The following is a 72,089-nucleotide window of genomic DNA, read 5'->3' on the forward strand; positions in this document are numbered from 1 at the left end:
ACGCACGTCGCCCCGGAGCTTCGCACGGCGGAGTACGTCTTCGTCCGCCACGATGCCCATCGGACACCACTGCGGCCCCCGTACGACGGGCCTTTCCGCGTGCTGGAGACCGGGGCGAAGCACTTCACCCTGGACATCGGCGGTACTCCTGACCGCGTTTCGGTAGACCGCCTCAAGCCGGCCCACCTCGATGTGGACCATCCACCGCCAGTGGCCCGACCCCCACGTCGGGGCCGCCCTCCTGCGGGCGGACCCCCGGCACCGCCCAGCCCCGCCGCCACGCCGCCCCCCGGTCCTGCACCCATCCCAGGAGCAGCCAGGGGCATCCCACCTGGCATCCCTGCACCCCGGACGCCGCCGATCGCCAGGGGGCGCTTCGGCCGGGTCATTCGTCTGCCCCGCAAACTGGCCCTCCAGGTGCGCGGGAATTCTGGGGGGGCGCGTGTGGCGGACACAAAAGCCCACTGGCGTGGTGACATCATTCCACGCACCAAGTGGGCGGTGGCCACGTCCGAGGGGTAGGCGTGGCCTCATGAGAGACACCGGGCGCCCAGCCCGGAGTGTTACAGTGTAGTCTTGAATAAAGGCGTTTATATGTTACCGCTTGTCCGCTTCCTCCTTGCTCACAAGCAGCGCGCGTAACGCCGCGCTTTAGTGCGATCTTTAACCTTTACCAAAAATGGGAATATTTACAGGGGATTATTTATAAGGGAACATTCACCAAAATTTACAAAGTGAAGGTTCTAAAAACCGTAACAATACTTTAAGACCAACCTCGGTGCGCATGGGCCTGGTTATCTTCAACGAAAATCATCACCAAACACCAGAACCAATGAGATTCGAGCATTTGAAAAAATATTTCAAAAACCAAATCACTCAATGGAGGCCGCCATCTTCCGGATGCGGAGGTATGCATAAAAAAATTGTGAAAAACTTCAATAGGAGTTTGTTTCACCCGTCTTTGTTTGATTCACAATCTAATGCACCTCTAATTTGTAATTAAAATACTTTAAGACCAACCTCGTTATCTTCAACGAAAATCGTCACCAAACACCGGAACCAATGAGATTCGAGCATTTGAAAAAATATTTCAAAAAAGCTTATTACGCATTTCGGAGGGTGAAAACAGCGTCAAATATTCTAAAATTGACGAAGAATTATTTTTTTAGAAATCTCGCGGCCGTAGGGCATAGTTTTTCACGGCCGGAAATATCCGAAGTTGAGGCGGAATTCACCGAATTAATCAAGAAGTAAATTTTTTCAATTTTAATCTCATCCAGAATGCAAATGGTGTCATTTTAGGTCTGAATTTGCGAAATTTTGTTAGCTGACCAATCAGCGATCAGCTTAGGTCAGCCAATCAGCACCATCGGCACTGTTTGATTAACGACAGTCACACATTGCCATTGAAACGGCACTATCGTCTGATCTGTCGGCACTGATCTTACTGCAAGCTAACTTCTTCTGGTGGAGGAAGCCGCAGTGCCTGGAGAGAACCAGTCCTGACAGCGACTGAAGTTAGAAGACTACACACATACTGTGAAAACGTATGTTAAGCCCAGTTAAAATTTCTTAAAATAGGCCCTAAGCTAGCACATCGTATAGTTACTTCCTTAAGCTTCTTGTGACATTTATTGTATGCAGGTATTGGGGAGGACTGTCTGCTTTTCTCTTTTACCAAGTCTTACCAGGTATGGTACCTACTACACATACCTACTACCAACTACCTAACCTACTGATGCCATAGTGATGGGTAAAATAGTGGCAAGAGGCTTTGGCTTTGCCGGCTCATTGTGGCTTTGCAGTCGGGTACTAGTAATAGGAATTATCGACGGGTGGGCGGGACTATGACTGCCAATCAGCCCGGTGTGGCCGGGGCCGCGAGACACATTTCCCTCAGTGTCTAGTGTGTTGTATTATGCGTGATAATGACATCAAATAATATAGGCAGAAATATCATGCCTTGGGAAATCCCGTGTTTTTCAGTGTTATATTCATGAAAATAAAATAATAGCGAGGTACCAGTGCTCCACACGAACCCTCCCTCTCCTGTCAAGGTGTCATGGTAAAATCGAACCACGTGACCAAGAACCTTCTCGAGTCAGGGTTTCTCGGCAGTAGATTCGTTACGTCAGTGCAATACGTCGGCATCTGGCATCGTGAATAACAACCTGAACTTAATAAACAGCCTGAAGAGATTTTATAAAGATCCGAGTTTCGCTGTGTCTTTGCCATCTGGCGACTGGGGTTGGGGATTTGGGAGAGGAAGGTGGAAGCGGGGAGGCACAACATTTATGTTTTGCCATCGGGTGCCAGACATCCTCACTGCCTCAGTCCGCCACTGGTGAGCACGTCCATAAGGTTTATACGACATCATTTGTAAATCAGCACAACATCCATATACGAGTATATTTCGGTTCATGAAAAAGCAAAGAAACAAGTTATAAAAACATTTTTACAATGTAAAAGGATGGAGAGATTCTACTCCAAAACGTATGTAAACAAGGTAAGGATGATCATAGGAAATGATATCATCCATATAAACCATCCCTACATCTTTCTTTGAATAATAAAAAGATACTGTGTGTCCATATATGTATGTGTCTGTGTGTGTATGTGTGTGTGTGTGTGTGTGTGTATGTATGTATGTGTGTGTGTATGTATGTGTGTATATATTGTTACAGACGCGGTTTTAGATGTTATATTGACCGAGCGGTGGTGTATTACCGCGTCCGAACAGTTACTCCCCGATTAGAACCTGATCCCGCCCGATTCCACTCGAACATTGGCCGAATCGCGCTACGCTAAATCAATGAAGGAAAGGACACAACGGCTGGGATAAATGCGACACAAGGGGTACAGTTCTCAAGACCTCCGGAGGAGGATATAATTGGTGATGCAGAAAAGGGGTAGATTACAAGGTAAGAGGTAAAGCACAGAAAAGATGGGCACTTAGACACAGTCTTATCTATCCCCGACAGACCACAGACAAACGGGACAAGACTGACTTACACGGGGATTGATGGCAGGGAAGGACAGGCAGTCGATAGCACAAGGTGCACCTTGGCTCAGGGGCAGAATCAAACGCGGTCCGGTCCAGAGATGCGGGGAGGTATTGGGAGGTCCTAAACTTTCTAACGGTGCCATACAATCACATTCTGGTGCAACGAAGAGTCAGAATTAATGGAAACGAGTCCTTAACTGACATAGACTAAGAATAACTAGCAAGATGTCCTATAGTTGTCTACGTGAGATGCGGTGGACCTGGATGCGACATTTAATGGGGGAAATAGGGGAAGGTCGGGTCTACAGAGTGTTGTTTACAGAAAATGGGACTAGGGAATGGGGGATTGGGGATAGTTGGGAAGTATTGGGGAAATAGGGGAATATTTACAAGCGGATATGGATGGAGGCCAATCTCATATCCGCAACATTGCACCCTTCTCTACCTCGGGGCGTCCCGACCCGATAAATTTTTACTTACTTTAGTGTGGCACTCAGATGTAGTTCCCTCTACTATTAACTCAACCCTGAGTGCGACAGTTTTACAGATGTTCACAAATGAGTAAATATGTCCCCCTGCGACGTTGCACCCTTCTCCTCACAGAACCACACCCACAGGATAACCGAATCGCGGAAAGAATCCTCAAACTAAACATACAGCCGGTAGGGAGCATCATTTATACAAGACTACACTGATATTTACACTACGATCCAGGACCTGTTCTTTGAGGAACACATGCAGATGTTATGCATAGAGAGAGAGCACGCATGCCAGCATCGATACACCAACCCACGAGTGCCCTGTGGCCCTACGGCCTTTAATAATGTGCAGAGCACCCCATCCAAGCACCAAAAGCACCACCGCATACATACAGTCAGCACCATCCGGTGCACCAATAAAGTGTTCATAGTCACCGGTGGTGTCGCAGCCGGCCGATGTTCTGCCGCTGGTCTTGCCTTGGAGCCCACTTGGCCTTCTTGCTTCTTTAAAAATAAAGAAAGGCGCCAACCGCGTCCATTTCTGAATTGTGGCCGTCAGGGGGCCAACTATAAGTGGTTCACCTGTATGGCATAGGCGCCACGTTGACCCATAGGTCCATCAACGGGTGGTGCTTGCCCGCAAAAGAACTGCGGTCCATGGTGGGCGGCCACAAAAATTGCGGTCCATATGGTGTATCGATCCAGGCAGCAAGCAGCGAAAGTACAGGCCCACAACTGCGGAGCCAGCACCTCGCTCTCCTCTCTCTCTGCCCCAAAGCCAGATCCTCGGAGGTGGGAGACAAAAGAAGACAATTGAGTAAGGTGGTAAGGGCGCAAAGTGCACGCAATACAAGGTAATGCACACTGGGGGCACATGGGAACCAGGTGAGACAGGTACGTTCCTACCGTACGCCCCCACCCCCCCCACCAGGTAACCTACATTGCCCCTCCCTTACCCCTTACTATATCCACAAAACACAACACTACCCATAAACATCTACTTTACAAATCAACAAACGTCCCTACTGTCTTCCCCGTTCCTCCCATAAACCAAATTCGTCTTCTCTCCCTCCTAACCAATCAAATTTGCCATTTCCAACTCCCATCAAAATTTGCCATCTCCAATTCATCATCAGTCCCTCCTAAGGAGGGAGAGATGGAATCACCCCAATGTCTCAACCACGTCGTGATGCGTCTCACAAATCCACACAGCAATTCTCATTTCCTGCAACTCAAAACAAGGAAACACAGGTGTGGAGTCATCATCATCACAGGTAAGTGGCTGCGTATGGTGCGACAGGTTCATCAATCCTAACTATTTCCTAAATGACTAACAACTTTACATTACCCGGGGTCTTTCCCTGCCAATCCATTGGCCAACTTACACTATGGGTTCTAAAAACCAATTCCCATTGCCCAAACTGTGGTGCTTCTCAATTTGGGGTCTCACTCCCCCGATTCATCTCCCGGTGCCCTCGCACAATTTCTGGGCTGCGACGTGTAGCTCTCCCAGCAGGTCTACCCACCTGCACACCTCCACCACTGTAGTTGCCACCCGAGCTTACCTGCTCCTCACCCTAACCTAACTAACTGGGGAAGGCCCTCTCGCACTCTCACCCCCTCAGTGCCCTCTCTGGCACGGGCTGCCCGATCCACACCCGGGATCCTCAGGCACCCACTGACACTAACGGCTCCCAGAGCCCACCTGCGGCCTCACCTGGCCGACATCCTCACAGTGGTGGAGTGCCCAAACCAACTACACACACTAACAGGCTACACGCCCAGCCATTTCCACAACACTAATGCACCCATCCACAATAACATTCTGCAACCGCACCACAAATGCCAATATCCAACCACAGTTTACCTATACCCTCGACCTAACACTTACACTACCCGCCACGGGTACTCGTGAAAGGGGTCCACTCTTCCCCCATCCACACCTTCGCACCATGCACACCACTCCGTACCACTTACTCCAACTCTCTCCACACCACTCATTCCAATACTCCATGTATTCCACACACCTGTGCTTGCACACCTGTGCTCTCACACCTGGTACCACCTGCACCCTTCTCTCCCCAAACGCATTCGCGCTGACCCACAACACTCACTACTCATACACTGCTCCACACACCTGTCCAGTTCTCACACAGCATCATCTCATCTAACTACTCCCCTCTGAAACTTGCGCTTCCCAGTCGTCCCTTTAAACTATTGCGCTCCCTCGTCATTATCATCCATACTAATCTACCTGCGTCCCCACTACAGGTATCAGTCACTAACTAAACCTTAACGTTACCTAATGCCATCTTCGCTAGATCCCTACACACGATATATCCTAACCCACCCGGGCTAGTTTTCACTGCCATACTCCCCATAAGCTATAGCACATTTGCCCCCCGTTTGTGAGGGATGACAGAGTTGCCATCCCACCACATCGGGCATCTCCCACTACCAATTTTGCACATCAAATTTCAACAAATCAAAAATTTGCCAATCACTACCCATCATCCGCCAATCATTACTGCCAATCCTTTGCCAATCATCAAATTTTGTTTTTCTAATTTCGGGGCCAAAACACTATCCTCGTCATTACAGTCTACTTACTAATGCCTCTCGGTGCGCCAATTCCTGTCCAAAGCCCGGCTTCGTACAGCCAAGCCATGAATGCGGGTTGTTTGGTGCCAGCGGCTGGATACGTCCCGCATTCGGTGCAGGGAAGGAGGTTTACCCGGGCCAAGGTCCCACGCACCATCTCGGCACGGAGCCATCCCATGGCCCGATCTCGACCTGCGGGAATGCCTCAACAAAAGGTGGTCGCCATGACGACCCTTCCTATCGGGCTGCCCGCTCCGCCTAGTGGAGCCCGGACGCGGCCGTTCCAAGCGAGGCACAGCATGGATCGCATACGGCGGTTCTTTCGAAACCGCCGTGGTTCGGATCCCCGCTGGTCCTCGCGGCACGCGAAGCTGCCCGACGCGCACCGAGGGCCCGATTCGGCTATGAGTCGTTCTAACCTCTAACCCGGTTACCGTCGATGCTTCACCTGCATGCTTACATGCATACGCTACCCCTTTCTTGCCCATACATCCAGCTGTTCCCATGCTCCTCGTCGTACCTTCTCTAACACACCCAGGTACACTCATTCCACTCACAGCCTTGGTCACACACCTGACCACCGAACACCTTGGCACACATTCGTCGCTCGCACACCTCACCAACACACCTCTTCGCGCCCCTTCCTCGGTCACCTCCTCTGTGACAATCACAGGTGTGCCCTCACTCGCACACCCAACCACATGCCTCACTACCAATTCCAGCGTGCATTCCCACACACGCTCTACCATTCCAGGTGTGCTTCCTTTCTCACCTGTCACAACCAACTCACGCTCCGTGTCACTCTTACTACTCTCACCTCCACTCTTGACAGCGCACTCACCCTTACTCTCGACAGCGCACTCTTTCCTCATGCACCCGTCCGTTACACACCTTTCTCGCGCACATTCTCCCGTTACACCCTCTGTAACACTCACCACAGGCGTGCATTCTCCCTTTACACCCTCCGTAACACTCCTCACTACGCGCTTCCATGTGCTCCCTCGCACACGCGCTACGACCGACTCACTCTCGACAGCACCCTCACTCCTTGGCACGCACTTTTTCCTCACACACCCCAGAGTCGGACTTTCTCGCACACCTCCTTTTTCGCACACCAGACCTGTCGCACACTTCACCAACGGCCTCTCACGAACACCCGGGTCCATCTCGACCCCCAAGCTTCTTAAATCACCTGGCGCATCATACGCACGACCATATTGGTCACCACTTACACCGGGTCCTCTTCCTCTTCGCTTCTCCTCCATCACCTGCGAATCCCTCATCCGGTTAATGAGCACATCATCACGATCCGAACACAGACTTTGGACCAATTATTTTACTTCCTCTTTTATCTCTTTCTTATCCCCTCTCCGTCGCTTCTTAATTTCGCTCACCCCTTCTTCCACTTCTTCTAATTTCTGCTTCACCTCTTTTATTTCCCGGTACGTCTCCTCAAGTTCGTCCTCTAAGGCCACCTTGACCGTTTCTATGTGCGTCCTCACCTGCCGGTCCTTCGTCTCCATTACCTCTGTCACCTCGTCCAACCTCGTTGTCAGTCCCTCACGTACCATCTGACATTCCCTCTTCGTCGCTATCAAGTCGTCTTTTAGTTCTTTCTGTGTCGCTTTTAACCCTCCTAGTACCGCAGTGTTCCTTTTTACCTGCTCCACTAACTCAGTCTGTCCCACCGTCAGCTGTTCCACCTCCTGCGTCAGGTCCTCTATGCCCCCTTGTAACTTTACAGTCCCCTTTCTCACCTCCTTCTCCATGCGCTCCTTACAGTGCCTCACCTCCTCGCGCACTCCTCCGACCTCCTCACTCACACCTCTTCTGATCTCCTCTCCCATCACTTGCATCTCCTGCCCAGATGCCACCCTCATCTGCTCCATTTCCTCCCTGTGAGCATCCAATTTAGTTTCTACCCCCATTCTGACCCCCTCTATCTGCTGCCCCATTTGTTTAACTTCCCTTTCCGCTTGGTCCCTCATGTCCCTCAATTTGCCTTCCATACTGTTTTCTAACCCCTCTAACCCCTTTTGCATCCCTTCCATTTGATTCTCTTGAGCGGCCATTCTGTTTTCTACCCCCATTAACCCCTCCTGTATTTCCCCTAATCTATTGTCTAATCCCTCTATTCTACTCCCTAACCCTCCGATCTGGGCCCACATCCTTTGTTCTAACCCCTCACCGGTACCCCTCGCTTCGTCCCTCATTACCCCCATTTGGCCCTCCAATCGCTCACCCTGAGCATCCATCCGGTTCCCCATTACCCCCATTTGGCCCTCCAATCGCTCACCCAATCGCTCACTATCAGCCCTCATTTGCTCACTATTAGCCCTCATATCGTCCTTCTGCAGGTTGAGGGACGCCTGCATTTGCGCCATAAATTGCTCCATGAGGGCCTGCATTTGGGCCATCCCTCCCACTTGTGCAGCGGGTGCGGCCGCCGCAGCCATGTGCGAGGCGCCATTTTGCGAACCTGCCGCCCTCACTGCTTCGCTCTCCTCTTGTCCCTCAATTTGGTCCTGGATCGACCCTGCCTCACTCTCCTCTACCGGAACCCAGCCGTCTTGATCCGCCATAGCGCGACTTTCAAAATTCGGGTTTTTATTTTTGTAAAACAAAATCAAATTTCGCCGTTAATAATTTCGAGCGCGTGAAGCGCGCTTCGGGTCCAATCCCACTTCCCGACACCAATTGTTACAGACGCGGTTTTAGATGTTATATTGACCGAGCGGTGGTGTATTACCGCGTCCGAACAGTTACTCCCCGATTAGAACCCGATCCCGCCGATTCCACTCGAACGTTGGCCGAATCGCGCTACGCTAAATCAATGAAGGAAAGGACACAACGGCTGGGATAAATGCAACGACACAAGGGGTACAGTTCTCAAGACCTCCGGAGGAGGATATAATTGGTGATGCAGAAAAGGGGTAGATTACAAGGTAAGAGGTAAAGCACAGAAAAGATGGGCACTTAGACACAGTCTTATCTATCCCCGACAGACCACAGACAAACGGGACAAGACTGACTTACACGGGGATTGATGGCAGGGAAGGACAGGCAGTCGATAGCACAAGGTGCACCTTGGCTCAGGGGCAGAATCAAACGCGGTCCGGTCCAGAGATGCGGGGAGGTATTGGGAGGTCCTAAACTTTCTAACGGTGCCATACAATCACATTCTGGTGCAACGAAGAGTCAGAATTAATGGAAACGAGTCCTTAACTGACCTAGACTAAGAATAACTAGCAAGATGTCCTATAGTTGTCTACGTGAGATGCGGTGGACCTGGATGCGACATTTAATGGGGGAAATAGGGGAAGGTCGGGTCTACAGAGTGTTGTTTACAGAAAATGGGACTAGGGAATGGGGGATTGGGGATAGTTGGGAAGTATTGGGGAAATAGGGGAATATTTACAAGCGGATATGGATGGATTTTTATTCCGCTTGGTATTTTTATTCCGCTTGGCCAATCTCATATCCGCAACAATATGTATGTATGTGTGTGTGTGTGTCTGTGTGTCTGTATGTGTGTCTGTATGTGTGTGTGTGTGTGTGTGTGTGTGTGTGTGTGTGTGTGTGTGTGTGTGTGTGTGTGTGTGTATGTATGTATGTATGTATGTATGTATGTATGTATGTATGTATGTATGTATGTATGTATGTGTGTGTGTGTGTGTGTGTGTGTGTGTGTGTGTGTGTGTGTGTGTGTGTGTGTGTGTGTGTGTGTGTGTGTGTGTGTTCGATGCAAGTTTTTCTTTTCAAGAGACAACCATTATTCAAAGAAAGATGTCGGGATGGTTTCACCTGATCATTTCTTGTGATCACTACCTTGTTTACATACTTCATGGAGTAACATCCCTACATCCCTTTACATCAAAAAATGTTGTTATTGCTTGTTTTCTATATTATAATAGGCGTAGGTGATTCTGTCTGTCTGTTGGACGTCTGTCCGGGGGTGTGGCTTACTCGGTTTGCAGAGTAGCTCCACCCACTCCTCCTTCTCGAATAGCTTTGAGGCCTGTTTAGTTAGGCCCGTGCTGTCTTTCTCTCTCACACAGGTTTATTTCAATTCTAATTCGATATATCATTTCATTTTTCGCAGTCGCTAACATAGTTTTAGACTCGGTTGAAAAAAAACGGGAAGAAAATCCGATGAAAGTTTCCGTTTATAGAACGAAATGAAATCTCAACCGCCTGTAACTTCAAAGCCTTCTTGAGTCTCTCGCACGCCTTTATGTCCAATCTAAATCACCATCTGATTTCATTTTTATTGATGGTTTTAGACTCGGTGTCAGCAACCGGGAAAATGCAGAGATATATATTTTAAAAATACACCATATCACCGCCCAACCGCCAACAAGTATCATACACCGCCCAACATGACACAGACGGCAACATGTCGACATTATCGCTTTTTCTTTAAACCGAGTGAACCGAGCCGAACCGAATAAACCGAGTGAATTCACCGAGCGAATTTCATCCAGTTCCACTGAGTTTCATGAAATTACCGAGAGATATTTCTTTGTTTTTATTTTATTAGTTACCAGCAGAAGTACCCAGCGTTGCCGGGCGGAGGAGGGGGGAAGGGCACGTACACTTCAAACATGTATATACATGTGGGATGTGGGATATGTACATGTGGGACATCTGTGCGTGTGTGTGTGTGTATATGTGTGTGTGCATATGTGTGTGTGTGTGTGTGTGTGTGTGTGTGTGTGTGTGTGTGTGTGTGTGTGTGTGTGTGTGTGTGTGTGTGTGTGTGTGTGTGTGTGTGTGTGCATATATGTAGGCTATCCCCCGCTCTAGCAGGGAAAATGGCCTTAAAATGCATGTTGTTGTTGTATGTGTATATATATATATGTCTGTGTGTGTGTGTATGTGTATATATATATATATATATATATATATATATATATATATATATATATATGTGTGTGTGTATATGTGTCTGTACGTGTGTGTGTGTGTGTGTGTGTATAAAGGTGGGCGCGATTCGGAAAATGTTAAGTCCGCTTACCGCTTATCCGCTCCGCCAGCCCGTGTAGTCCGATTCGCTTATCCGCTTCAGCGGCCGAAAATCTTAGTCCGCTTACCGCTTATCCGCTTATATTCGATTTTTTAAAAGCGCTTCGACGTTTTTAAAGCGATTTTTGACGTTTCTAAAGGGAATTTAATGCTTTTTAAGCCTAAATAGCCATTTCTAACTACTACAAAGACAAACAAAGCTTTTAAGATCAAAAATATACATTTTTATTTAAATAAAATTTATTCAAAATTTATTGAAATAAAGTTTTCCACTCGACTCTACTCTACTCTACAGTTAATTTAAATATAATTTTAATATATGCAAGTTACATTAAAGAAAAATCAATTTGCCCGTCCTTTCTTTGACAAGAGAGTCTACTAGTCAACAGACTAGCAGTCTGTTGACTAGTCCTCGTCTTCCTCCTCCACCTCGTGGGCCTTCTTGAGGATTTGGAGGTTGCCCTTCATGAAGACGAGGGCCTCGAAGTTCGGTGCAGCCAGGGCCGACCTCTTAGGCCTGAGGATGTCCGACCCGTAGCTGAACACGCGCTCGACCGAGGCAGAGTTCGGGAGCGGCGTGTTATGCCTGAGAAATAGAGTTACCCAAGCATCACGGAACTCGAGCGGGAAGAGATTGGGCAAGAGCCCCGGGTTCCCCCTCAGCGGCTTCCTCGACCAGTTGTTGACCTCTTCCCTGATCTTCTCCTCGAGGTTCTCCTCCTGCTGCCCCTCCTCCATGGCGAACAGGTTGAGGTAGTCCGTACTGCTCGAGCCGGGCTGGGGTGCTGGGACTGCTGGTTTGCGTCGCTCGTGTGCCTGTCCCTGGCACTGCCGCTGGGCTGGACAGTCAGAAATCTCTCCATCTTGACGTTATTGCCGCTCTAGCGTCCAATAAAATATTCAGTTTTCACTTATTATTCACTTAAATAAATATTCACAATTCTAGAGTAACGGCTCAGGCTAACAGCTGATTTGGCGAATCGCGATGCGCTTTAATTTTTCGGTAGTCCGCTTACGCTTATCCGCTTCGGTTTCCGGGGGTTCCGATTCGCTTATCCGCTTCGAAAACGTTAGTCCGCTGCAGCGGATAAGCGGACTTTCGAAGCGGACCGCCCACCTTTGTGTGTGTGTGTCTGTGTGTGTGTGTGTGTGTAGATGTATATATGTGTATAATGTGCATATATGTGTATATGTGGATACATATGTGTATATGTGTATACTGCTCGAGCCGGGGTACGTGTGTGTGTGTGTGCATGTGTGTCGATGTACGTGTGTGTGTGTGTGTGTGTGTGTGTGTGTGTGTGTGTGTATATGTATGTGGGTGTATATGTGTGTGTGTGTGTGTGTGTGTGTGTTTGTGTGTGTGTGTGTATATGTAAACATGGGCCGGTGTGTGCGTAAAGTGTGAGGAGGTATTGGAGAGGAAAATGCAGACATATATTTTTTTAAATCGCGCCATGATGATAAACGAAAATACACCGCCTAAAATAACAGTCGACATATATTTAAAATTCGCTTTTTCTTTTCCGTTAAGATATATTACTTTTACTTTTGATGACAGTCGTCACAAAACGACATATATTTCTTCGTTTTTATTTCATTCAACATTATTAGCCGGAAGTAAAATATGGTTCAGGAAATTACCGAGAGATATTTCTTCGTTTTTTTATTTATTAGTTATTTGCGCATACACTTTAAATAGGTTTATTTGAAATCTTTAATTTTCACAATGTAATTTATTTGTCATTTGATGATGACGAGACACTTCATCGTGACGATCGTGACAATTCATGCGTTGCGTGGAAACTTCCATTTCCAAAATGAATGACAGTCGATGAAGAACGCAGACTTGAACAGGATGCAGCAAGAAAACGAATGAGAAGGGCGAACGAGTCAGTCGTCGAACGTCAATGCAGACTTGAACAGGATGCAGCAAGAAAACGAATGAGACAGGAGAACGAGACAGTTGAGGAACGTGAACACAGACCCGCACAGGATGGTGCTGCAACAACGATGAGGAGGGAGAACGAGACAGTCGAGGAACGTGAACACAGACCCGCACAGGATGGTGCTGCAACAACGATGAGGAGGGAGAACGAGACCCTCGACGAACGTGAACACAGATTCGCATAGGATGCTGCTGCAACAACAATGAGGAGGGAGAACGAGACAGTCGAGGAATGTGAACACAGACTCGCGCAGGTTGCTGCTGCAACAACGATGAGGAGGGAGAACGAGACCCTCGACGAATGTGAACACAGACTCGCATAGGATGCTGCTGCAACAACGATGAGGAGGGAGAACGAGACCCTCGACGAACGTGAACACAGACTCGCATAGGATGCTGCTGCAACAACAATGAGGAGGGAGAACGAGACAGTCGAGGAACGTGAACACAGACTCGCACAGGATGCTGCTGCAACAACGATGAGGAGGGAGAACGAGACAGTCGAGGAACGTGAACACAGACCCGCACAGGATGGTGCTGCAACAACGATGAGGAGGGAGAACGAGACCCTCGACGAACGTGAACACAGACTCGCATAGGATGCTGCTGCAACAACAATGAGGAGGGAGAACGAGACAGTCGAGGAATGTGAACACAGACTCGCGCAGGTTGCTGCTGCAACAACGATGAGGAGGGAGAACGAGACCCTCGACGAATGTGAACACAGACTCGCATAGGATGCTGCTGCAACAACGATGAGGAGGGAGAACGAGACCCTCGACGAACGTGAACACAGACTCGCATAGGATGATGCTGCAACAACAATGAGGAGGGAGAACGAGACAGTCGAGGAACGTGAACACAGACTCGCACAGGATGCTGCTGCAACAACGATGAGGAGGGAGAACGAGACGGTCGAGGAACGTGAACACAGACTTGCACAGGATGTTGCTGCAACAACGATGAGGTGTGAGAACGAGACCGTCGATGAACGTCAACACAGACTCGCACGGCATGCTGAGCAACAAAGACGTTGGAGTGCTCAGCAAACATATAACACCGCAGCCATAATGAATCCGGCCGAAGTATCCGATAATATTGTTCAAGAGCATATTTGCGGTCCAATGACGTCACCATGTGTGTACTGTTCTGTACACCATTTCACAAATGAATCAACAGGACAAGGGGATGGATTTACACTGTGTTGTTCCAAGGGAAAAGTTAAATTGCTTCCACTATTTGCCGTACCTGCTCGACTGCAACAACTTTATCAGGGTGACGATGGAAAATGTCGCAACTTCCGAGACAATATCCGGAATTACAATTCGGCATTAGCTTTTGCATCAATGGGTGCTCAGATCTCATCTCCTCCAGGAAATGGACCGTACTGTTTCAAAATCCACGGTCAAATTTACCATCGCTGTGGTCCATTACATCCATCACATGTACATGAACAAGCACAATTTGCACAATTATTTATTTTGGATACAGCTCAAGCTACAAAGGAACGTATGAATCGACCTGAGAATCACAGATGTTTGCAAGAATTGATGGCAGAACTGCACAACATACTATCTGACGTTAATCCTTATGTCACATGTTACAAGACTATGTTCGAGCGTGAACAGGAAGAAATCAGGAAAGCTGTCCTTGAAGATCGCCTCCCTTCTACCTTGTAAATGCATTTTCGTCGACTGTGTGCAGACGACCAAAGACGTTACAACATACCAACTGCTGATGAAATTGCTGCTGTCTTCGTTAGTGGACAAGATGGTGAACCACCTGCAAACAGGGATTTCCAGGTTCATTTGCATGACCAGGGCTTACATAATCTCTCTCCACTTTCCTCTCACATTGATCCCATGACATATCCCATTCTCTTTCCACATGGCGAGCCTGGATGGATGATAAACATGCCTCACCAGCGACAAACTGCGGTTCGAAACAAGGCAACCCATCGTGAATTCTATGCCTACCGACTGGCTATTCAAAATGAATTCAGCACTATCCATTCTTCGGGGAAATTGTTCCAGCAGTATGTTGTCGACGGATATTGCAAGGCAGAAGCAAATCGACTGCAATACTTCAAACAAAATCAGGAAACCCTTAGAGCCATGGAATACAGAGGACTACTGGACCACGTCCAGAACGTTGCTGATGATAACCAACGTCCTGTCGGTCGTATCGTCATTTTGCCGTCGAGTTTTGCAGGGAGTCCAAGAGCTATGCAGCAGAACTACCAAGATGCTATGGCCATTGTTCGCAAATTCGGAAAACCAGATATTTTCATCACGTTCACGTGTAATCCAAAATGGACAGAGATACAAGAAAACATCGGACAACACCAACGAGCTGAAGGCAAACCAGATTTAGTGGCACGCGTGTTTCATCTGAAATTAAAAGAGTTAATCGACGATATAACGAAGAAGCATGTGTTGGGCAAAGTACGTGCATTTCTCTACGTCGTCGAGTATCAGAAGCGTGGCCTACCGCATGCCCACATATTACTCATAGGCCTCAAGCTGAGGCCTGAAATAGTGCCAAAAAATGAGTTTCGTTCCGAACTCGTGTGACTACGATTTCTATGCAATTTTTTATTGCATATAACATATGCCTGACCTTGTGTTAAAAGTTTAACTCTGAAATCCTGCCAGTTTCCGTGAACGACCACGTCAAACTAGGTCATGTAGAGTCAAAAAGGAGGATTTTTAGCTCCGGTGCCGACTTTGCGGCGTGGTATCTCCGTCAGTACATATAATTCAGCCTAGGAATTTTTGCTAGGTACAGACCTCCCATGGTTCTGTGGCCCTGTCAGTTTTGAAGGCTCTTACTTATGCACACATCATGCAGCGGAAATGTAAAAAATGTACTTTTGTCGTATGTACCTACTGTAAAATTCAATGAATTTCTCCGAAATTAACCCAAAATATTTTCGAAACCATCAGAGATGTCCTCTCGAAAATGGGTAAGCTTGGCATATGGAAGGGATACTGCTTATTGAAGACGTTTCGTGGTTGTCTGGAAAACAACTGATGAAGGGGGCGACACGAAAAATGCCTCCAGATGCATATGGGGACCGCATGATGACCAGGGATAGCATAGTGAATGTAGAGTAGTGAAGCTTGGTATTATGGTCGGCGGTATGAATCCGATGAATATATGATAATCCATTGATACAATAAGTATCAATCCATAGATAATAATAAGGCACACACCTGAAGTAAATCGCATGATAATTTATTCACCGTCGTGTCAATACGCAAAGATGCAGGCTTCGATGTATGCGAAAATTCTGAATGTCCACGGGCTCAAGTAGCACAAATCTTCTTAAAATTTCTCAAGGCAATCGGATGAAAATGGAGGATTTTAGAAATTCGACAAAGTTGGTGAACTTTGGCCGATGTTGACCTATTGACCTTTTGATCCCAAAAACAATAAGCTTCTTGCTTATGATCAACTCTACCATTTGGTGAAATTTCGTAAAGATCGGTTGAAAATTGTGACCTGTAGGCGCCTGACTGACAGACAGACAGACAGACAGACAGAATAACGCACAAGATCAAGCAATATACTTGAAAAATCTCAGGTAGAATTAATCAGCAATTATTTAGCTCAGGTAGAACAGCAAGGTGATCGTGAGCATTATATTATTAAAATTAGTATACATTGCACGTTTTTATGCCTCCGCAGGACAGTTGTCCGTCTGGTTGTCGGTCCGTACCAGACTTTCGTTTCCAGAATAACCGCTTATGGGATTGGCTTATTGGTATGAACTGTAATAATTGGTATGATAACAAAATTGGTATGAACTGTAATGCAAAGATGAACTGGTTCGATTTTGGGTTGAAAAGGTCAAAGGGACCATGGTCATGTGATCTTTAATTTAAAATCTTGGTTACCACAACTTGTGGACGAGAGAAGGGATTTCAATCAAACTTGACAGTAAATATCGCGGATGCTTCTTCATGGTGGTCGAACCCTTCCCCCTCCTCCCCCCAATGTAATACGGGGGCAAAATCTTCCCCATTCTGTCCTGCTGCCCGGATTCGTCAGGTCAGCGCTTTATTAGGGTCATTGCCGATTGGTCCCCATGGACCGTCCCTTTCCCTCTTGTCCCTGTTTCTCTCTTTCTCCAACTCTGACGTGGCCCTGACTTCGTGAAGGTTGGTCACACCATCCTAGATGTGGGGGATCTCTGTCGTTTCTGGGAGATAGATCCGCTGTCTTTGTGTCACGGGCTTGTTCGAGAGAACTGTCCGAAGTGATACAACAACAACCAAATTTGACACCACAATGGCCTGCTGTGCAAAGATGGACAGATTAAATTTTTGGGTGTAACAGGACATGTGCCCTTTGAAAATACTAGGGCATTGCCCGTACTATATCTATATCTAAAATTATATCCCCCCCCTCTATTTACATGAAATGGTTTGGTCCAAAGCGAACGGCTTGCGAGTACGGTGACAATCCCCCCCCCCCTCTATTTACATGCAATGGTTTGGTCCAAAGCGAACGGCTTCCGGAGTTTGGTAAAGAAATCGCCATCGCGTGCACAAACGCGCAGGAAAGCGAATGAATCGCAAATTCGGTTTTATTAGTTTTAAAACATAGTTTAACGCCAACATAGTTTGCAAACGTGAAATAAATGAATACGCTCTCAAATGTGCCATCCGAGGCAGAGTGTGTCCTCCACGTTCGGCACACGCGATCGTTCGCTGCTCTGATTGGTTGAATCGTTTTTTGGACATAGCTCGGTAAGTAATTGTCCGATTAATATGAAACCTTGAAAAGGCACATCCTCGGGTCCCCAGCAATATACCTGGCAAGTTAAAAGTATATCGGACCCGTGGTTGTCGAGAAACAGCGGTCACAGACAAACAAACGTACAGACGTACAGACGTACAGAGATTACTGGAATTATAGATAGATTTTTGCAGATCATAACTCGAGTTTGAAACATCTGAGGTTTTACCTCTGTCATGTGACCTTTAATCGAGATCAAACGTAAACAGTGGGTTGACATCGAATGCATGCGGACGCATATCCAATATCACCCACCGATGCAGACATTGTACAACAGAGCTCGTTTCGTCCCACCCTGCACAATAACTTGGGGTATAATTAGCAGTGTAGGTAGATCCTAGACTCATGGAAGTAGATCCTAGACTCGTGGAGGTAGATCCTAGACTCGTGGAGGTGTATCATAGACTCGTGGAGGTGTTGATGAACTCGACGTTGACCAGATGCTGGTGTCTGTTGGCAAGATTGTGACACTCACCGTCCAATTGCAGCCACGTCTGCAGGCATTCACGATATTTACTCCATCTAAGAGGCGTAAACGGCGAAGTTATGTCATTCACGACGTGTTCAAAGTGCATGAAGCACTTTAAACGCGATTTCCCCGAGGCCATGACTAAACATTCAGCGCGACATGGGCGCCACCATTTTGTATGTCATGTGACCCAAGCAAGTGTTCTGATAGGCCGAGATTCAAAATCAGTGCCTTAGATGCAACACAAAGTAGTGTGACAAACGCGTGGAAAACTTTCAAACTGGCAGGATCTCTTAGTTAAACTTTTTGTATGTGCTACAACTCGGCACGACTCAGATTACCAGTGATTATTTTTTAGTCTCTCTGACCTCGGAACGGGATTGAACGATACACGGTGTCAGCTTGAGGCCTATCATGCTGTGCCAAGAAGATAAAATTTGTACCGCCGAAGACATTGACAGAATTGTTTCCGCACAAATTCCTAATTCAAATGAGTCACCAGAGATCCATTCCTTGGTGAAGTCTCACATGATACATGGTCCGTGTGGCACTTTAAATCGCCATTCGATTTGTGTAAAAGATGGAGTGTGCAGTAAAGGCTTTCCAAAAGCGTATGCTGCAGAGACACTTGCGAGCAGAGATTGCTATGCCCTTTACAAGCGTCCCCCAAATGGACCCACCATAACCGTTCATGGAACCGATGTTGATTGCCAATTTGTGGTCCCATTCAATGCTTATTTACTGAAGAAGTACAGAGCACACATCAACATTGAGGTTTGCGCAAGCATAAAGAGTATAAAGTACTTATTTAAATATGTGTACAAGGGACATGACTGTGCCGGCATCGAAATTCGAGAGCGCGGGAGAGTGGAGGTGGATGAAATAAAGACCTATTTGGACTGCAGATATGTCAGTGCCCCAGAGGCAGCATGGAGATTGATGGAATTTGAAATGCACAAACAGGCCCATTCCATCACCAGACTTGCGGTACACTTACCTGAATTGCAGACTGTTGTGTTCAGGGATGGTAACGAGGAAGAAGCCATTGTACGACATAGGGGTACAACACTTACAGCTTGGTTTCAGTTAAACCAGAGAGACCCTGCGGCACGAAGTTATCTGTACCATGACATTCCAAAATATTATGTATTTGAAGATGGACGAAAGACATGGAAACTTCGACGCCGGGGCGGCAACAAGGTTATCGGACGCATGGTTTCGGCAAGCCCTATGGACATTGAACGCTTTCATGTTCGTCTACTCCTGCTGCACTGCCCTGGTAAAACATCATTTGAAGATCTCAGAACCGTAGATGGAGCAGTTTGTGAAACATACAAGGATGCAGCCAGGAAATTACATTTAACAGAAGATGATACAGAATGGGACAGGTCCTTAGCTGATAGAGTTATCTTTGCCATGCCACAACAATTGAGATCTCTTTTTGCAACCCTATGCATATTCTGCACACCAACAGACACGTCGGCACTGTGGGAAAAATATAAAAACGACCTTTGCGAAGATTTTGTGCACAGCGGCCATATCTTGGAACAGAGTATTTTAAGGACATTGCGAGAAATACAGTCCTTCCTCCTGCGACATGGACAGACCTTGGAAGCATTTCAGTTACCAGTACCTCCAGACACTGTTGAAGATCTTTCGAGCGATGATTATCAGTATGTACCGGGAGATGAACATGAAAAAGGTGAAAACAACAGACAACTACTAAATGATGACCAAATCCAAATTGTAGATGAGGTCCTCATCCAAATGATGATTCGGGACCTCATTCGGAACAAATGAGTTCATTGTCGGGACCAGTACACAGGCAACCGTTTGTTTTTCGTTGATGGACCGAGCGGAAGTGGCAAGACCTTTCTCTATAATACACTTCTGCACATCGTGCGAGGCCAGTGTCGTTTGGTTCTTCCAATGGCGTACTCGGGCATTGCAGCAACATTGCTAGCAGGGGGCCGTACATCGCACCATCGATTTAAATTGCCAGTGCCCATTTTGGAAAACTCCACATGCAACATATCACCTACGAGTAAAGATGCAGATGCTCTAAGGAAGGCCAACCTATTCATTTGGGATGAAGCACCTATGGCTCCAGCATATGCTTTAGCGGCTGTTGATCGATGTCTCCGGGATGTAACCAGCAACAACATTCCTTTTGGTGGAAAGGTCTTACTTCTTGGTGGGGACTTCAGGCAGGTTTTGCCCATTGTACCTCACGCTGCACCTGCAGCAATCATCGCCACATGCATCAAGCGTAGCAAGTTGTGGCCAAAGTTCAAACAGCTGAACTTATCAAACATGAGAGCTAATGATGATGAAGAATTCTCAAAATGGTTACTGTCGGTTGGAAATGGGACTGTGGAAACAATTCCTGACTCAGATTTAATACGACTGCCTGATCGTATCTGTGTAGAAGACAACATTTCTTTAGCAGAGGCTGTTTTCGGTAATTTGAACGAAATCCATTCAAACTATGATGCGCTGGCACAACGAGCCGTGTTGTGTCCAAAGAATGAATCCACATTTGTGATCAACGATGAGATACTGGATGCATTTCCTGGGGAAGAAAAGACGTACTTTAGCGCTGATTCCATTGTCTGTGGTGACCCTGAAGAGGCACTAAATTATCCTATGGAATTCCTAAATCAATTAACTCCTTCTGGAATGCCATTGCACAAACTTCGTCTCAAAGATGATGCTGTCATCAAGTTACTCCATAACTTTGATCTGAAACAGGGACTGTGCAATGGTGCAAGATTGGTTGTTAAAAGATTGTTGCCAAACATAATAGACGGAGAAATAATTTCTGGCAGTCACAAAGGAACACGCACATTTATACCCAGGATTAGTATTGCACCTTCCGATATAACACTACCATTTGTACTCAAACACCATCAATTTCCAGTTCGTGTGGCAATCTCTTTCTCAATAAACAAGAGTCAAGGTCAAACATTACACAAAGTTGGGATTTACTTACCAGAACCCGTCTTCAGCCATGGCCAATTATATGTTGCATTGTCGCGTGCTAAACGATTTGAGGATGTCAAGGTAAAGGTAGTCAGTAATGGCCAACAGGGAAAAATTGATGGCCACAGTGGAATCTTCACCCGTAATGTTGTTTACCCGGAGGTCCTGCAGTGACACCATTCAGGCAACAAAAGGAGGGCACGAAGGAAAATAGTTAATTACTCCGACACATTTAGTTGCGGTGATTGAAAAATCTACCGGACCATTGTTGCTGTTTTGATGCTTTTTACTGCTGTTTTGATGCTTTTTCACTGCTGTTTTGATGCTTTTTCACTGCTGTTTTGATGCTTTTTCACTGCTGTTTTGATGCTTTTTCACTGCTGTTTTGATGCTTTTTCACTGCTGTTTTGATGCTTTTTCACTGCTGTTTTGACGCTTTCCACTGTTGTTTTGATAGTGTTTTGATGCTTTTTCACTGCTGTTTTGATGCTTTCCACTGTTGTTTTGATGCTTTTTCACTGCTGTTTTGATGCTTTTTCACTGCTGTTTTGATGCTTTTTCACTGCTGTTTTGATGCTTTTTCACTGCTGTTTTGACGCTTTCCACTGTTGTTTTGATAGTGTTTTGATGCTTTTTCACTGCTGTTTTGATGCTTTCCACTGTTGTTTTGATAGTGTTTTGATGCTGTTTCACAGCTGTTCTGATGCTTTTTTGCCGTTTTTTTCAATATAAAAATCTCATTTCAAAAAAAAAAAATCCCCAAAAAATCTCACAATGACATATAATTCACCGAAAACGTTGAAGCAACCGCATAATATCACGGTGATGTTTAACTCTGAGTGAGAATAGTTCTAAATTTTAAAAACTTTCTTCTGATGTTTGTGATTTATTTCAAACAAACTGTATTTCCCATCTACACGGGCATGTATTCCTATTAACGTTATGTAAAGTACATAAATTGTGTGGATTACATCATTTGTGGATGTGATCAATTGCCAGTAACCATTTTATATAACTGAATGTGCAGGTGCAGCATCTAACTCAATATGTCGAAATGTCACACACATCCATGCCCGTGGGATTCCCATGGGTGACCCCGCTAGTATATACAGACTTGGCATTTAATATGGAATATTTTTTTTGTGGGGGTGAACTTACTTTTCAAGATGTTTAAGAACCAAAAGTTCATTGGAATTATGTTGAAATTATTCTAGATTTTGTTAATGTGACCTTTAAAAGAAACAAAAACCACATTTGACATTTCGAAACAAATAAATTGATCCTTGAAAGTGATGCAAACTGATATCGAACTCAATTCATGGACAGTACTGTGTTAAACTTCTGTACGTTTTCCAGAAGTATCTCTTTATTTTGCACATTAGCCAAAAATTTTTTTAACAAAAACAAAAGTTAAATTACGACTGGGATTACGGACAGTAAAATTACAGTTCATTACTTCGTGTAACCCCCACGAGCATTCAGGAGAGCACGTACACGTTGAGGCATGCTGTTCACGAGATTTGCCTAGGTTTAGACAGGAATCGCTTGCCATGCAGTGACAATAGCCTGCTGCAATTCACGCACAGAGGTCGGCTGCTGGTCCAAGTGGTCGATTTGACGCGTTAATTCTGCCCACAAGATCTCTATCGGATTCATATCCGGGGACATGGCAGGCCACTCCATATGCTCTACACCACGGTCAGCAAGAAAGTGTTGGATCATGCGAGCATGATGAGGCTGTGCATTGTCATCTTCGAAGAAAGTTTCCTTGAAAGGCTGCACGAGCAAATGGAAGCAATGTTTCTTCCAGAATGGCCCTGTACTTGAACTGGTTCAGGTTTCCATTCAGAACAACCAGGTCAGTTTTGCCCCCTGCATGAAAAGCAGCCCAAACGGTAACCCCACCACCTCCAGCTTGGACTCTTGGCACTATACAATCTTTGTTGTAGGCTTCATGCACTTGTCAGCGCACTCGGACGCGGCCATCTTGACGATAGACCAGAAATCTAGACTCGTCACTGAAGATCATGTCATTCCAGTGTCCTGGCTGCCATTGATGGTGCTCTCTGGCCCACTGCAATCGGCGCTGGCGGTGTTGTCTGGTCAGGCGTGGCTTTCTCAGGGGACGCCTGGCACGATAGCCTGCTTGAACCAGTCGTTGGTTGACTAGCCTTCTGGATACAGGCACATTTGTCAGTTGCTGCCACTCAGCCCTAAGCCGATTAGCTGACTTGGTACGACCATTGCGGACTAACCGGTGCAGCTGGCGATCATCCCTCCTTGTGGTTCTGCGGGGACGTCCTGGCCTCAGTATTGGAGTAGGGACACCCCTCTGAGCATTTCGTTTCAGGATCTTTGACACCTGACCTTGAGTGATGCCATACTGCTGAGCAATAGCATGCTCTTTCATGCCGTAATTTCGTAAAGCCACCACTCCATGACAAACAGCATTGTCGAGTTGACGGAACATCTCCAGAGGAAGCGGCAATAACTTTTGGAGATGTGCAGCAGTTGTTTTCCACTAATACAGAACGCAACAACCCTTGTATACCTGACTGTGAAGCCAATCGTCAAATGCACCTTTCCGTACATTTTGCCATGCCACCTGTGATATAATCCTGTTGTTGACTTCTTGCTGCGACAGACAATCAGTGACATGGTTCTTTTAACAAATAAATCACCAAAGTGTGAAGGAAACTCACCAGATTGATATACTGAGTTAAGAAAGTAAACCCAAGTCAAGAAAAATATATATATTCCATATTAAATGCCAAGTCTGTATATATTGCTGCGGTTTTGAGATTGGTACAGTAAAAGTCAATAAATGTTAAAGCTTTGCCCCCCATAGTTAGTCACACGAGCAACATATAGGCCCATTTGTAGTATAGTTATGTCTTAGTATGTGTAAGAATAGGCCATTTCCCCTCTTAGTACCTGCGTTGTGTAAAGACAGGAAAATAGGCCCTACAATCATTTTGCTCCAACCTCCATTCTACCTCTATGGGCGCAATCCATCCCGCGTCCCATTTGGCTGTCCACAAATCCATCCATCCCGCTGTCCACAAAGTTAACACGAGGCAGGGCCTCAAAAGGTGAAGGAGGGTTGAGCTCAGCATGGCAGCAGTGGGGACGGTAAGAATGAACCAGCCAATCAGAGCTCGAGTGGATTGGCGTGAGAGGGCGTGGTGGAGCGTCTGGTGAGTTCCAGAGGGTTCGAAGGGCGTGGCATATACAACCCGATGCGAAAAGCCCTCGGAAGGACTTGCAGAGAGGGAGCTTGATAACAGGACTTGCAGAAAGGGAGCTTGATAAAAGGACTTGCAGAGGATAAGCGCATTGTAAAGGATTCGCTGAGGGAAGGACTTGAGTTATCGAGGGAGGTGCGCTGAGCAGGTGCGGAGTTTATAGAGAGGATTCTAAGGAGACGCGCTTGGAAAGGATCCTTCGCACTGTATGAACGTTGTTACGTGGAATACGTGGGCGCAGACAGGGCGTTGATAACTCACGCGGTTCGGCCAAAGCGAGCGAACGCGGCTGAGTAACCACCAGCCGCGCAAAGTCCGCCCTCCACCGTTCGCCCCGAGATTACCGCTTTGTTCGAGCGACACGATATGAGTCCCTGCCTTCGCCTACCTTCATCTTCGCGGAACGTACCGGGGACCATGAAGAGTGAAACGGGGCCGATCCTGGACGACCACCGCGGTGCTGGTGAACATCATCCTGCCAATCTGCAATCCCCGTGTGAGTGTGAGTGAGACGGGCCCGTTTGTCCTGGGGTATCAAGTATAAGACTGTATAAGGACTGCTCTGTGTCTCTTCCTCCTATGCTGTAAATACGTGCATAATAATTAAACCAATTTGTTCTTCCTTTTCTTTCCAATTCGATCGCCTTTGTGATTTCCCCATTGACTAAGCGTGGTACGAATAAGATCGCTCCAATCGGGTCTAGTAATTATAAATAGCGCGGATCACGTGTACGCAAATCACGAAAACCCTCACGTGGTTCGTGCGAGGCTTATTCCCTCGCTTCCAGGGCAGCGCTAGTACTTAGGCAACAGCGACTTTGGTCCCGAAACCCTTTTTAGCGCTGTCCGGAAGGGACGTAATAGGTCTCGGGTTGCGCCAGGTCAGTAAAGACAAGGGAATTAATCCCCCCTTGATAAGGGGAGAAGGCCGGTGGCAGATCCGCAACAATTGGTGTCAGGAGTGGGATTTGGAACCTGGGACGAAATTTATAGACCAAATTTTGGACACCAATTGTACTATTGGCCGCAACAATTGGTGCCGGGGAGTTTAATTTGGAACCCTACCATATTTTTTTGGATGAGTTGGTCCAAAATTACGAGCGACCAAAATTTTGTATTAAAAGCCAAATTGTATATGTGCCATGGCTAGCCAAAGCGGTCGAATGCCGGTGGGGTTAGAAGAGGAGGTGTCTGATGAGTTAGAATCGATAACCCAGGACCCCCGGGAAGAATTGGGAGAAGAGGAGGAAGCAGAAGAAGGGTCGGCAGTATGGGTAGAAAATGGCGGCACCTCGCACATGGCGGCGAGGGCCGAGCCCACAGCGCCAGTAGATATGGGCATATTGATGGCACAACTCAGGGCATGCTTCAGTTAATTAAATGAAAAAATGGACACCCGAAGTGACAAATCCACCCGGGAAAGAAAAGAAATGGGTGACCAAATGAAAGAATTGGGGGACAAATTCAACCGGAACATTTTTTAAAATGGGGGAGGACATTGATCACATGTTGAGCGAAGAGGTCGCATTGGTATGCGACGACGTAACGCGGTGCGAGGAACGAGCTTGGGCAGAGCGCAGCCAAGTTGACTGAGGGGATAGAAATCGCGACTCGGGGTATGGAAAAGCCGACGGCTGCCGAATTGGAAAATAAAATTTTATCCCGCTGTCCACACACACATCCATGTCGAAGAAAAAGAAATCAAAGAAATCATAGTTGAAATTGGGGCCGAAGAGACGGCAGAGTTAGAAATTGAATCGCCAGAAAAAGCAATGGAATGCACCCAAAGTCTGGATTTGCATTGTGATGTCGTGCTTCCTAACAAAAATGAGAGTTTACAGGTGTTGGCGGGAAAGCCGGAGAAGAAGGTCCCCAAGGTGGGTAGGGGTGTGTATGGTGCAAAAGTGTTTGGCGGGAAAACATTTTTGGCGCGCTTGGGATCGCGACGAAACCCGGGCGCTCGTGGAAGGTCCGTGGTGCAATGTACGAGAGCGAATGGCGTGCGTGTGCGAAGGAAGTGTGCACCGGAGCGAGAGTGTGAAACCGAGTGTGAAACAGTGTGTGATGGCCGCGAGTGAGAGAATGCACACCAGAGCGTGTTGAGGAGAGTGTGCGAGAATGCACAACAGAGCGCGTGATTGGGTGTGTACCCGGAGAGCGCACACCCGTGGTTGTTACTGAGGGTGTAACAAAAGAGTGTGCGCGAGGGTGTGCAATGGCCAAGTGTGTAACGGAGTGTGCGAGTGGCATGAGAGTGCCAGGATGTGCGTGGGGTTGTGTGATAATGGAGTGTGTGAACGGCATGAGTGCGCCTGAGTGTGCAAGAGAAGAGAATGCACGAGTGAGTGCAGTAACGGAATGCATGGGGTGTATGAGAGGCACTGGAGCGCCTTGATGTGAGAGCGGAATGGGTCGCGAGTGTTGAGAGTGCGGCCCGGGCATCGACGCAGACCGGGGGAGCGTTTAAGGTGACGTATAGCCGACGCGAGCCCTCAGGGCGTGGTGTGCTTTGTGTGCAGCGGGGATCGGCGGGGATCGTTGCCGCGGCGGTCTCGCAAGGAGCACCGTGCGCAATTCGTGCCGGGACCCGCCCTGTATGGTCGGTGCCGCGCCTTGGCGGGAAAGGCGATCGGCACAGTTCAAGGGGTGGTAGGAGAGGTCGGAGCTTAGCCCCCTGGCCGCCGCGGTGCTCCGACCGTGGGCGGACGGGCCATCGTGCATGGGACCGAAAGTCTCCATGCAGAGATGGCACCTGGAACCTTGGCCCAACAAAACCTCCTTCCCTGAATCGAAAATGCCGGATGGACCCAACCTACAGGAGACCAACCACCCGCATGCATCGCTCACCACCTGCATGCATCGCTCGGCTTTTCGAAGCCGAGCTGTGATGACGAAAATGTATTTCCGCACCGAGAGGCTCATAGTGCAGTGGACGAATGGCGATAGTGTTGGCGAATGGGTACCCTGCGTGGGGGAGTGGTGGTCTCGCCATTCCTCGCATGACTGTGGGGCATATGAGCAATTGATTATGGGGTGGCAGTGAAAGCTAGCCGAGGGCGGGCTACGTTAATTGTTAGGGATTTAGAAGGATGACAATAGGAGACAAGATTTAAGTATAGACATTGGTATAGGTCGAGGGGACGTAGTAGCTTCGCTGGTTGTTAATGACGAGGGAGTGCTTCGTGTAAGGGAAGACGGGAGCACGAGTATTAGGGGGAGAAGTAGTTAGTTAGATGATGCTGTGTGTGTGTGTAGTAGTGTGGAGAAATTGTGTGTGTAGATGAGCTTGAGCAAATGAGGAATTGAATGGGAATCACTGTGTGGATGAGCTTGAGCAAATGAGGCATTGGTTGGGGATAACCAGAGGCGGTGTATGAGTGGTGCATTGAGGACGAATGGAATTGTGTTGAGTGAATCGACTTGCATGGTGTGCAAGTGGGGAACAGGTATGAGAGCACAAGAGGTGTGCAAGAGAGCTTGGTGTGTGAGAATATTTGGTGTGGAATGCTTGGTGCGGGATAAAAGGTGTGGAATGCATGGTGCGAAGGAGTGAATGGGGGGGGGGGGGGGGATGGACCCCTTCATGAATACCCGGGGAGGGTAGTTTAAAAGTCAGGTAGAGGGCTTAGGTAAATTGTTTGGATATTGACATCTGTGGTGCAGGAAGTAGCAGGAAGTGCTTGGATGGGTGCATGAGTCTGTGGAATGGCTGGGCGTGTGGGCTTTGTTGGTGTGTATGGTTATTGGGGCACTAGTTTTGAAAATAATTAAACAGTCTGGCAAAGACTGGCAAAGGGAGGGGTGCAGTGTTGCGGTTTTGAGAAGCCACACTTGTAAATAAAGATTACATCATTAAAGGTTAAAGGTAGCACCCCATAGGTAGGCCACAAGCAACACGTAGGTCATCATAGGACGTCAGTTATTTCTTAGTATGTGTTTAGATAAGGCATTTTCCAATAGTTGAATCTGCGTTGTGTCAATCTAAGGAGTAGGTCCCCATTCGTCCATTTTTACAGCCTCCCTCTCCAAGCGACGCCATTATGTGCCCTCGTGTCTGTGCCCCAGGGCCCTCCCAATTTGTTACGCGCCTTGCCAGCTGCGTTCGCAACCTCGCTGGGCTTCCGCCCAAACGCCGCCATAAGCCATGAGGTGAGGCCCGGAAAAAGGGGGTAGAGCACCAGGAAGAAGGTGTGGCCACGTCACCCAGCCGTCAGGGCGGGGCCGGTAAGCAATAACCAGCCAACCAGGGCTGGAGTGACATCGCCTGATAGGCGTGGCTTTTGGGCTTGCGGAGCGATCGCTAGCTGGATTATAAAAGTGAGCGCACAAAGCCCTTTGAGAGGACTGTCCAGGACTGCTGCGATTTGGAGGACTGTGCGAAGGTCGACCTTAGGACGGTGTGGAGAGGACAGGACTTGCACAATTGGCACTTGCGTACAGGACATTGGAGAGGGGGCGTTTGGCGCGAGTCGTGCAAATATTACGTATGCCGCCAGGATACCAGCCTTCCCCCCGTGATATAATTGAGTACCAGTTCACTGGTAATTCCCTGTGTGTCGCAAGAGGTGACCAACAGGGCTGGTGGCAGGAAGGGCATCCGGCCATAAAACATTGCTTCAAAAGGGGACCACGGTGCCCAAAAAAGGCCAACCCCCGCTCTGCGGGGAAAAATGGCCTCTAAAGGTGGTTCTTCTTTCCCCGTGATATAAATGTCCATTCGCGTTACACTGTGAAGAGCTGCCTGCCGGGTTTTCCATCGCCTGAACCGGAGCCGGACTGGAGCCTGGACGCGCTGGTGACCATCAACCTGTTCCTCTACAATCCCCGTGTGAGTGTCTGTATGTGAGACGGGCCCGTTTGTCCAGGGAATAAGTTAAGCCTGTAAGTAAGACTGCCCTGTGTGCTTTTCCTTCCTCTTTCTTTCTTGTACATTCTTTCGTTTCCTCTTCTTTTTGTACATTTGTTAATAAATTGCCTTGTTCTTTCTGGTTTCCTCTTATCCGATCGCATCAGTCTTTTCTCTAATTGGGTAAGCGTGGCACGATTCGGAACCGCGACAATCGGGTCTAGTCACCTGTTAACAGCTCGGATCGCGGATTACTATCCGCTCGGCATATCCCATCAACATCCGTGGTTCGAGCGGGAGTTATTCCCTTGCTTTCCGGTCGGTGGTAGTAATTAGGTAATAGGACTAAAAATCGACCAACAACCCTATTTACCACCGACCGGAAGGAACGTTATAACTTCCAGGACTCACGTCGGCCAGACAAAAGACAAGGGGATTAACCCCCCCTTGATAAGGGGAGAACCGACGTCGGAGATCCGCAACAATATATATATATATATGTATATATATATATATATATATATATATATATATATATATATATATATATATATTCCTAAACCTGTCCTAGCACTTATATTTTTGGGCTTTTTTTTGCAATTTGTCTAAAACCCATATCAGCACTCAAATCTTATATCCATAAAGGGTGGGGGGGGGGGGGGGGGGTTCAATCCCATTTTCTAAAATGTACCTTTTATCATGAAAAGCTCCCAATGCCTTTTTATTTACTTGTTCTCTGTATAATTGGTTCACGAGTTATCAAGTGACCACGATATTCGTCGTGTGTGTGTGTGTGTGTGTGTGTGTGTGTGTGTGTGTGTGTGTGTGTGTGTGTGTGTGTGTGTGTGTGTGTGTGTCCGCAGCATAACTACCCGATGATATGTCCGCAGCATAACTACCCGATGATAGATTTGCGGCAGATCCTACACGCCAATCCCCCCCCCCCCCCGCCCCATCTTAAACCCTCCCCCTCTCTTTCATACTCTGAAATCTGGGTCCGTCATATAGAGGGAATTTTAAAAACAGATGCGTCAAATCTTTGGGTTTCCTACATGTGTCACAGGTCCCAGTAGAATGACACCATATTCTGTGGAGATATGAATCACAACGACTGCAGAATGATGGATGACAACAACAACACAACATGCATTTTAAAGGCCATTTTCCTTGCTAGCGCGGGGGTTAGCCTTGCGGTCCCCATGACAATCTTCTCCATTTTGCCCTATTTTCTGCATCTCTCCTTGTTAACCCCCTTGCCCGCATTTCTTCTTCCACCATCTTTAGCCAAGTCTTTCTTGGTCTTCCCCGTCCTCTGCTTCCTTCTACATTCATTTCCATCACTCTTCTCAACCAGTCACTTTCATCCTTCCTCAACACATGACCAAACCAGCTCAACCTGTTCCTCTTCACAGCATCAATCACAGGCTCTATTCCCATCATCTTTCGCAATTCATCATTTGTCTTCCTCTCTCTCAACGATACTCCGCACATCCGTCGAACCATTCGCATTTCCACCCTTTCCAACCTTCGTTGCTGCTCTACGTTCATTACCCATGTCTCGCTCTCATAAATCATAACACTTCTCACACATGCAGCATACACCTTTCCCTTCAGCTTCAACGACACTCCCCTCATCATCAGCATGCCACTCAATTCCCGAAACTTCTTCCATGCACATCTCACTCGAGCAGCCGTTGCCGAATCTGATCCACCTTCTCCATTCAGCATGTCTCCGAGGTAGCAAAATGTTTTCACTCCTTCCAGCTTCACGCCGTCTCCAAGATCCAACTCAACATTTCCTCCATCTGCAGCTCCTTCTGTGCACACCTTACATTTGAATGTAGCTGCCACACTGGTTAATGACCCTCTCAGACAACTACATTTTTGATGAACCCACTCAGCGCACATTGTACACTGAATGGAGTTCACTCCACCACACAGCACAGGGCCACTTCCCAGTTCTTTCCACCTCGCCACATGCTTTATAACTTGCCATCACCTTCGTCTTTCCGATATTCACCTTCAGACCTTTTGTCTCCATACATTCCTTCCACGTGTTCATCTTTTCCTTCAGTCCATCCATACTTTCCGCAATCAACACCAGATCATCTGCATACAACAACTCCCACGGTATACCCTCCTTTACGTTCTGAGCCAGCACCTCCATCACAGCTACAAATAGTAGTGGACTTCGTACTGACCCCTGATGCACTCCCACCTTCACCTCAAACTCACCACTGTTCCCGTCCTTCGTCCTTACAGCTGTGCGCGCTCTTTTGTACATTGCCATCACTACTCTGATCAACCATTCCTCCACTCCTAACTTCCTCAATGCCCATGTCAATACTTTGCGTGGAACCCGATCGAATGCTTTCTCCAGATCAACAAACCCAAGAAACAACTTCTTCCTCTTCTCCATGTACTTCTCCTGCAACTGCCTCACAATGATAAGCGCGTCTGTTGTTCCTCTTCCTGGCATGAATCCAAACTGCATTTCGTCGATCTTCACTTTCTTCCTTATCCTCCTCTCCAACACCCTTTCCAATACCTTCATTCCATGCTCCAATAACTTTATCGCTCGGTACGAGCCACACTCCAGAGGGTCACCTTTCCCCTTGTATAGAGGGACGAGGGTATTCAGTTCCCAATCCACTGGAATGCGGCCTTCTTTCACCACCAGATTACAGATCTCTGTCATTCTCTTCACACACCAACTTCCTGCTGTCTTCAACATATCTCCCACAATTCCCGTCGGCCCTCCCGCTTTTCTACCCTTCATTGCTTTTATCGCTTCCTCAACTTCCTTCTCAGTTATCTTCTCTGCCGGTCCTAAAACTGGGTTACTCTCTATGTTACATCTCCATGTTGTCATCAGGGATGACAGCATTGCTTAAATAAATACACTCAGTTATAAGAATCGCTAATTTCTTAATATTTTCAGATTTTACTCCAGATTTCGACACTTATTTAGTCCACGACATCCAATCCTCGATCCGAAGCCAGATTTCAATTATTGGTTCACGAGTTATCAAACAGAGTGACCCCTATATTCGTCATGGGTGTGTGTCTGTCTGTCCGCATCATAACTACCTGATATCATCCTATCTTGATGAAACTTGGGTGGGAGGTTGATATCATGATCTAGTTGTGTCCTGCCGTGTGGGCGTATTGCGCCCATTGTGGGCGGAGCCACGCCCGAAAAAGATGTCTTTTTCGGGGGTAATCGATTTCAAGCTGCATCTTCTCCCAGGGGTTTTAGTGGAATCTGCCAGGTGTTTCGGTATTTGGTTAGGCGAATGTCATGTGTCTAGCCCCAGAGCTCGATTTTTCATTTTCGCCCCAAGGTCAAGGTCACAAGGTCACGAAATTTAGAAAAGTCGATTTTTCATGGTTTTATTACATTGTTCGCTTCCTGATAGGGTGAAATGTCATACATTATCTTATATTATCACATACATCATGAAATACAAGTTTTCCAACAAATTTCAGAATCTTCGACCGTTGACCTTTGAAGGTCACAAAGGTCAAATTTTCAAAGTTGTCAGAATCGAACCGAATTTTCGGTATTGTGTAGCTACCTAACCTCATAACTGATTATACATTTTTTCTATCTCATTTCCAGGTCAGTAACCTTAGTTTTGACATTTCCATGCCAGCACCACACACAATTACGTACAGCTGGCTCTTAAAGGCCTGTGCACGCAGTGCATTGGGGCCCTTCGTAAATAGGCATGTACATCGCATGTCGGTGGCCGACACCTGCCACGTGGGCCCCCGACCCCCCAGTCTGGGCCTGTTTCGGTTATAGTCCGTCCTTTGTCATTGAATACCGCTGGCTCGTGAACCATCGTTGTCTCCTGACTTGTTGATGTTTATAACTTATCATATTCTTTTTTCTGTACTCTTCTTTCTTAAAAGCTAAACAGTTGTAATAATGTTCGAAATGTATGCTCTTTGATTACATTTTTCTTTATTCCTTTAACTTTTTATCACATTTAGAAGCACCATCCTTTGAAGAATAGTATTGTCGTGTTCCTGGCGATAAAAATCTCTCCAAGGAACGGATAGCCAATAGCGAGCATTTAACTCTGAGGCGATAATCAAATGCGGATTTTACTAAATGCGCCGGAGGAAGAAAGAGAAGGGGAAAACTGAAGCGCTTACCTGTGGTCCCACCGGCAGTTCCCGAACCTGCAGAAAATAAATTCAAACGAACCAGGATTAAAATGTATAAAAATAAACAGGTTTATTAACACGGAATGCCGGGACAAAGAAAAGCGCGACGATAAATACATTTCCTATGTGAAGCGCTCCAGCACACAGAACCAAACACAGACAAAAGGGATGGAAGAACTGGAAAATAATGATGCGATTTATGTGGTGGACTTAACTCAATCGGCTTGTCTCGTCAGTCCGCGGACGGGCCCCGGAGGTCCTTGCACGGGAACACGCCTTAGCGTGAAGTCCGTGCGCGGATCCAGGCCTCAAGGCGCCCTCGTCCTTCATGCTGCGCCTCGTCACGCTGCAGCCCAGCAGCGCTCGTCCACGCATCGTTCCTGCCTGGAAAAGTGCAGGTCTCCATCTGTGGTTCTTCCGCCTCACGTCCACCAGCAGTCTCAGAATGCGGCGTTTATATGATCAAGCCTCCCCGTGCAGCGAGCAAGCACAACCGTCCACTTTGACATCCAGCACGAGAAGCAATATGTCCGCGCGTGCCAACCACTTTACTCGCCATCCTCTGACGTCATCGGTGCTTCTCCTCCAATCAGCGAGATGCTTCCTACTCGGGCCTTTCTTGTCAATCAAGAGCCCTGGCCAATCACGGCTCCTCGGGGCGTGTCCTCAGCCTGCCCGAGCCATGTGTGCCTGCCTAGTCGGGGTTGTCAGCCCTAGTGCCTGATGCCTGGCTTCCGGTAGGTTTTATTATTAGGGTGTTTAAATGTGGGATTCTAGCCCTACGTGTGGTGCGGTGCAAAAAGACACAATGGGGTAAATCACAAAGGGAACGACGTGCAAGGAATTACCTAACCTTATCCCTGAGCTAAATAACATGCCCCGCCTTCTTGTGACGGGGACAAATATACAACTTCATCCGACATTCGGGCTAAACAGGTGCTCTCCTTATTACATGGTGGTAGTTCTTCTTCTTCACGCCAGTCTGAGCATGCCACCTACACAAATATACCTGGTTTAAAGTATTCCTACCCCCACATACATAACAGTATTTATGGGCATAAGCCTTTGCTCACAATCCTACAAATTCAATCGTAATTGAACCACCCCACTCATTTTTAAACTTTCCAATCACTTTTTAATTTTTAGTTCACGTGGAATGTAGTTCCGGGGAGCTTATGCGATGCCACGTCATCCGTCCGTCAGTCCGTCAGTCCGTTAGTCCGTACACATTCTTTTTTATACATGGGCTGAGGCTCATAGTGGAGCACACACACACACACACACACACACACACACACACACACACACACACACACACACACACACACACACACGTGGAGATTGTACCTTTTAATTGTGTTTTGCTTCATTCAAATTATGACTTGCTCAAACATATATGCTCTCGTTTTACTTCGCAGAAAGGAGTATAGCCTGAAACCAGTTCAAGCCAGGTCGCTAAAGAGAAAAAGAAAACAACTTGGAATGTGAGAGAATAATAATTGGAATGTGGCCTGGTTTTCATCATGTGGGAGATGTCCTTGAAGTAAGCTTCTCTGCGCAGTTCTGGTGATAGGACAAGACGAGGGGGCAGTTGTTCAACTTCCCACTTTCTCCGAAATTGCTCAACATTTCTGGGAATAGCTATGACAAATATCTTGCCTTAATGTATATAAGACTTGCCTTTTGCTGAGTTACTTTAGAGTGTTTTGAGAATCCTCCAGACACCTTTGAGTCCTGATCTTTCTCTAACAGTCTCCACGATCGTGTTGGTTCTTCAATAAAATTATTTTACTCTTTCATCAGGATGGACCTTGAATCGATTCACCGACACACACACACACACACACACACACACACACACACACACACACACACACACACACACACACACACACACATACACACACACACACACACACAGACATACTGATGAGACAAACACTTAACACAGCCACTGAGCTGGGGGGAAGTGCCATCATGACGTCACTTCCCAGGATGCTACAGGTACCAGTGACGTCATTACAATGGCGCTACTTTCTCACTGTACTCAGCGTGGCATTTCGTCAAGAGGAGTTTCATCCTCTCCATGGATTCCATCTAATGGGGATTGTCCGTGCTCTACTTTTTAAGCAAGGAAGCAGCACGCACCATTTTAATGTCTTTGGTATGACATAAACAGGTCCAAACTGGATGGATGTATTTTTGGAGACGCAATCTCCTTACTGGATGGCCTTTGGCTTCCTGCAGGAGCTCATCCACCCTTTATCAGGTGTTGTTTTTGGTCCTGGTAGGTGTCACAGTCACCCTCCCCACGAGCAAAGCCAGTGAGGGGTGTCAGTTTAGTTGCTGACAACCCGACCATGCGGCAGGTAGCATTGGGTTACATGTTACCAGTGGCAGTCCCAAAAGACTGACCTGACTGAAAACTTGTCCTGGGATTGTGTTTGTTTTAAGTCTTATGATTTTGTTACTATGATTCTACGTGCTGCCCTGTCTCCTAGCAACCATTGAAATTGGTTTAAAATACGGTGACACTGCTTAAAAGGATTGACAATGTAAATAAGGACCTGGTGGGCTATCGTACCTGTGTGGATGCCAGATTGCGCCAGCGGATAGAGGAATGGGGACTTTTGAAGCACCAGGGTGGTGGTTTGGCAGAGGAGGTAAAAGAGTTGGAAGCCCGGGTAACAGAACAGAAGTGGGTGTTTATCGACAAAGGCCTGTGGGGGCCAAAATTTAATGGGGAAAGGATGGATGAGATGTTGCAGGAGCGGGTGAACAATTGGACAATACCATCAAGGGAGAGTTTGTTCGAGTCCAACAGAGACTGCTAGATGAGGTGAGTCGGTCCGTTAAGCCAGGGGACCCTCGCCACGAGCCACGTTTGGGCACCGGAGGCTCCGAAATTGAATACCCAGCTTGGGGGTGTTTTGGCCCTAGGTTGGATTCGGACATGGAGGAGTCGGGGAAAGGAGCTTCAGGAAAAACCATCCCCCTTGTATATTTTGACGGGTCAGGGAATTTAGAGGCTTTTCTGATGCAATTTGAATATGTGTCCCAGCTCAATTGTTGGGGGGAGCGGGAACGCAAAGGGAATCTGCTGGCAACACTGCGGGGGCCAGCCGCAGACGTCTTAAATGAGATCCCAGAGAGAATATTGACCAGTAAGGGCATTTACAACACCTTGAACCATAGGTTTGGTACGGGTGCAAGGTGCAACCTTGTCCTGGTGCAGCTGCTGCATTGCAAATTAAAACCTAGTGAAACGCTGCAGGAGCTGGCCCAGGATATTTTCCAATCTGTGTGAATTGCATATAGGGACCTACCAGCACAGGCGTAGGACAAGCTGCCCATAGAGAAATTTATGGCAGCTCTTCCTGACCCCGATATCCGAACTTTGGTGGAGTTGCAGGATCCGGCCACGGTGCACTGAGCAGCTGAGTGCGCGGTGATACTGACCATTTTAAGGAAGTTAAACCACGCACCAGAGAGGTCACCTGTGTCGGGACGACAGGTGGAGGTACGGGATCAGGAAGAGAAGCAGGAAGAATCGGGCATTACCCGAATGCTAAGGGGGATTAGCCGGCAGCTGTCAAATTTGACAAGGGGTAAATTTGCAGAGGGTGAGTCACAGTGGTGTGGTTTGGGTTCACCATCAGGGCGGCCCGATCTTCGTCGTGTTGGCCCGAGAGTAAGGTGTGCTCCGGCAGGGGTTCCGACTGGTCCATTCATGGGGACTTGCTTTAGGTGTGGGAGAAGAGGACACTCGCAGCGGTATTGTCGGAACCACCTAGGCACCATCCTCCCATCAGGCTTCACAGCCCAGAGAGGAGAGGACCTCCGGAAGGACCACAGAATCCGGGGAGCGGGTCACCGCCTCGGGCTGGTCAGGCCACTGTAAGCTGTTTGGGAAACTATAACGAGCTGAGCATGCGAGTGTGTGCCATGTGTGCTATACGAGTATAACGAGCCATGCTCGGCTCGCAAGTATGTGGAGAAGCGCCCTTATTTGGTGAAAGTAGTAAATTGTGGAAAAATTGTCGTGGGTAATTTGAGGGTTAGAAGCAAAATTGAGGGTGAATTTTGTGAAGCTATGGTGGACACTTGGGTTAGTGAAACCATCATTAATCCAATCCTGTTAGACCAAAGTGTTGGAGGCTGAGACAAAATTGATAGGTTAGCAGGACACAGCCTTCAACTGGCTACGGGGTGATGGCTCTAATATTGGGCCGCGGGGTTGAAGGGATGGAGTTGGGCAGTCCGGAGGTCAATGTGGTTGTATGGGTAGCCAAGGTGTGCGACCATTGTCTTCTGGGATTGAGTTTCCTGGTGGAACACGACTGTCAACTAGACCTTGGGCGAGGTCACATGTGGTTCGGTACCGAGAGGCTGAAGTTGGTTGGGATGGTGGATGACGAGGAGGTGCAGGGGACGTGGCTGGAGGTGTCACGCACTGTGGCCATGCCTCCCAGGTTTGAGTCCATGGTAATGGTGGAGTTGGCAGCAGGTGCTCATGACATTGGCCAGCTTGGGCTATTGGGGTCGTGGTCCTCACATGGGGCTGAAGGATTGATGGTGGGCTGCTCCCTCGTGGACACTCATCCATCAACTATGTTGATGAATAACTATGTTGGCAGTTCGGCTGTTCAACTTGTCCGATAGCCCTCGCACGGTAAGGGGCGAAGCTGTCGTAACCAAGTGTAGTAGTGTAGTAGGGTTGTAGTAGTAGGAGAAATTTATCGGCCTGAAGGAGAGCAGGACATGATGACATGCTCTCAAGAGGGCCTAACATCGAAGCAGGTAGAGACATTGCACAATTTGGTTGGTAAGAACTTGGATGTTTTCTCTCTCTCTCCCGAGGATTTTGGACGCACGAGCCTCGTCAGGCATCAAATTAAGCCTGGTGGGGCTCGGCCAGTTCGCCAACTGCCACGGCGGCTCCCTTTCGCTAAGAAAGAGGAGGCAGAAGAACAAGTGAGAAAATTAGAAAAAGCCGGAATTATTGAGCCCTCGTTGAGTCATAGTGGGCTGGTGTCACCCATTGTGCTGGTGAAAAAGAAGGGTGGGACCACTCGGTTCTGTGTGGATTATCGCCAACTCAATCATGTGACACTCAAAGACTCGTATCCCCTACCAAGGATTGATGGGGAATTTTTTACAAAGAGGACAAATTTTACCTCCTCTGCCAAACCACCACGCTGGTGCTTTAAAAGTCCCCATTCCTCTATCTGCTGGTGCATTCTGACATCCACACAGGTGCGATAGCCTTCGAGGTACTCATTTACTTTGTCAAGCCTTTTATTTGTTGACCCAATTTTGTCACTATTTGGCTATTTGTAAAAACAGTTCGGCTATAATATGTCCTGTCATAAAAAATGTCCTGTCACCAGCGATTAAGGCAGCTGCATGATGAATAGCCGAACAGTATTTACTCCCGAGTAAATTTTTTCAGTGAATCTTCACCATTAAGTGATGGGGCTAAAACCGATATTTCGTACGATATCTCAAAAAGTTGTAGATGGATTCGGACGAAACTTGGTGGACATTGTACTTGGTGGACTTGGTGGTGGTGGTGGTGGGTTTGTGACAAGGAAGAATTGATTCAATTTTAGTAAATATTCGAATCCGAATCTGGATCCAATAATTTTTAAAAGTAATTTGTTACTGTGATGGGGCTAAAACCGATATATAGCACGATATTTAAAAAGTTATGCATGGATTCGGACGAAACTTGGTGAATGAGTTGGTGAGGTGACGAGAACAATTGCGATTAGATTTTGGTTCGGGTTCGAATCTAGATCCGACCTATCAGTGGGGTCGACACAAAGCGTAAACCATTGAGCCTGGCGGAGGTATGCATTTTACCAAGTGCCGTTCTAGTTGTTATTAGTCCCCTACCGGTGTACACCAGAGGGGACTATAGGTTTGCACGCCGTCCCTCCGTCTATCCGTCCGTCAGTATGTCAGTCCGTCACGCAAAGAACAGTTTTCCAGACTTTTTTTTTCTAAACGCTTAATGCTAATGATTTCAAACTTGGCACATGGTTTCCTCATGATAAGTTGCAGATCAGGTTCGAACTTCACGACGTTTCGATCATTTTTGACAAAGTTATGGCACTTTGAACTTTGGGATTTCTGATATTTCTGATGCTCCTTAACTCAGTGCCATTTTAAGTTTTAATTTCCTTTAAAAAAGATTTTCTCTGCAATAATAGGACCGATTGAGATCAAATTTTCACCGTAGGGGGACTCGGTCTGTAGAATATTTTAATGGTAATTATGACGTCACAGGTCATGTGGTTCGGCCGCCATATTGTTTTCCGTGAAAACACGAAAACCCCTTTTTCTCTGCAATGGCTGAACAGATTGAGGCCAAACTTTGCAGGCAGAATCGCATACCCATGACAAACAAAAAAGTCAGCGAGCATGATGTCATGCATCGCATGGTTTCAGAGTTATGACGTTTTTAAGCATGAAGCTTTAAAACCAAACTCCTCCCTCATTTTTGATTCAATCGAGTGGAAACTTCACAGATCTGTTCAGCATATCAGTCTACTAAAATGTCCTTTTGGAATTTGCGATAGGTCACGTGGTTTGGCAGATGTCGTTAATTAAACGAAAATATTTTTTAAAAATGGATATCTCTTGAATCGCTAGTACCTCAGACCTTGAGTTGGTAATTATATAATTCACACAGTGCAATACGTGCATGCTGCTCCACGGAGCGACCTTGCGGGCTTATCAACGAGGCGAGGCATAACACACATGTGTCTCAGCATACCTCAGATCAAGTTTGAAAACCAGCATCAACCATGCATAAATTTGCATATTCGATCATTTTTGACAAAGTTATGGCACTTTGAACTTTGGTCGGGGACATGTATTGCAGCGCAATACTCAGAATGCTTGGTGAGAATGTTTCATTCTGATTTCTTCATTCTGGTATCCTTCCCCTGTGCCATTTTCTTTTATTAAATACACTTTGTCCTGGGGTGGATGCCACTTGTTCTGGCTGCTTCGTTTGGCAGTTTAGCGTAGTCGTAATGGAGTTGGTGTGTGGGTGAAACCGTGGAGAGTGAAGGGTGTTGTGAATGCATGGTGAATGATCAGTAATTGATGTTGTAAAACAAATGATCTTTTCACCATTTTATTTCATTGTAGTTTATCTTTTCACCATTTTATTTCATTGTAGTTTATCTTTTCACCATTTTATTTCATTGTAGTTTATCTTTTCACCATTTTATTTCATTGTAGTTTATCTTTTCACCATTTTATTTCATTGTAGTTTATCTTTTCACAATTTTATTCCATGCTGAATCCTCCAGTTTCACTCTCAGCTTTCTGTGTTCTTCCATTTCTCCGCAGCTTTACCAGCATCCAGATGATGAATCCCAGGAGAGCTCCACAACCCAGCAGCATTATTATGAATGAGATAAAGAGATGCAAAAAGCACTTGCCGAGACCTTAAGAACAAATACCGAGAAGAAACAAAGCAAATTAAGTATTTTCATTAATTACTCATTTTCTTATCAATCACATGTTGTTGTTAATATTGATATTGATCTGCCAGTCCAGGCTTTCTAACAAAATGGATTAAATCCCAACCAATAGCTCTCTCACTGCAGATCAAATGCACTTTGTCCTTCGGAGGGAACATTTAATGGATTATTGTCAAAATATTTGTTTCATTTCAGGCAATAAATTATTCAAGGCTTGGATTAATCTTACTATAATTCACCAAATGTCCGTCTGTCTGTCCGTTCCCAGATACCGCAAAAACAGCTGAACCAATTGCAACGATATTTTGGGTGGGTAATCCTGGAACCCCCTGGAATAAAATAGGCTATATTAGTTTTCCAATTTTTCCAATTTTCCAGTTTTTCCAAACACGATGGAATAATATTTACCGATATGAACAGTGATGTGGCTTTTGTTGAAATTCTACAAATACTGTTTAGATTTTGATGAGAATTATGAACCTGCCGCGAATGTGGAAGTGGACAGATGACGGCAATGCGCGGGTTTGATAATATCCAAATACAACCGTCATTCAATCGTAATGTTAAATTGTTAAACGTTAATCGTGTTAATCGTTTTGTTAAAGTATCAATTAATGATTGGAATTGAGTGAATACAATTACGATTTTGAATTCGTAATTGTGTTCACCCAACCGTACGGAACTTCACATCAGGATTTAAATATTTGTTCATGTCACGAATGTTGTTAAATGTTAATTTTTTATATTAATGCTATTTAATTTGTGATTGGAGTTATGCTGTTTGGAATGAAAAAAAGAGATATAGAGTTCAAGTGAATAATGACGGAATGCCGTGATGGTTTCTACTTTCTAAACGTGAAATTCGTGGATCACCATATGCAGATTCGCCATTGACTGTGTATGGAACAAACGTACCTGTTTGTTTGCGAACGGGTATGTTTTTCATGGAAGTCGTTCACGAACTTGCTGTCCATGTCTGACGTGCGACTGAAGGTGCTACAGGAATGTGGAATTTATTGGTTTCATGCTTTAGCATTTGCCGTTTCTGCATTGTCTGTTTGCCTCTGGTCTCCCACCAGTGCGTAGCACGGGTACCTCACTAGTGCTTGTAATTGAGCTTACATATTGATAATGGTTTTGAAACAATGTCTTAAACAATGTATAATACAATTCAAATGCTGCTAAGCTCTTCAAAGGCATCTCGATACAGACATTTTCACCATGAAAACTTTCAGAGGAGAGCAGGATGAGTTAGATGCTCGTGAGATGACTTAACTTGCTGAAGGACAACTAGCAGACAGTTCAAGATCTGAGGTGTGGACGCTATGTCGATAGAGCAGATAGACCATGATGCAAACACTTGCTAGCTCCAGTGAAGGCCTGCAGATCAGGCACTTCAGCAATATGGAGGACCTGTGCACATCGATTGTGATGTTCTACTGAAGAAGAGTCACCAAATTCTGATCATGATCAATGCTCCACTCAATAAGACCCCCACTCCACTGCCCTATTATACTCCCAATGAGGCCTACCATCCCATCCTTGAAATGTTTGGTCACGATCAATAAAATGGTTAATTTGATTACACTACCCCCTATTCCAACCCACCCTTAAATCTCAAATTATATTACAACCAAATAACTTCATTTTTTCCCCCATCTATAACCCCCCTCGGGGCCCACACTATCCCTTCCAAGTTTTGTGGTGTTCACTCAATTATTTATTTTACACACACACACACATAAACACACACACACACAGAGACACACACACAGAGACACACACACACACACAGACACACATATACACACACACACTCACACACACATACACACACACACACACACACACACACACACACACACACACAAACACACACACACGCTGACGAGACAAACACTTAACACAGCCACTGAGCTTGGGGGATGTGCCGTCACTACCGTCACTTCCCGAGACACTCTGGGTACCAGTGACGTCATAACAATGGCGCCTGTTCTCTGTGGGAAATTTCCTCAAGAGGAATTTCCTCCTCTCCATGGATGCCAACCGATGGGGATTGTCCGTGCTCTGTCTTTTTCAAGCAAGGAAGCAGCAAGTACCATTTTTAAAGTCTTTGGTATAACTTGAACCAGTCCAAACTGGATGGGTGTTTCTCAGGAGACTCCTGTTTTGAGTTACAGAGAACCCTTTTTTTTTACCATAAATCCCCTATGATGCAAGCCAGGTTTGGTAGCACTGCGTGCCACAGGGATATTTATCTACGTGTTAGAGATAAATATCCCTGACATAGATATTTATCTACCCCCTCCCCAAAATTCCACCCCTGCATAAAATTACCTCTCTATTTACCGTGCGCTCGCAAAGCGAAAGCAAGGTTAAGCATTCGGGTACATACGTGCATGTCTGCATTTTAAAAATTCATTTTCACGTCAACCGTTGGTCCGATTGACATGAAATTTTCACGATAGGAGGGCCTCCTCCTGTAGAATATTGTAGTGAATATTATGACGTCACAGGTCATGTGGTACTGGCGCCATCTTGGAAAAACCAAAAATATTTGCACCTCTATATCTCAAAAACTGCTGCACAGAAATAATTGAGACAGGTCTCATTGGAAAGAACTCTCCAGGCGGAATAAAATATGTGAATGGTGATGTCATAGGTGCCGCCGTTATGACGTCATAATTCGACAAATAAACAACTTTATCCGATCAGGATGAAATTTCTTGAGCATCTTCTCGGTATAAATTGATGCGGAAATAAAATTATAATGACGTCGTAGGTCACGTGGTTCGGCCGCCATATTGTTTTGAGTGAAGAGCCTTAAAAACCACTACAATCCAATTTTCTCCAAATCGACTGAACAGATGGAGGCCAAACTTTGCAGGCAGGATCGCATACTCATGACGAACAAAAAGGCCAGAGAGCATGACATCATGCGTCACATGGTTTCGGAGTTATGACGTTTTTAAGCATAAACTTTTAAAACCTAGTTCCTCCCTCATTTTTGATCCTATCGAGGGGAAACTTCACAGATGTGTTCAGCATATCATTCCACTAAAATGTTCTTTTGGAATTTGCGATAGGTGACGTTGTTTGGCAGATATAAATAATTAAACGAAAATATTAAAAAAATTATAACTATTGAACCACTTCATTGATTGACGTGAAACTTTATATCATAGTGGAGGCAATGAAGTTTAACAAGTTTGCGAAATTTCAAGATGATTGGATGTATGGTCTGGAAGCTGGAAGTTGCTATTTTGTGAAGAAGAAGAGTCTTCTAGAGTGGGCATGGAATTAATTATCACACTGCACATGACACGCAGGCAAAGTATGGAGCGACCTCACAGGGTCATTTTGACCGGAAATAAAATTCTGATTTCAGATTTGTCAATCGCTGAGGTATATTAACACATGACCAAAACAGATTTGGTGAAATTCCGACGATTTTTGACAAAAATATAACATTTGTGTCTGCATTTCAGTAAAGTAAAGTGTGTGATGTGTCAGCATTTTAAAAAATTGAAACGTGGCTCATTGTAAATAACTCCATATGGGGAATAGGTGTTGTTAACGATGATGTAATTGGTGCCATAATTATGACGTCATAATTCGACAGGGACAATGCTGAGTCTGATCAGTTTGAAATTTATTGAGCATGATCTATGCAACAATTATTTAGAGAATATAAATTGATGATGTCATCGCTCACGTGGTCTGGCAGCCATATTGAATCAAAAAAAAAAAGAAACCTTCAAAAATAGAAGAGTTGGCTCACACCAAATTGACTGCACAGGGTAAGTATTCTATGAATACCATCTAGTTTACTATCTTTTCAACCCCATTATGCATGCTAAATTTGATTGTGATGACTTAAGCGTTACAAATATTTACTCCCTCCACCCCCACTCCCACCCTGCCTATAAAAGGCTGGAGTTTCTCAATATAGTGTGTTGGACCTTGTCTTGTTCCTCGTTCAAATGCACTCTCCAATGCACTGGAAAACCCTATCTTCCCTTTTTCAGATGACTTCCTATCGTGCCGTATAATACTCTCTATAATACCCTCTCCCAATGCGAGTGGACTACAGCTGCCTCACTCTCTTCTGATCTGACATTGAAATTGAGTGAAATGTCCTTCTATCCTGGAAATGTTGCTGTCTCACCCTGTTGCTCTGTAAGGATTGCGAAACTAACCGAACTGCCTATTTCCATGGGCCGGCATTAGAAGATGTTTAGTCTCTTGAAGATTTGTGCCTCACCATCAGCGATGACCTATGGGCCAACTACATAGTAAAGATGGCCTAAAAAGCGAGCAGCAAACTGGTCATCCTCCATCGATCCACGTCTTTCCTTGGAAAATGAGAGCTATCACCGTTTACAAGGCCTTTGACAGTCTTCATGTAACAAAGGAGTTGAGGTGTTTCAGTGTTTCCTCCATTTTCTCTCTCTTTTCCTGTCCTGTTGTGCCAATTGTTGCCCCGCGAACACGCTGTCATTTTAACCTTGCTTTTGCATCAGCTTTTCTCTCTTCTGTACACAAAAACGAACCTTTATTTCCCCACCAATAATGTTTTTTGAGCAATGCACCAATGCAATGATCAGGTACATACGTCACTTGTCATACCCAAAATGGAGGTATGATCCAGCTGTACTCATCCTTTTTACAGTGATTAATTGCATCGGGATAATTTTTCAGGAGAGCGAGAAAACAACATCTGTCCAACCTCAAGATTGAACATTCAAAGCAATCTCCCTCCTCCAAAATCTGGTGGAAGGTTGTTAAGTCTGTCTGTGGAGTTGTTAGGGTTAGGGTTAGGTTAGGGAGTAGAAGCAAGCAGTTGAATACAAGCAAGGAGTTGAATACAAACAAGCAGTTGCATACAATTAAGCAGTTGAACACAAACAAGCAGTTACATACAAGCAAGTAAGCGGATGCATACAAACATTTACGTGGATGCATACAAGCAAGCAGTTGCATACAAGCAAGCAGTTGCATACAAGCAAGCAGTTGAATACAAACAAGCAGTTGCATACAAGCAAGCAGTTGAATACAAACAAGCAGTTGCATACAAGCAAGCAGTTGCATACAAGCAAGCAGTTGCATACAAGCAAGCAGTTGCATACAAACAAGTAAGCGGATGCATACAAGCAAGCAGTTGCATACAAGCAAGTAGTTGCATACAAGCAAGCAGTTGCATGCAAACAAGCAGTTGCATACAAGCAAGCAGTTGCATACAAACAAGCAGTTGCATACAAGCAAGCAGTTGCATACAAGCAAGCAGTTGCATACAAGCAAGCAGTTGAATACAAACCAGCAGTTGCATACATGCAAGCAGTTGCATACAAGCAAGCAGTTGCATGCAAGCAAGCAGTTGCATACAAACACAAGCAAGCAGTTGCATACAAGCAAGCAGTTGCATACAAACAAGCAGTTGCATACAAGCAAGCAGTTGCACACAAACAAGTAAGTGGATGCATACAAGCAAGCGGTTGCATACAACAAGCAAGCAGTTGAATACAAGCAAGCGGTTGCACACAACAAATAAGTGGTTGCATAAAACAAGCAAGCGGTTGCATACAAGCAAGTGGTTGCATACAACAAGCAAGTGGTTGCATCCAAACAAGCGGTTGCATACAACAAATAAGCGGTTGCATAAAACAAGCAAGCGGTTGCATACAAGCATGTGGTTGCATACAACAAGTAAGCGGTTGCATACAAGCAAGTGGTTGCATACAACAAATAAGCGGTTGCATACAACAAGCAAGCGGTTGCATACAAGCAAGTGGTTGCATACAACAAATAAGCGGTTGCATACAAGCAAGCAGTTGCATACAAGCAAGCAGTTGCATATAAACAAGTAAGCGGATGCATACAAGCAAGCGGTTGCATACAACAAGCAAGCAGTTGAATACAAGCAAGCGGTTGCATACAACAAGAAACTGGTTGCATAAAACAAGCAAGCGGTTGCATATAAGCAAGTGGTTGCATACAACAAGCAAGCGGTTGCATACAAGCAAGCGGTTGCATATAACAAATAAGCGGTTGCATAAAACAAGCAAGCGGTTGCAGACAAGCAGGTAGTTGCATTCAACAAGCAAGCAGTTGCAGACAAGCAAGTGGTTGCATACAAAAATAAGTGGTTGCATACAAGCAAGTGGTTGCATACAACAAATAAGCGATTGCATAAAACAAGCAAGTGGTTGCATACAAGCAAGTGGTTGCATAAAACAAGCAAGCGGTTGCATACAAGCAAGTGGTTGCATACAACAAATAAGCGGTTGCATAAAGCAAGCAAGCGGTTGCATACAACAAGCAAGTGGTTGCATAAAACAAGCAAGCGGTTGCATACAAGCAAGTGGTTGCATAGAACAAGCAAGCGGTTGCATACAACAAATAAGCGGTTGCATAGAACAAGCAAGCGGTTGCATACAAGCAAGTGGTTGCATAGAACAAGCAAGCGGTTGCACACAACAAGTAAGCGGTTGCACACAACAAGTAAGCGGTTGCACACAACAAGTAAGCGGTTGCACACAACAAGTAAGCGGTTGCACACAACAAGTAAGCGGTTGCACACAACAAGTAAGCGGTTGCACACAACAAGCAAGCGGTTGCACACAACAAGCAAGCGGTTGCACACAACAAGCAAGCGGTTGCACACAACAAGTAAGCGGTTGCACACAACAAGTAAGCGGTTGCACACAACAAGTAAGCGGTTGCACACAACAAGTAAGCGGTTGCACACAACAAGTAAGTGGTTGCACACAACAAGCAAACGGTTGCACACAACAAGTAAGCGGTTGCACACAACAAGTAAGCGGTTGCACACAACAAGTAAGTGGTTGCACACAACAAGTAAGCGGTTGCACACAACAAGTAAGCGGTTGCACACAACAAGTAAGCGGTTGCACACAACAAGTAAGCGGTTGCACACAACAAGCAAGCGGTTGCACACAACAAGTAAGCGGTTGCACACAACAAGTAAGCGGTTGCACACAACAAGTTAGCGGTTGCACACAACAAGTAAGCGGTTGCACACAACAAGTAAGCGGTTGCACACAACAAGTAAGCGGTTGCACACAACAAGTAAGCGGTTGCACACAACAAGTAAGCGGTTGCACACAACAAGCAAGCGGTTGCACACAACAAGCAAGCGGTTGCACACAACAAGCAAGCGGTTGCACACAACAAGTAAGCGGTTGCACACAACAAGTAAGCGGTTGCACACAACAAGCAAACGGTTGCACACAACAAGTAAGCGGTTGCATGGGCTGAGATACAAATTAATGCAGTGGTTGCTTACTCTCAGATGAACTTGGTTTGCTGCTTGTAGGAGTTGGCATGGAGGAAACATCTGTAGGAAACATTTTCCAACCAATAAATACAATGGAGGTTCGGATAACCACAGTAACAACGAAAAGGGCACTCGGTCGAGCGCATACCTCCACCAGGTGGAACAGTTTACATCTTGTATCCCACTGATAGGCCGAATCTGGATTCGGACCTGAACCAAAATCTAATCGGCTTGTTATTGTCACCTGACCAACTCATCCACCAAGTTTATTCATAACTCGTCCTTAACTTTTTAAAATATCATGTTATTTATCACTTTTCGCCCGATCTCCCAATGGTGAAGAATCACTTCAGAAATTAAATAATTCTCGTATCCGAATCCATATTCAGATCTTCACCACAATCGAATCGATTCGGTCTTGTCACACACACAACCTCTCCACCAAGTTTCATCCGAATACATCCTCAACTTTTTGAGATATTGTGCTACATGTCGGTTTTAGCCGCATCTCTCAATGGTGAAGAATCATTTTTATAAATTATCGTAGCCGGATCCGGAACCTCACCAAAATCTAATCATTTCGTCTTTACCACATACACAACATATCTGCGAAATTTCCTCTGAATCCGTCCACAACTTTTTGAGATATCTTGCTCACAGACAGACAGACAGGGTGAAAACATAACCTGCATCCACCTTCGGTGCGGAGGTGACAATTGTGAATGTTCGAGTAATGTGGGCAAGATGTCACCTCCTGCATGTATATAACCTCGTCCGTCATTTCGTTCAGTTTACCCTGTCACTTATCCTCCTTATCTTCCTTATCCTCCTCCTTATCCTTATCCTCCTCCTTATCCTTCTTAAAGCCTCCTTATCCTCCTCATCCTCCTTATCTTCCTTATCCTCCTTATCCTCCTCCTTATCCTCCTCATCCTCCTTATCTTCCTTATCCTCCTTATCCTCCTTATCCTCCTTATCTTCCTTATCCTCCTTATCCTCCTCCTTATCCTCCTCATCCTCCTTATCTTCCTTATCCTCCTTATCCTCCTTATCCTCCTTATCTTCCTTATCTTCCTTATCCTCCTTATCCTCCTTATCCTCCTTATCCTCCTTATCTTCCTTATCCTCCTTATCCTCCTTGTCCTCCTTATATTCCTTATCCTCCTTATCTTCCTTGTCCTCTTTATCTTCCTTATCCTAGTTATCCTCCTTATCCTCCTCATCCTCCTCATCTTCCTTATCCTCCTTATCCTCCTCCTTATCCTCCTCCTTATCCTCCTCCTTATCCACCTCCCTATCCTCCTCCTTATCCTCCTTATCCTCCTCATCCTCCTTATCTTCCTTGTCTTCCTTATCCTCCTTATCCTCCTTATCCTCCTTATCCTCCTCATCCTCCTTGTCTTCCTTATCTTCCTTATCTTCCTTATCCTCCTTATCTTCCTTATCCTCCTCATCCTCCTCATCTTCCTTATCCTCCTTATCCTCCTCCTTATCCTCCTCCTTATCCTCCTCCTTATCCACCTCCTTATCCTCCTCCTTATCCTCCTCCTTATCCTCCTCCTTATCCTCCTCCTTATCCACCTCCTTATCCTCCTCCTTATCCTCCTTATCCTCCTCATCCTCCTTGTCTTCCTTATCTTCCTTATCTTCCTTATCCTCCTTATCCTCCTGATCTTCCTTATCCTCCTTATCCTCCTCATCCTCTTTATCTTCCTTATCCTCCTCCTTGTCCTCCTCCTTATCCTTCTCCTTATCCTCCTTATCCTCCTCATCCTCCTTGTCTTCCTTATCTTCCTTATCTTCCTTATCCTCCTTATCCTCCTGATCTTCCTTATCCTCCTTATCCTCCTCATCCTCTTTATCTTCCTTATCCTCCTCCTTGTCCTCCTCCTTATCCTTCTCCTTATCCTCCTTATCCTCCTTATCCTCCTCATCCTCCTTATCTTCCTTATCTTCCTTATCTTCTATTGTCTTCCTTATCCTCCCTATCTTCCTTATCCTCCCTATCTTCCTTATCCTCCTTATCCTCCTTATCCTCCCTATCTTCCTTATCCTCCTTATCCTCCTCATCGTCCTTATCCTCCTTATCCTCCTCCTTATCCTCCTTATCCTCCTTACCTTCCTTATCCTCCTTATCCTCCTCATCACACTACCATCTTTACACCTTCACAAACTTCCCTCAATCCCCTCATCCACACACTTCTCTCACTACCTTTTCTACCATTTCAGCTACTTCCCTCGTGTCGTTCGCCCAATCACCTCCATCCCTTTACAGACTTCACACTCCACACTTCCTCCTTTACCAATTTCATCTCATCCCCCATACATTTTCACCAACTTCCTCCCTCATGCACTTCTCCCTCTATCTATTTGTCCACTCCTCTGTCTACCTGTTCACTCATTCCCACAAATTCATTCACTCATCCATCACATCACTCGTCTTCTTCAAATTTAAATCGATTTCATCACATCTTGTTCACAGTTATCAAGTTAGAACTGAAATCACCTGTTTAATCAAACCAGGTACTGTTTGTTACCTTCATCGTTGTTTTTACTGAACGAATCCACATCCCAGGTTAACCCCACATAACTTACCAACCACCTCCAGCCTGGTTCCACCACCACAATCTCCATATGGTCCATAACGTGCTCTGATCATGATAACACAGAAATAATCTCCAGAGTCGTGCACGTTGAGCTGGAAAATCTCCAGAGTGAATCTTCTTCTTCTCAGGGTCGAATGTTCTTGTATTTCATGAACAGTTTGATTCGCACGGTTAATGTATTCCTCTGATGCAGATTTTCCAGAGAAAACTGCTTTTCCTGTGAAGCTGTTGGGACAGTGTTTGTACCAGTACACGATGGGATTATCTGTAATGTACACGATGTGTTTATATGTGTAAATGCTCTTCATGGAGACGTCACAGTGGAGCTCGGCCCGTCCGTTCACATTGGCAGTGGTTGTGGTTATTGGTTGGGACACAGAGAGATTGGCAGATGATGGTGGTGGCGACATCGCCATGCAACCACATTGGTCATGATCCACGGTCTCTGGGGTTGGTGTGGGGCGGGAATGAAGTTAAAATATTATTATATATTTATTCTTCATTAAATTCATTATTTCTATGCGCAATTTAATAAATGTGATGTCATTAACACAACCTTGATGATAAATTATACTTTTTGTGCTGTTAATGTTCAAGTCGAGGATATTTTGTGTTTTAAATGTATTGTGAAATTGTTCAGAAAGACAATCGTGTGTTCCTGAAAAGGGGGTAAATAAAATTATTTACCAACCAATTGGAGGCAGGGAGCGGGGAGGTAGCAGGGGAAGGGGTAAGGGGTGATGAGGGTGGTGGGGCAGGGAGTGTGAGGGGAGGGTGATGAACGTGGTGGGGACAGGGGGTGTGGGAGGGTGATGAACGTGGTGGGGACAGGGGGTGAGGGAGGGTGATGAACGTGGTGGGGACAGGGGGTGTGGGAGGGTGATGAACGTGGTGGGGACAGGGGGTGTGGGAGTGTGATGAACGTGGTGGGGACAGGGGGTGTGGGAGTGTGATGAACGTGGTGGGGACAGGGGGTGTGGGAGGGTGATGAACGTGGTGGGGGCAGGGGGTGTGGGAGGGTGATGAACGTGGTGGGGGCAGGGAGTGTGAGGGGAGGGTGATGAACGTGGTGGGGACAGAGGGTGTGGGAGGGTGATGAACGTGGTGGGGACAGGGGGTGTGGGAGGGTGATGAACGTGGTGGGGACAGGGGGTGTGGGAGGGTGATGAACGGTGAAGGGGACAGGGGGTGGGGGAGGGAGATGAACGTGGTGGGGGCAGGGGGTGTGGGAGGGTGATGAACGTGGTGGGGGCAGGGAGTGTGAGGGGAGGGTGATGAACGTGGTGGGGACAGAGGTGGGGGCAGAGATTGAGGCAGGGTGAAGAAAGTGGGGGGGGGGGGGGGGGGTTGTGATGAGTCGGAGCTCCTTTGAATGACCAGACGAATGAATCAGTTCACTATAGACTAATTAATGCAGGATCTCTCATATTTTAAATGTAAGGACATTACGGAGGCTTGTGGAGAGGTTCAAACTTGGTTATCACAGTCCATTCAATGTACATGAAAATAACGATAACTAAAAGTCATTTTTCCTTTGTTGAAGCTCCATCTCTCTTTTGTGCTGACAAAGGATAAACATCAGCTCTCCTTGCTTCCCAAGGTGGTGGCATATAGTTCAATGCAGGTGGTGCTGGTTCCATCAATTGTTCTACCTGTCCACCATGGCATTCATGACCAAGACAAGTTCTTTGTTGTACTTTTCATTCTACTTTGAGCAAATAAAAAATTTACCAAACAATTTCTGGTCATCCCAATTTGTTTATTTTTCATTGTACAAGACTATAAGTTATGAGTCTGGTCTCACATAGAAGAAAAAATAATTAAATAAGGATGGTTGTTGGGTTAAAAATGAAATAATTTAATGAAACTTTCATGGAAAAAAGTCAAAAATGTTTCTTTAATTTCCTCAATGTCTGTTGCAATAACAACTTAGGATATGGAATTATGAATTACCTTGAGTAGTAATATCTGAGTTGAAGGTAATGGGCCCTTAATACGATGGTTCTTACCTGTAGGTCGGAAAGTAAAAACGAGCACGAGAAGCAGGTAGATGTCTCCAGCGAAGGAATTCATGACTGTTTCATCCACAACTGTCACTCGGAATGAAACTCTCACTCTGGGAAAGTGAAATACTGCACAGGGAAGTATCGAAGAGTTTTGTTGGAATGAAGATAGAATGAAGGACTAATGAATGGTTCAATGAATGATTGAATGAGAGATTGAATGATGTGGTCGACACAGGTGTTCTTGGATGTTAGTCTGTGTGTGGACAGTGAGCTGAGTCACCACGATAGAGGAAGAGGAAAATGATATTTATCACAGGGAAACAGATGGACGATGACAAACAGTGAAGATTGGATGGTTTGAGGAAGTTTGATGGTTTTGTAAATAGTAAGATGGCGTGTGACGTGGCTTGCCTTGACATGTACAGTTTTTGTCTCCCACCCCTCTGACAAGGTCCAGGTCTTGGCTATAGAGATGAAAATTAGCTCTGTCCAACCCACCCATCATCTGTCCACGTAATTTTGTGCACACTGTATTTGAAAAACCAATTTGTATCAGGATGTCGGTAGACTTCCTATGTGGGCATGTCATGTGCACTCCATATTTATAATAAACTAGCAGAAGTACCCGGCGTTGCCAGGTGGGGGAGGGGAGGGGAACGGGGAGGAGGAGGGGAGGGGAGGGGAGGGGGGAGGAAAGGACGGGGGAGGGGAGGGGAGGGGGAGGACTGGGGAGGGGAGGGGAGGGAGCAGTCAGAAGTGAAAGCTCTTTTTACGGATAATTTATATCTCAAAGGGGAGGGGAGGGGGATGAAGTGGAGGGGAGGGGGAGGGGAAGGGGAGGGGAGGAGTCAGAAGTGGAGGCTCTTTTACGGATAATTTATATCTTAAAGGGGAGGGTAGGGGGAGGAAGGGGAGGGGGGGGAAAGGAGAGAGGAGGGGGGTAAGGGGAGGGGAAAAGGGAAAGAAGAGGGGGGGGAAGGGGAGGAGGAGTTGAAGGGGAGGGGGGAAGGAGAGGGGAAGGGTGGGGAGAGGGGGAAGGGGAGCAGTCAGAAGTGGCAGCTCTTTTACAGAGAATTTATATCTTAAAGGGGAAGGGAGGGGGGGGGGAAGGGGAGGGGAGCAGTCAGAAGTGGAGGCTCTTTTACGGATAATTTATATCTTAAAGGGGAGGGGAGGGGAAGGAAGGGGAGGGGGAGGGGGGAGGGGGGAAGGGGGACGGGAGGGGAGGGGTAAGGGGAGGAGAGGGGGGCAAAGGAGGGGGAGGGGGGAAAGGGGAGTGGGAGTTGAAAGTGAGGGGGTAAGGAGGGGGGAAGGGTGGGGAGAGGGGGAAGGGGAGCAGTCAGAAGTGGAAGCTCTTTTACAGAGAATTTATGTCTTAAAAGGGAGGGGAGCTTGTCACGGAGATGTCTTGCCTCGCCCTCCCCATGTGAACAAAGCATGCCTCCAACGAAGGATGCTTTAATTCAGCACACTAGGCGGGCCTCGTACCAAGCTGCGGTTTTTCGGCGCTCACTGCAACAAATGATCAATCCCCCGTCCCCTGATGGTCACGGATGAACATTATTAAACGATGAACTCTCCATCAAATAGATGACGAAGCCCTCAGCTCCAGAGAGTATTCTCGAAATATTAAGCTACAAATGTCTGAAAACTCGTTGCGAAGGTATGCTATGCTCCTCTCGTAAGTCGGGTTTGTCTTGCACCGATTTATGTTGTTGTAAGAATTGCATGAACTCCACTGAGACTATCACACAACAGCGCTTACAAGGGGATGGAGGTGTGGACATCGACAAGGATGAATATCTTGATGAACAAGCATTCTGAGTATTGCGCTGCAATACATGTCACCTACCAAAGTTCAAAGTGCCATAACTTTGTCAAAAATGATCGAATATGCAAATTTATGCACGGTTGATGCTGGTTTTCAAACTTGATCTGAGGTATGCTGAGACACATGTGTGTCATGCCTCGCCTCGTTGATAAGCCCGCAAGGTCGCTCCGTGGAGCAGCCTGCACGTATTGCACTGTGTGAATGAATGAATGAATGATCGTTTTAAGGCCATTTTCCCCGCTAGAGCGGGGGTTGGCCTTGCGAGCCCCATGACAATCATGATTCCCTGTTTGAGGCAATGTTTTTATGGCCGGATGCCCTTCCTGACGCCAACCCTTGGCCACACTCTTACAATGCACAGGGATATGGTGTACCTATTCTAAATCGGGGTACACACCGTGATCATTCATCCCAGCAAGCTGGTACTCAATTTGCCGACCTCGTTAGGATGGAAGGCTGAGTCAACCCCCCTGGCGTTAATTCAGCGATCGACCGGGATTCGAACCCAGGATCCTAGAATCCCAAGCCGGCACCCTAACCGCTAAGCCAACGCCAGGCTCTGTGTGAATTATATAATTACCAACTCATGGTCTGAGGTACTAGCGATTCAAGAGATATCCTTTTTTTTAAAAACATTTTCCTTTAATTAATGACACCTGCCAAACCATGTCACCTATCGCAAATTCCAAAATGACATTTTAGTAGACTGACATGCTGAACAGATGTGTAAAGTTTCCCCTCGATTGGATCAAAAATTAGGGAGGAGCTCGGTTTTAAAGTTTCATGCTTTAAAACGTCATAACTCTGAAACCATGTGACGCATGACGTCATGCTCGGTGACTTTTTTGTTCGCCATGGGTATGCGATTCTGCCTGCAAAGTTTGGCCTCGATCTGTTCAGCTGTTGCAGAGAAAAAGGGGTTTTTGTGTTTTCACGAAAAACAATATGGCGACCGAACCACGTGATCTGTGACGTCATAATTACCATTAAAATATTCTACAGACCGATTCTCTCATATGGTGAAAAATTGATCTCAATCGGTCCTATTATTGCGGAGAAAATCTTTTTTAAAGGAAATTAAAACTTAAAATGGCACTGAGTTAAGGAGCATCAGAATTATCAGAATCCCCAAAGTTCAAAGTGCCATAACTTTGTCAAAAATGATCGAAACGTCGTGAAGTTCGAACGTGATCTGTAACTTATCATAAGGAAACCATGTGCCAAGATTGAAATCATTAGCATTCAGCGTTTAGAAAAAAAAAGTCCGGAAAACTGTTCTTTGCGTGACGGACTGACGGACTGACGGACTGACGGACGGAGGGACGGCGTGCAAACCTATAGTCCCCTCCGCTGTACACCGGTAGGGGACTAATAACTGTTGGGGTGGAATGGGGGTGGAATGTTTTGCCTATGGATTGAATGAGACGGGAAAGCGCACTGACCAAATTTGTCATGTAATATTTAAGTTCTAAGTTTATGTTCTAAGTTTATGGCAATTTCCATTCACTTTGTTATGTTTTGACGTAAATAATGCTACTTGAGCCCGTGTACGTTCAGAATTTTCGCATACATCGAAGCCTGTATCTTTGCGTATTGACACGACGGTGAATAAACTATCATGCGATTTACTTCAGGTGCGTGCCTTATTTTTTGTCCCCTACCGGTGTACACCGGAGGGGACTATAGGTTTGCACGCCGTCCCTCCGCCCGTCAGTCTGTCTGTCAGTCTGTCAGTCCGTCAGTCCGTCACGCAAAGGACAGTTTTCCGGACTTTTTTTTCTAAACTCTTAATGCTAATGATTTCAAACTTGGCACATGGTTTCCTCATGATAAGATACAGATCAAGTTCGAACTTCACGACGTTTCGATCATTTTTAACAAAGTTATGGTACTTTGAACTTTGGGAATTCTGATAATTCTGATGATCCTTAACTCAATGCCATTTTAAGTTTTAATTTCCTTTAAAAAAGATTTTCTCTGCAATGATAGGACCGATTGAGATCAAATTTTCACCGTAGGGGGGACTCGGTCTGTATAATATTTTAATGGTAATTATGACGTCACAGGTCACGTGGTTCGGTCGCCATATTGTTTTTCGTGAAAACACAAAAACCCAACGGCTGAACAGATCGAGGCCAACCTTTGCAGGCAGAATTGCATACCCATGACGAACAAAAAAGTCAACGAGCATGACGTCATGCGTCACATGGTTTCAGAGTTATGACGTTTTAAAGCATGAACCTTTAAAACCGAGCTCCTCCCTCATTTTTGATCAAATCGAGGGGAAACATCACAGATCTGTTCAGCATGTCAGTCTACTAAAATGCCCTTTTGGAATTTGTGATAGGCCATGTGGTTTGGCAGATATCGTTAATTAAACGAAAATATTTTTTTTTAATGGATATCTCTTGAATCGCTTGTACCTCGGACCGTGAGTTGGTAATTATATAATTCATGCAGTGCAATACGTACAGGCCGCTCCACAGAGCGACCTTGCGGGCTTATCAACGAGGCGAGGCATGACACACATGTGTCTCAGCATACCTCAGATCAAGTTTGAAAACCAGCATCAACTGTGCATAAATTTGCATATTCGATCATTTTTGACAAAGTTATGGCACTTTTAACTTTGGTAGGGGACATGTATTGCAGCGCAATACTCAGAATGCTTGTTATCTATGGATTGATACTTATTGTATCAATAGATTATCATGTGTTCATCGGATTCATACCGCCGACCATAATACCAAGCTTCCCTACTCTACATTCACTATGCTATCCCTGGTCATCATGCTGTCCCCATATGCATCTGGAGACATTTTTAGAGTCGCCCCCTTCATCCGTTGTTTTCCAGACAACCACGAAACGTCGTCAATAAGCAGTATCCCTTCCATATGCCAAGCTTACCCATATTCGAGAGGATATCTCTGATGGTTTCGAAAATATTTTAGGTTAATTTCAGAGAAATTCATTGAATTTTACAGTAGGTACGTACGACAAAAGTACATTTTTTACATTTCCACTGTATGATGTGTCCATAAGTAAGAGCCTTCAAAACTGACAGGGCCACAGAACCATGGGAGGTCTGTGCCTAGCATAAATTCCTAGGCTGAATTATATGTACTGACGGAGATACCACGCCGCAAAGTCGGCACCGTAGCTAAAAATCCTCCTTTTTGACTCTACATGACCTAGTTTGACGTGGTCGTTCACGGAAACTGGCAGGATTTCAGAGTTATACTTTTAACACAAGGTCAGGCATGTTGTATACAATAAAACAATGCATAGAAATCGTAGTCCCACGAGTTCGGAACGAAACTCATTTTTTGGCACTATTTCAGGCCTCAGCTTGAGGCCTATATACCATCTCCAGGCGCTGCATAACGTCACTGCCGGCCCCGAAGGGGGCACGGCAATTACGCGCGCTGAAAGGGAGTACTCAGTTTTCACTCCGGTTGTTTGTTTGTTTTCTTGTTTGTTTGTTTGTTTGTCCGGGTGATATTTCAGCCATCCTTTGAGCTCGGAAACTGAAATTTGGGCACAATATTGAGCAAGTACTTTGTCAAAAACATTATTTTTTGTTTTTTAATTAATCAATTAATTGATTAGTTACTTAATTATTATCGATTACTTAAGTACTTCTTGTACACCGCTCCTTTCCTATGCCATCTGCAGGCACTGCGTAACGTCATTGCTGGGACCAAAGGTGGCTCGGCAATGACGCACGCAGAAAGGGAGTACTCAGTTTTCACTCTGGTTGTTTGTTGAACACCGCTCCTTTCCTATGCCATCTCCAGGCACTGCATAACGTTATTTCCAGGCACCGAAGGGGGCTCGGCAATGACACACGCTGAAAGGGAGGACTCAGTTTTCACTCTGGTTGTTTGTTTGTTGTACACCGCTCCTTTCCTATGCCATCTCCAGGTGCTGCATAACGTCAGTGCCGGGCACCGAAGGGGGCTTGGCAATGACGCATGCTGAAAGGGAGTACTCAGTTTTCACTCTGGTTGTTTGTTTTCTTGCTTTCTTGCTTTCTTTCTTGGTTGTTTGTTTGTCTGGGCGATATCTAAGTCATCCTTTGAGCTAGGAAGCTGAAATTTCGGCACAATAGTGAGCAAGTACTTTGTCAACAACTGTATTTTTAAGTTTTTTGATTAATCAATTAATTGATTAGTTATTTAATTATTAGCGATTAATTAAGTACTTCTACATTTCCTTTCTCTTCTGGGCATTATCTCAGGCACCTTTTGAGTTGGGAAGATGATATTTGGACATGCCAATGACCAAGTGATTTGGCTGTAAAGTCAGACAAGAAAAAGAAACCTGTTAATAACAGTAACCCCCAGACAACCAATATACAGGAATGGCCTGATCATAGGTACTATTACATCACTGACGAATGGCAGCGCTCAGCATGCAATATGCTCGATCTCGTTTTCATCAGGTCCAATGGTATGAGTTGTGGTGGTCCAGATGTGATTCTTACATGTCCAGACCATCACAGATTTCAAAAAATCAAAGGCGACAGTAACTGTTTATTTCGCAAATTTGCACATATCATCACTGGCTCGCAACAACAACACGGAGCTGTGCGTTCTGCAATTGACACACACATGTCTGATATTGAGACATACTTTCCACTGGTGTGTCCAGTGTTGAAGCCTCCATAAGAGCTTCTCATATGGACAGTGCAGGTACTTGGGGTACAGAAAACTAAATTCTTACTCTCGCACATTTGCTGAATACCCCAGTGTATGTGTACAACAGCGAGAGTATGGATTGGGTAAGGTACTCCCCTATGCATGTTGACGAAAATTTGCATGAAAATGTCACGTAGATGGCTATGTACATCAGGCTGCAGCATGATCACTTTGATGTTGTTCTCTCGACTGTAAATCCACAGTCGCTATTTTGGCCGTTTCTAAGTGCAGGTCATTGTGTGGCTTGAGGCAGGATGAAGACATTACTCTTTGAGAAACGAGCAATAAGACAGAGCTGCAAGATACAGTCAGGGTTACGTAAGACAATATTTGAACACATGTGCAGTGTTTGACTTTGCTGACTAAGATATCTTGACACTTTTGCTCCAAGATTGGGTATCCTCTGAGTACCATACACCATTGTGTTATTCCACATTGTAAGAAATTACAGAAACAAGTGAATAAAAAAATTAATTGGCCTTGCCCCCCCAGCTCTCTCTGGGCTCTGTCCCACAAATATTCCTACAGGTCGCACAAGATCTGCCTGCAACCCTCTTATGGTTAAACTGCCAAAATCAAGACTCTCTGCTCACCTTCACTCCTCTTTTCTCCCGCCTCTGGAACAAACTCCCTCACTCTCTTCAATCCCACTCCACCCTCCAGTTCTTTAAAACAGCTGTTAACCACCATCTCTTATCTTCCCCCATCCAAAACCTTGATCTTTTCTACCCCCGCTAATTTCACCCCAAATCCACTTTTTTGAAATACCAACTTCTGTCCTGGAAGTCCTTGGTGTCCTTGTGTTTTATACTTCTCCCACCCCCACCCCCCCCCACCCTTCCCACGCCTCCTCCCCCCAAGCCCTCTCCCTCCCACACATCTCCCTGCTCTCAAATGGTGTGTGCTCTCAAGTGTTTGTGTGCTTCCCCTTCTCTCCCCATCTTGTCTTCCGCTCCCTCTTTTTATATATTTTGTTTGTCTGGTTGATTTGTTTGTGAAGTAAATGTCAGCTCTTCCATGAGCCTCGATTCAGTATACAAAAAAGAAAAGAAAAAAAAAGCCAAATTAAAAAGGCAATGTAAGGATGACAAACTACAGTCTAAAAAAGGTCCGAAACAAGATAGGGATGATGTTGGTTTCGAGAGTAGCAAACCGTATTGCCATCAAATAACAATCCCGACATCACTGCCTCCAGTCTATTGTTTCGAGCTAGGCCGAGCTAAAAGTATTAGAAGCTCCTATATTTCATTTCTGCATGAGTATAAGAAGCTCCTATATAATTTCAGGGACTCCTTGCAGCTTCAGTTGTCTTTCCTACTTTTCTTTTTTATCAACTTAGAGTAACCAATGACAAATGGAGATAATTATAGAATGCTCTGTTATATAGATGATTATATCGATGTTCATGCAGTTTGTAAGAAGTTGATGATCATGTACCGATATTATAACATTGCTGCTAATTTGTAGTCTCAGTATGTGGCTACACGACAAGAGTAATCAAGTACTGTTGTAACCAGTGAAGTGTTTGTTGAAGCTTGAAGCAATAACTGATGTGTAAATGAGGCAGTGATGCTTGTTGGTCACGTGGGCTGTTATTTTAGCCACGCCTCCCTGCACATGAACCAACGTCTTCATTCAACTACACGAAGGTTTGAAATCCGACGGAACGCAACGCATATTTGCTTTAATTACTACACAATGGGAAGGGAGATAATCTTTACATTTAATAAGAAATAACTGACTACTGTAGGCTTCATGTTGTCATGAATTAACTAGAGGGCGTTTCTTTATTGCAAAACCACAACTATATATACATATATATACTGAAACGCAAAAGAAACTTACCACCTTTGAAACCTTTAAATATCAACAATAACACTGCGTGTAGTAAATGTGTGAACTTATTTGTGGACAATAGTGTCCTCGCTGTCAGACAAAACGGTCACGGATGGTCACTTGAACCTTCAATGGTCACTTCATAGCACAGCTGTTGAACAGCCGTTTTGACTGTCAATGATTAGCCAAGGGGTACGGGATGATTTTAATGAGCTGCACGTGATGTCTTGATATTGGCTTTAAAAAGGCCAGTGCAAAATGGGCATTTTGACTGAAAAATTTGACCATTTTGACCAACTTCAAAAAGACCGAAAACACAAAAGAAACTTACCACCTTTGAAACCTTTAAATATCAACAATAACACTGCGTGTAGTAAATGTGTGAACTTATTTGTGGACAATAGTGTCCTCACTGTCAGACAAAACGGTCACGGATGGTCACTTGAACCTTCAATGGTCACTTCATAGCACAGCTGTTGAACAGCCGTTTTGACTGTCAGTGATTAGCCAAGGGGTACGGGATGATTTTAATGAGCTGCACGTGATGTCTTGATATTGGCTTTAAAAAGGCCAGTGCAAAATGGGCATTTTGACCGAAAAATTTGACCATTTTGACCAACTTCAAAAGGACCGAAAACGCAAAAGAAACTTACCACCTTTGAAACCTTTAAATACCCAGAACTGAGACCTGAGACCACCCAGAACTGAGAAACTTTGAGCATGACAACGCTCGTCCCCATGCTGCTCGCTTTACCACTGCATTTCTCCAAGGCGAGAACATCAACACCATGCAGTGGCCTGCACTCTCCCCTGACCTGAATCCCATGGAGCACCTGTGGGATGAGCTTGGGAGACGCGTAGTTGGCAGGGCCAGGACACGGGCGGAGCTGCTTCAGACATTGAGGACTGAGTGGGACAGAATCCAGCAGCAATCCATCCAAAGACTGGTAGGCAGTATACGCCGACGATGCACTGCCTGTGTCAAAAACAATGGTGGCCACACACGCTATTGAAAGGGGACTGACATTGCACCCTGTGCTGTTCTGTACTGTAGAACAAACTGATGAGATGGTGTATCTTGGTCAAAAACTTGACATGTCATCAATAAAATGCCAATGTTTCAATTAGCAATTGTTGGTTTGTTTTATTTTGAACTGTTACAATTTTATTACATTTCAAACAAGTGGTAAGTTTCTTTTGCGTTTTCGGTCTTTTTGAAGTTGGTCAAAATGGTCAAATGTTTCGGTCAAAATGCCCATTTTGCACTGGCCTTTTTAAAGCCAATATCAAGACATCACGTGCAGCTCATTAAAATCATCCCGTACCCCTTGGCTAATCACTGACAGTCAAAACGGCTGTTCAACAGCTGTGCTATGAAGTGACCATTGAAGGTTCAAGTGACCATCCGTGACCGTTTTGTCTGACAGTGAGGACACCATTGTCCACAAATAAGTTCACACATTTACTACACGCAGTGTTATTGTTGATATTTAAAGGTTTCAAAGGTGGTAAGTTTCTTTTGCGTTTCAGTTTATATATATATATATATATATATATATATATATATATATATATATATATATATATATATATATATACATACATACCTACACTACTGGTCAAAAGTTTCAGAACACCTCAATTTTTCCAGTTTTTATTGAAATTTATGCAGTTTAATGTCTCAATGTTCTCTGAAATTAAGCACAGAACAAATAAACATTTGGAGATAAAAAAAAAAGAAATCATAGAATCATTTTGTTTAACAAAATTTAATTTAAATTTTTGACTCAGCAAAGTAGCCACCTTTTGCAGATATAACCGCCGAACACACTCGTGGCATTCTTTCTACAATGGAAATCAAATATTGTTCGGGAAATTCTTCCCAACACTGTTGTAGAAGTTCCCACAAATGTGTTGCACTTGTAGGTTGCTTTGCTTTCATCCTTCTGTCCAGTTCTTCCCAAACCAGCTCGATGGGGTTTAAGTCTGGAGACTGTGCTGGCCGTTCCATGATTTGAAGCCTACCGTCTTGTTCTTTTCCTCGAAGGTAGTTTTGACATAGCATGGAGGTGTGTTTAGGGTCATTATCTTGCTGTAGGATGAACCCCTGACCAACTTGGCATATACCAGAGGGTATTGCATGGCGCTGCAAAATGCTGTGGCAGCCCTTTTGGTTCGGGTGCCAGTCACTCTGTGCAAGTCGCCGACTCTGGATCCAGCAAAAGAGCTCCAGACCATCATGCTTCCTCCTCCATATTTGACAGTTGGTGTCACACACTGAGGAACCTTCCTTTCACCGACTCGACGGCGCACAAAAACCCTGCGTGATGAACCAGATTTCAAATTTTGATTCATCTGTCCATAAGACCTTCTTCCAGTCTTCAGTTGTCCACTGGCGGCGCTTCATGGCCCAGGCAAGCCTCTTTTTCTTATTTTGCCATCTTAGCAATGGCTTTCTTACTGCCACTCGACCTGTCAAACCTGCAGCTCGAAGTCTTCTCTTCACAGTTGAAACTGAGCCTTGCTTACTTCGACCAGTGTTAAGCTGTGCTTAAAGCTGTTGTCCTATGAGCCGCCTATCACGCAAGCTGTTGACTCTCAGAAACTTGTCTTCTGATTTTGTTGTGGCTTTGGGTCTGCCAGACCTCTTCCTGTCAGAGTTTCCTCCAGTTTCCAATATACTACTTCCTGCAGTGCAATATTGTCCAAATAATGCTTCAGAGGGTGTAATAACAGTCTGTTCCAATACTGCTTTTATACAGACAGGGGGTTTGTAATCAAGTAATCAGCAGAGGTTGGGACACCTGTAGCAATTGTTTGCATCAACTTTCAAGGCTTAATTTACTTACATTGCTGCAGAACAGCTGTAAGTTGTTAACCCACTACTTGTTCCCTGAAGAAGGCCTTTTTTTTTTTTACAATATAACTGTGCAATTTACATTATTTTCCCGTTTTTGCGAACCTCAACATTTTTTTTAACCTCGAGCAGTTTACTGCTTACCTTTGTACCATTTCAGGTCATTCACTGGACAATAAATTGCGTAAATTTCAATGAAAACTGGAAAAATTGAGGTGTTCTAAAGCTTTTGACCAGTAGTGTACATATATATACACACATACATACATACATAAACACAATCGTTTAAATACATTTTTTCCCTCATCAATCTACACTCAATACCCCATAATAACAAAGAGAAAACAGGATTTTAGAAAGTTTTGCAAATTTATTAAAAAGAAAAAACTGAAATATCACATTTACATAAGTATTCAGACCCTTTGCTATGACACTTGAAATTTAGCTCAGGTGCCTCCCATTTCTCTTGATCATCTTTGAGATGTTTCTACACCTTGATTGGAGTCCACCTGTGGTAAATTCAATTGATTGGACATGATTTGGAAACACACACACCTGTCTATGTGAGGTCTCACAGCTGACAATGCATATCAGAGCAAAAACCAAACCATGAGGTCGAAGGAACTGCCTGCAGAGCTCAGAGACAGGAATGTTTCGAGACACAGATCTGGGGAAGCCTACAAAAATATCTCCGCTACATTGAAGTTTCCCAAGAGCACAGTGGCCTCCATAATTCTTTAATGGAAGAAGTTTGGAACAACAAGGACTCTTCCTAGAGCTGGCCGCCCCGCCAAACTGAGCAATCGGGGGAGAAGGGCCTTGGTAAGAGAGGTGACCAAGAACCCGATGGTCACTCTGGCTGAGCTCCAGAGATCCTGTGTGGAGATGGGAGAAACTTGAAAGCACATAGAATCTTGTTTCTCACAGTCTGAGAGTCCTTTAGGTGCTTTTTTGCAAACTCCAACCGGGCTTTCATGTGTCTTTCACTGAGGAGAGGCTTCCGTCTGGCCACTCTGCCATAAAGCCCACATCGGTGGAGTGTTGCAGTGATGGTTGTCCTTCTGGAAGTTTCTCCCATCTCCACACAGGATGTCTGCAGCTCAGCCAGAGTGACCATCGGGTTCTTGATCACCTCTCTTACCAAGGCCCTTCTCCCCCGATTGCTCAGTATATATATATATATATATATATATATATATATATATATATATATATATGTCGGATTGAGACTTAGGACTTGGGACTCAGAAGACTCAGAAGTAAGGAGCAACGGATATATTTATTAGAACTCGAGTACACAAGCTTGAGGACAGCAAAGTTGTATTGAAACTCACAAGGAGTGACCAACAGCACAACAAGATGCTCTGAAATAATTCAATTAACATTGCTTTATATAAAGAAAATCAGGGGTGGAGTTAGCTCACAAGACACAGAGACAGAATGGGCTCATTGGGCCTCCCACCATAGTCCCATCCTGTTGTTCAGTTAATTAAAGGAAGTTCATCCAAGGCCAGTCATGGGTTAGCTCTGATAAGGAGATGGTCAGCATTATGTGGCAACATGTTTACAACTTTCTGTATAGAAGCTAGCTTGGGAAAGTACAAAGGGAGTGGACACTCATAAAACTGTCAGCTTGCAAGATAATGGCAAAGTCAGGAGAAAGGCAAAGAGAGATAACAGTTGCCTCCAAGGCCTGGGAAGGGGAAATAGAGATTGTGCCCACGCAGGCCAGAGCTCACAGGCAGAGAACTCCTTATTAGGATATTACACATCCTCAATGCACAAGAAAGAACTCAGTATCATAAAAGAGTACAGTAGTAAGTCAAAACAAAACATACAATTGGTTATACTTGGTAATTGGTAAAGCAGCAAGGATATACAAAGGGGGAGGGGCATTACAGCTCCCTACATACCGCCCTTTTGGATCTAAGATACAAAGTTATCTACGAGCCAATCAAAGGCCTTTATTTCAAACAAACAGAAAAAATCATTCAACATATCACGCGAAGGCAGCCCCGTAAGAATGTCCCGTACCAAAGCACCACACAAACTCAGTAGGATGATTCGCGTCTGTATGTGAGTATACAATGTAAGGCCGTAAAAGCAGAGTGATCAAATGGCACACAAAATCCACCAAGAGAGGTGGGAGAGACAGTGTAAAGGATTCACTAAACGTAACGTACCACACGAATGCACCCCAGTGAGCATGTCCCGTACCCCCGTACCGCACAGCGCACTCAGCAGGGTGATCCGCGGGTGTGTGGGTGCAAGTGGGTGTAAGTGGATGTATGATGTAAGGCAGGTGTAGATGGGTGTATGAGGTGAGACCGTAGAGACATGAAGATCGAATAGCGCGCCAAATCCACAACGAAGACCTCTGGTTCCACCGGGGTCCACACCCAGGAAGATCTCCGACCCACCCTTGGTCCACAGAGGTGCAGCCGGACTCCCCCCTAACTGGAGCTCGCCCAGGCTTCCCCAAGTGAAATCCTTGTAGATCTTCGGCGCTCAATCGATATTCATGTTCATGAGGTCTCTTACATGCTGGTGATCTGGGGAAGACACAACATCGTCAGTATCAGGTGGCTCAAACCTATGGCCATGAAATAAAGCATAACGATCCAAAGGTGGAAGAGAAACTTCCTTTGGGTCAAAGTCGAGATCGTCCGAGGCGATGCTGCTTGCTTCGCTGTTATCCACGGGCGAATCTCCAAAACAATCAGACTCGGAACTCAGAGTATTTTCACGATCGAGTTCCTCTCCATCCGGGCTTGGGTTCACAGCTGGGTCCAAATCCCGAACTGGGTCAGTGGCGTTTGACTCACTGTGGGCTTGTGAGACATAAAGGTGAGCTCGTGAAACATGGAGAGGCAGAGCCTGCATTGAAATATAAACATCAGCCGGGGACCCTCGCAAGTGGCCCACATCATCATTGGTAACATCATCAGTAACATTATTCTCAGGTGGCGTAGGCCTACGGCGCCGACGGCCACCCATAGTCGTAGCCACGGCATGGCATATCGTGAAGAAACGAGAGGAATCCTTCAGGAAATCGTCGATTTCTTCATTCGACGTGTCGGGGCCCAGTTTAAACGGCCTCCTGGCAGCCTGAAATGCTTCGAGGTCCGCATAAGTGTACTCGACATCATTATCGGTAATATCAACAATGGAAGAACAATCTTCGGAAGCGGAGATCTCATTGTCGCGGCCCAGTGGCTCGTCCGGGTCGTCGTTCCAGGATCCGCGGTCTGCAGTCACGTCGATGGCCAGTGTGTCATCTGGACCCGCGGTCAGCTTTTCAAGCATCACCATGGCCTTTTCTGTTGTCGTCTTCAGTGTCCATCCTGTGGAAAACTTCCTCACACACGCAAGGACTAAAGCCTTGATTATTACACAACAAACCACGATTCCAAGGACTATTGCCAAGGCGGTTAATACCCACTTTACAATTGTGCCTGTCCACCCTTTGAACCAGTCGGTAAGCCACTGGTGGGAGGCTTCCCGATCCAGTCGATCCCTTGTCAATGAGTGGGCGCTTTCCCTTAACGTTATAATAGCAGCACTGACGCCCTGTGAGGGGTCAGGAATAAAAGTGCAACATTTACCCTCAATTATCCCACATACCCCTCCTCGTTCTGCCAATAGCATATCTAATGCAACCCTATTTTGCATAACCATTGTACGCAGATGGACAACTGTGTCCAACATTTCGTCGTGTGCTGTAGCGGTGGCGTTGGCCACCGTTTCTAAGATTAACGCAATTTTGTCAATGCGGTAACTGCTCATGACCGTCCCAGCCCATGGGAAAAAGAAACTAACGGCCTTCTCCCAATCAGCGCCATGTAAGGTGGTGGTGCCGTCGTCGTTCCAATAGGTGCTTCGTTGTGTCCTTATGAGTGCGGGGGTATTATGCAAGTGTTGTCGCATTTCCATTTCTGGGAAAACTGATCCTAAATAGCAACGTCCTCCCCAATTATCAGGTAAATACGGGTAAGCTTTGTTCCCGCATACAAACATGGTTCCGTGTGGAGCCACTAAATGAGTGGTCATGCAAGTGCGACGGTCTGCGATAGTGTTTGTTCCGTTTACCCCTTCCCATGCCAACTGGAGGTGTGTGAGATTATGTAAGGGCGAACTCGTAACATTTACTAACAGCATGTGTTTCCCTTCCCTAGGGTCCGCGAGGAGGGTAGCTCTACACACAGATTTGCCTACCGTTATTTGGCCCTTTCCTTCTAAGCAGAGGGCCCCCCTAGCCGGTTTAACCCAAACCGGCGCCGGACGTTCCTCAAAGTGTCGGGACTGGATGGGGGGCGAGTACTGGAAAACTCGTTTACACGCAGTTCCGTCAGAACCTTGGCTTGTCAGGGTTGTACTAAGGCATTTGTTGTCTAGTGGCTTTGAGCACAAATCATTGAGTGATAGGGGTAACGCTACCATTGGTATTCCTGTTGTGCTGGTGCGGGGAAGGTGCATACACATCCAACACCGTGTCCTATTTTGTAATGTGGCCATATGCCGTGCGACCTTCCAGTATGTGTTCTCCTCTGGCTTCTTTCTTACTTTCTGGGCAGGCGGGGTCTTAATGACGTAAGAGGCGCAACTAGGTCGAAGGTAAGATGTGGTTCCATTTGGAATTGTCGTGCGAGGGGGCCATATTCCACATTCAAGTATCATTGTTGTATCCGGACCAATGGGGGCATAATGCAACATGAGGGTAGTATTCTCAACGCCCTTGCCCCATCCATATCCTCGGGCATGTCGGCCGCTTATGTCCCCATATGTTCCATTTTCCACTTTCCTAACCTTAGTCAGGACTAGGCGTGTTCTTGTCATCCGTGCCTGTGGTGTGTTATTGTGTACCACTATAGCTTCCGCCCATCTTACAGATAACCACTTAAAGCTCGTTTCCAGGTTGCAGCAATTCACCGCTATTTTGTCTCCCCAGCGAGCCGTTATATACTTGACGGGGTAGAGGGAAAATGCTGAATAGTTGTCGGGTCCTGGGTACTTGGGGAGGTCCTTTCTCAGTCGCTCAAAGTTCAAGAGCCTATCTCCGGCAGGGGGTTTGAGGCAGCTACCCAGAATTCCCATCATCATGACCGTCATCACCGCCCTTAGGAGACTGTGGTGCCCTAGACGATGCATTATCTTCGGCAGTGTGAGGTGCGGTGTTTTCAGCAGTGAGAGGTGCGGTGTCTTGTGTGACTTGTGGTGCGGGAATGGACAACTTACAATGGGTGGCGTGGATCCACGAAGGTTTACCCTCGCAGAAGACTGCCGTCGGTGTGACTAGTAGCACCTGGAATGGTCCCTTCCACCGTGGCTCCAAAGCAGCCTTGCGGGTGAAGTGCTTTACGAGCACCCAGTCGCCGGCCTGGAAGTTGTGGATGGCGTGGCCTATTGGTTCAGGCAGCGCCTCTCGTACTCGAGCATGGATGCTGCGTGCCACATTCGACAAGCCTATGCAAAATCTCAAAAGCATGTCATCCATTACTGGCAAAGCAAGGGTGGACATGTCTGTTGGTGCTGAAACGGGCAAGCTCATAGGTCGTCCCATTAATATTTCGTGGGGGGAAAGGCCCGTAGTGCGACCCGGGGTGGAACGAATGCTCATCAATGCAAGCGGAAGAGCCTCTGGCCACCTTAAGCCTGTGTCTGCGCAAAGTTTCGCTAGTTTATTCTTTAAAGTCTTGTTCGTTCGTTCCACAAGTCCAGAGGACTGTGGGTGGTAGACGCAATGGAAGGATTGTTTAACGCCCAACGCCTTCAGGATGCCCTTAACCACCTGCGCCGTGAAATGGCCCCCTTGATCTGACGAAATTATCTGGGGAATGCCAAATCTGCACATAAAATCCCGCACGAGGCGCTTCACTACTGTCGGAGCATCGGACTTGACGCATGGGTATGCTTCGACCCATTTGGTGAACGTATCTACGATCACCAACACATAGCGAAACGACATGCTTGGTTCCAATTCTGTAAAATCGAACTCAATAGTTGCGAACGGCCCACTAGGCGGGGGCCGTCCCCCATCATGTGCATGTCTCGGCGGCGCCCCTCTATTGTGTTGCTGGCAGACCACGCACGATCGGCACACTTCGGATACAATCCGTGACAGTCCTGGCGCTGTCCAAGTGTAGTTTATCTGACCCATCACCCCCCTCTGGCACACATGACCATTCTGATGAGCCATGCGTGCCAGCCAAGGCAGTAAAGCCTGGGGTGCTATGGGTTTCTCGTCAAGGGTCCATATTTCTCCTGGCCCGGGGCGTATCGCCCCTCGCTTGAGCCAGTCCTCGTGTTCGGCCGTCGTTGCAGCGTTCTGCAAATTTATGATATCGTCTTTAGTAGGTGTGGTGGGTGGTCCCGCAGTCGGTATGTCAGCGATCTGTGCGGCTGTCTTCTGTGCTCGTGTCACCATCGGCATGTTGCGTTCTATCTGTTGGTTGGCGGCCTTTCCTGCCGCCTCGTCCGCCCTTGCATTGCCCCGGGCAACGTCAGTGTCCGCCCTTTGGTGGCCACGACACTTAATTACCGCAATAGCGCGGGGAAGTAAAATACTTCGGAGGAGCCCTTCTACCAACGCGCCGTTCTTTATCACTGAACTGGCAGATGTGAGAAAACCTCTCATCTTCCAGATGGCACCTTTATCGTGGACTACGCCGTGAGCGTAGGCCGAATCTGTGTAAATGTTGACGGCAAGGCCTTCCGCCAAGCTGCACGCTCTAGTCAAGGCGCACAGTTCCGCCTGCTGTGCGGAAAATGTAGGTGGAAGACGCCCGCTTTCTACCGTTTCGCTATCCGAGCACACGGCGTACCCGGACAACAGGGACCCGTCCCATGCGCGCCTAGCTGATCCATCGACATAATATGTACAGTCGGGATATTCTAAGGGATTGTCCTTTAAATCCGATCGCACCGTGGAGACTAGCTGCACAACGTCGGTGCACACATGAGGTTCGCCCTCCTCAGGAGTGGGCATCAGTGAGGCTGGGTTGAGCGTCGTGCAACGTTCGATCGTGATGTTGGCTGCAGTGATCAGTGCGGATTCGTATTGCATTAATCTAGTGTTAGACAAATGCTGTGTGCTTCGCTGTAACAACAGCGAAGTGACGCAATGTGGTACCCGTAGCGTTACTGGGTGTCCCATAACAATGTCCGCTGTTCTTTCTACTGCGTACCTGGCCGCTGCCACGGCTTGCAGGCACACCGGAAACCCTTGTTCGACCGGGTCTAACTTTTTACTAAAGTAGGCTACCGGCCGCTCCTTATCCCCATGGGTCTGTGTCAAAACTGACTGGGCGAAACCTCCCACGGCGTGAGTGTAAAGGGTAAATGGTTTCGCATAATCCGGGAGTCCTAATGACGGTGCCGTGACCAGCGCCTTTTTCAGCCCGTCAAAACATCGCCTCAATTCATCCGTCCATACCAATTCGATCGAGGCGGTTGATTTGGTTGCCTCGTATAGTGGCTTAGCCAGCAGTGCAAAATCAAGTATCCAAGTGCGGCAATATCCCGTCATACCTAGGAAGCGCAGCATTTGCCGTTGCGAGCGAGGGCGAGGCAGCTCCATAATAGCGGTCACTCGTCCAGCATCCAATTCTCGTTTTCCGTGCGAAATGGCGTGTCCCAAGTAAGTTACAACCTGCCGCACAAACTGAAGTTTTGGTCTGCCTACTTTGTGGCCTTTGGCCGCCAAGGCCTTTAATAGGGCCAAGGAATCCATTTCGCACGCCTCCTTTGAAGGGGAGCAAATCAACAAATCGTCAACGTATTGCAGCAACACTGACCCTCCCTTCAATTCCACATCCGCCAGGTCGCGGTGCAGCGCCCGAGAAAACAGAGTGGGGCTATCTGAAAACCCCTGAGGTAGTAC

The 72,089-nt window shown here is 46.1% G+C and overlaps 1 protein-coding gene across 1 annotated transcript; it reads right to left on the minus strand.

The window, feature by feature from the left end:
• Positions 1-40,739: 40,739 nt before the first annotated feature.
• Positions 40,740-53,267, minus strand: LOC144888189 (uncharacterized). Its single transcript, XM_078771186.1, has 4 exons — positions 52,990-53,267; positions 50,970-51,425; positions 48,384-48,434; positions 40,740-41,041 (listed from the first exon to the last, which is right to left on the minus strand). Exons 1-4 carry the CDS (start codon positions 53,051-53,053, stop codon positions 40,881-40,883), a joined length of 732 nt encoding a protein of 243 aa, XP_078627312.1. The 5' UTR covers positions 53,054-53,267; the 3' UTR covers positions 40,740-40,880.
• Positions 53,268-72,089: the final 18,822 nt, after the last annotated feature.

The sequence above is a fragment of the Myxine glutinosa genome, chromosome 1, assembly GCF_964187855.1.
Source record: "Myxine glutinosa chromosome 1, kmMyxGlut1.1, whole genome shotgun sequence".
In the NCBI taxonomy this organism is placed as follows: Eukaryota; Metazoa; Chordata; class Myxini; order Myxiniformes; family Myxinidae; genus Myxine; species Myxine glutinosa.

Excerpts from the sequence above, each read along its gene's own strand:
- LOC144888189 (XM_078771186.1), bottom strand. The coding sequence starts at position 53,053 with ATGAATTCCTTCGCTGGAGACATCTACCTGCTTCTCGTGCTCGTTTTT. Across the intron at positions 48,435-50,969 it reads AACCAGGCTGGAGGTGGTTG|ATGTTTCCTCCATGCCAACT; the intron begins GTAAGTTATGTG and ends TGTTTCCTACAG. Across the intron at positions 41,042-48,383 it reads CAAACCAAGTTCATCTGAGA|GTCTCGGCAAGTGCTTTTTG; the intron begins GTAAGCAACCAC and ends TTTGTTCTTAAG.